This window comes from Saccostrea cucullata, unplaced genomic scaffold (genome assembly GCF_032062105.1).
Source record: "Saccostrea cucullata isolate Sc308-1 unplaced genomic scaffold, CSIRO_AGI_Scuc_v1 ctg2426, whole genome shotgun sequence".
NCBI classification, from domain to species: domain Eukaryota; kingdom Metazoa; phylum Mollusca; class Bivalvia; order Ostreida; family Ostreidae; genus Saccostrea; species Saccostrea cuccullata.
The window spans coordinates 1-69,408 of NW_026935881.1; the positions used below are offsets into that span (position 1 = coordinate 1).

General features: G+C 31.3%; 3 protein-coding genes across 6 annotated transcripts; 1 reads left to right on the top strand and 2 right to left on the bottom strand.

Annotated features, from left to right (window-relative positions):
* Nucleotides 1–5,011: 5,011 nt before the first annotated feature.
* LOC134244118 (uncharacterized) lies at nucleotides 5,012–37,042 on the bottom strand. 2 transcript variants are annotated; one of them, XM_062726394.1, is made up of 9 exons: nucleotides 37,007–37,042; nucleotides 20,460–20,609; nucleotides 18,340–18,547; nucleotides 16,519–16,626; nucleotides 15,904–16,027; nucleotides 11,737–11,867; nucleotides 11,581–11,628; nucleotides 10,695–10,775; nucleotides 5,012–10,180 (listed from the first exon to the last, which is right to left on the bottom strand). In XM_062726394.1, the coding sequence occupies exons 2-9, from the start codon at nucleotides 20,592–20,594 to the stop codon at nucleotides 10,074–10,076; spliced, it is 942 nt and encodes a 313-aa protein (XP_062582378.1). In that variant the 5' UTR covers nucleotides 20,595–20,609; nucleotides 37,007–37,042; the 3' UTR covers nucleotides 5,012–10,073. The 2 variants fall into 2 exon arrangements, with proteins under 2 accessions (XP_062582378.1, XP_062582379.1); XM_062726395.1 differs by lacking the exon at nucleotides 11,581–11,628.
* A 10,186-nt stretch (nucleotides 37,043–47,228) lies between these two features.
* On the top strand, nucleotides 47,229–50,556 carry LOC134244121 (uncharacterized). 2 transcript variants are annotated; one of them, XM_062726399.1, is made up of 4 exons: nucleotides 47,229–47,324; nucleotides 47,620–47,666; nucleotides 47,915–48,064; nucleotides 49,925–50,556. In XM_062726399.1, the coding sequence occupies exons 1-4, from the start codon at nucleotides 47,242–47,244 to the stop codon at nucleotides 50,212–50,214; spliced, it is 570 nt and encodes a 189-aa protein (XP_062582383.1). In that variant the 5' UTR covers nucleotides 47,229–47,241; the 3' UTR covers nucleotides 50,215–50,556. The 2 variants fall into 2 exon arrangements, with proteins under 2 accessions (XP_062582383.1, XP_062582382.1); XM_062726398.1 differs by having other exon boundaries at nucleotides 49,919–50,545.
* A 502-nt stretch (nucleotides 50,557–51,058) lies between these two features.
* On the bottom strand, nucleotides 51,059–53,877 carry LOC134244120 (uncharacterized). 2 transcript variants are annotated; one of them, XM_062726396.1, is made up of 5 exons: nucleotides 53,632–53,877; nucleotides 52,918–53,128; nucleotides 52,547–52,660; nucleotides 51,524–51,668; nucleotides 51,059–51,350 (listed from the first exon to the last, which is right to left on the bottom strand). In XM_062726396.1, exons 1-5 carry the CDS (start codon nucleotides 53,785–53,787, stop codon nucleotides 51,176–51,178), a joined length of 801 nt encoding a protein of 266 aa, XP_062582380.1. In that variant the 5' UTR covers nucleotides 53,788–53,877; the 3' UTR covers nucleotides 51,059–51,175. The 2 variants fall into 2 exon arrangements, with proteins under 2 accessions (XP_062582380.1, XP_062582381.1); XM_062726397.1 differs by having other exon boundaries at nucleotides 51,118–51,350; nucleotides 51,538–51,668; nucleotides 53,632–53,876.
* Between the last annotated feature and the right edge of the window lie 15,531 nt (nucleotides 53,878–69,408).

Consider the following 69,408-nt stretch of genomic DNA (forward strand, 5'->3'; position numbering starts at 1 on the left):
TTTTTTTTGCGCGAAAAATATTGCGCCGTAAGTTGCACCTTTATGCATTACGGGATCTGTAGCGTTATGGTCAAAGACAAAATATATTAAACTTTAACGCTACAGACCTGCAGCTACCCTCTGCTCTGCAGACGACACACATATGAGTTACGCAACAAGAAGTCTCACAAAACTAATATTTCAAATTTCCCCGATATCCGCTGTATATCTGAGGTATAGAATGTAGTTGAGGTTTCACACGATGAAACTCTGCGAGTTGTTTTTAAAAGGGATTGAAAGTCTGCTGAAATTTAGTGACCTTTCAAAATCTTTCACTGTCCAATAATTCGCTAATACCGTTGGTTCATTCTGTGTTTTGTCCAGTCTTAAATCGTTATTTTTGTCATTAATTCTAAGTTTGATGTCACAAACAGAATATTTTCTGTGTTTACTTTTACTAGTGAGTAGACACAAGATTTCTACTCAATCAGTTTTGAAAAATGAACACATCAAATGTATTTCTTTGAATTGTGCTTGTACGTTATCTTATTTAGATTGTAACCCTGGATACACTGGACCAGATTGCAGATTGATCTGTGAGTATCCATATTATGGAATGCAATGTATGGGAATGTGTACCTGTACAAACAACAGCTGTAACTTCATGACAGGATGCCAAGAACATGGTTTGTTATAAAGTATTTTTTTTAGAAAGACACACTGCACATGTATTTAGAATAATGATAATTTAACTATAATATTTTGACATGCACCTTGACTTCAACGTTGTTAAAAATCTTCATGTCTAGTAAATGTAATTTATTTGGTAGGTGAAACAAAAGGGTTGAAGAGATGAAACATTTGAATGCCGGTTTTGGATATGTCACGTAGTTTTTTTCTCAAGTTAGATGCATTGATATCATATTTCTTGGGTAGGAAATAGATTAATAAAAAAGGTTTTTTGTACTTAACGCATGATCAGTGCATTTAAAAATTGACGAATCATTTTTTTTATTCTTTCTTCAAAAGATTTAAAATATAGAAAAAGACAAAGTAGTTAATCCTATACAGTATTTGCGTGAACATAATTGTGCATATACATGCACAAGCCCCTTTTATGAATAATATTATAAAAAAGATATTGGAAATTTCTATATTTAAAAAACACATGATATCGATATTATTGATATTAATGATGCAAATACCAATGATACGAATGTACACTAATTGCATCCTTCCATAATTCTAAAACGAGGGAAAAGTATTTCCTGTGATATGATAGTTTCATCAATTAGAATTTATAATGTTTTGAAATAAAAAACATGTTGCTTAAAATTCTAAAAGGAAGTTACAAATCAGAACTATTGGTTATGAAGCCAGTAATGCACAATTTTATTTACAACTAGCGTAGAATACGGAAAATATTATTTATAAATATACCGCATTTTCAAAAGACTTAATTCATTAAATTTTATTTCCGTTAATACATTCATGTATGTCGTTCTAGTTTTATTATTATTATTTTTTATTTGAGTCAGAATTACTTTTCAATTTTAATGGATACATACCAGAAATATACATTTTAAATTCTAATTTTGAAACCAACTGTATGAAAAATGTATTCAACAGTAGACTCGAACTAATAAGACACTCCATGTCGTGAAAACCAGTGCTACTAAACTGTGTTTGCATGTATATACGCATCACGTAGTTTTTTATACAAATATGACTATGGACATTAAAATGATTTTATTCCTGTGTAACTGCAGATAAAAGGTTGAATGTATTTCTCATCTGGTTTAAACATAACATCTGCAATAGAAAAAGTTGAAAAATAACGTTTTATAGTTTAAGGACATATATATGAATTAAAGACTTCCAATATTTGAGGGAACTGTGTGCTGTATTGTAACGTTAATATTTGTTTTACACTTCCTCTTAAACGAGGGTTGATATTAAGTATAATATATAAAATATATGTTTTATTTATAATATATGTTTTATTTATTTTCATATAATTGTTTTCTGTATCATCCAGGATTTTTCATCATCTGATATCTTTTCAAAACCTTTCACTACTGGCTTTTAAAACCCCTATCCATATGTCCGTATGAAAATTCCCTGTCTTTCTCTGTATCCTACAACATTTTCACAGTAAGCTACAGAATATCTGTAGAGACACTCTTGTCGATTAACATCTTATGCCATTCAATTTAAAATCTTAAAGCAAGAAAAAGCAAGAAAATCTTGAAAACATTTTGCAGGTTAATACATTGCATATGTCCTTGAATAACTCTATTAAAAACCAAAATTGCATCTCTATGTGTTTAATGTAATAATATTTCAGAGACTTCAATGACAATAGACATAACTAGATCAAGTTTTCAAAGCATCACCAATGAGGCAAAAAGGGATTCACGAGAGAAATCGAAAAGTACTTTGATCTCCGGAATAATAATTTTTGGATCACTTGGAATCGGAATATGCATTTTGTTCGCCTGTTTTTATGTTTATAAGATGGCGATTGAAAATCAGTTCCAGCAACGTACTCAGACATCAATCAAGAGCCAGAATGGACATTACGAACAGGTTGATAGGATTGCTTTTCATATCTGAGAGACTGTTCAAATATATACAGTTAGACTTTTACATTTAGTTCTAACATTTAGAAACGTGAAATGTATAAGGAAAAAAAAAAAAATTAAGCATTTACAAATATGAAGGAAGAGTTATTCTGTTCCGTGCATGATTCATTTTCTTTAAAGATATGCAAGGATAATAATGTTTACAGTAACAGCTGGTACATGTAAATGTATTTGAAAATATAATTTTAAAATCAAATAATCATAAAGAAATTTGTATGTTTAAATTGAAAGGTGTTATGTACAATATGAACAATTCTATGATTGAAATAAATTTGAAAAGAAATAAAATATCATATGGTCGCTTTGGGCGTATGCATAAAAACGTTAGCAATTACTGATACATGCCTTCACATCCACTAAAACTTTATTTATCACTCTGAGGAAGTATTTGTTTTATTTTGAAATGTAAATTACCAATTTAAGAAATAAACAACAATGCTTTAAACGTTCTCTGGGAAATGAACCCCGAACGGCTTTTCAAAAGATTTGATCAGGAACAAACTAAGTTCATTTTCCAGTAAGCTTTTTAATGATAGTGTTGATTAATACTTATTTTTACATTTGAGATAAACAATTCGGAATAAAGCTGCACTTATCACTCAAATAGGCCTCCGCATTTATATGTTTTGAGGCGCAATGACATAGACGTTGTTTGGTGTAAAAAGTTCACTTTGCTCCAACATTTAAATGTTGACATTCATTTCTAGTAGTCCAGTTAAAGAAGTGTCTGTTTGTTGTGATAGAACAAAGATCGTTGCTGAGAATATTTCTACTCTTTCATGAGTTCTTGATCTGTTTGAAGTCAAAAGCGGTGGTATCGCCTGTTTTAATTCACTAAACCTAAAAGGAACTTAGGGTTATAAATGTAAGTGTGGTCTTAATTTTAAATAGTATTAAAAACATTATTCACATCAAAAGAAGATTTATTGTACCTCTCTTGATTGAAAAATATCAATATTTGTAATCATTTTTTTTTTATTTTTTCATCTTTATTTACTTCGATATATTTTAAAACAAGTACATGTAGCACCGTGACAGAGATATGTAGACAAAATATTTTCCTCTAGGATACGGTCTCGCTATGACCTCTGTTCCAAAAGTAAAGTTCATACAGCATTTAACATATTTTCTCTTCAATAGGTTTAGTCATCTGCGTGACGCAGTGGTTAGAGTCTCTGCTCTAGAGTTGCGAAGAAAGGAGTCGATCCATTCTTCGCGAGTTCGAATCCCATTGTGGATCATGGAGATCGGTTCCTCAGATGAGACCGTATGGACCGAGTTCCCGGTCGCAATAGGTGTTGGCACAAAAAAGATATATCCCTGTTCAATGGCCCTGGGTGCAAAGTATAGGACAAATCTGCAGCTCTCCAGCGGCAAGTAGTGGCGTCTCCACGTGAGTGAAAAAAATTCGAAAGGGACGTTAAACAAGATACAATCAATCAATCATTAGTTCATCTAAAAAGATTTTTGCAAATGTAACTATTGTAATTGAAGTGTATTTAAACAATATTTAAGATTTAAAATTTAAATTTATAAAGTGTCATATATGTATTCAGTTTTTATCTCTTAATATGATATAGAGTACTGTTTTTCAAAACTTCTGTTTAAAGCAAACTCCCCAAAAATCAGAATACAAATGTTGACGTCGCTCTAGATTTACGAAGGGAACAGTTGATCCTTACGTTGCGGGTTCGAATCCAGCTTTTAGACATGGAGACCTGCCCTTCGTATGAGACCTTATTAACCGAGGTTCCGTGTAGGCAGTCGGTGTTGGCACGAAAAAGATCCCTCACTTCTCAATGTCCCTGAGTGCCGAGTATAGCTCGAAATGTGTAGCCCTCCAACTACATTTGGTGGCGTCTACGTTTGAGTGAAACATTCTCGAGTGGAACGTTAAACAACATAAAACCAATCAATCTAATGTTGGTTACATGTATATTATGAAGTCGCACTTGTTTAAGCTAACGTAATTAGGTTAGACATTATTTATATGTAATTTAATATAAAATTTAGAATTAGGAGGTATTTTCTGCCACCACTTCAAAATTTGGCACATATCTTACCGAAACAATATTCAATAAAATTTAACACCAAAAACAAACATGTACAAACAAATTTTTGTAATGTGTTTTGGTTGAAATGGCAACAACTTGAACACCTTTTTTAAAGACATGCTTTTATAATAAGGTTCTTCAGGTCTATATAAATATTAAGCAAATCAAACCTTGTTCGCAGAATTGTCACACCATGTTGCCACTTAGACATAAAGAAACGATTAAGTATATATGACTGTATAAGTGGTCACCTTTCAATTGGTACATACAAGTATCAAATACATTCATATTCTGAAAAATGCTAGACATTGCTCAATTACTAATGACAGATACTGTAAATCACTTTTTATTCGCGAGAACTTTATTGTAGCGTAAAGACGCAGGACGGTATGCTAGCAAAAATGTTATTCTTGCTTATAAAAGTATTCCATCAGATTATTATGTAAAGCAAAAACCACAATCTGTGGCAATATTATCTCGCTATTCAAGAGTCCATGACTATTTCACCAAAATAAGATATCGCAAAAATTAACTGATCTACAATATTATATAATCAAACTGATTTTAAAAGAAGAAGATTGGTAAGTCTTGAGAAAAGGGTATAAGAAGTACTATAGAATACACATTTAATGACTGCTAAAGTGTCATAATGTATATAGTCTGACAAATTTTGATGCTTATTTTTTTATATCAGCTTGAAGGTAGAAATTAAAAATGTAAAGCTCGTGAATATATAACAAAACATCTAAGACAGCGATCCTAAAATATTGGAGGAAGACATTGGATTTATTGCTACATTCTACAGCAAACATAGACATGATATACGAACCTGATTACATATAATATCATTTTTTGTAAACTACAGCTGAATTCATATACAAAAATGTATGATGGGGAAATAGACACTCTTGAAATGATTAACATTAAGGCAAGAATGTGAAATCTTATTTCCTTTACATTCTATCGATATTAAAACAAATGTGAAAATTTAACAATTTTAACAAAGTAACCCCCAAAAATTAACAGTGAGTTTTTCCCCATATTTATTAATTATAAAAATACAGGAGTTTACATACAAAGGTATACAAGGGTATGCATCTAAGGATATGAATATTTCATACTGAGCACTAGCTTTAGCATGAATATTGTGGGTACCACATTTGTCAGTATGAATAAGAAAATCAATTTGAACTTTCTCTGCGTTTTACTTACTAATTTGCTTAGAAACACCCGTGTTTAGACTGATCTCACTAGGGTAAATGCATTCGTAATGCGACACATTTTTTCACATTTTAATTTATAATTAAACGATGCAAATATTTTCTTTATAATAATAAATGCATTCTAAAAACAATTATAACAACATAACTATAAAAAGTTTTAAAACATCTTAGCATGTAAAGAAAATCACCCGTTGAAAAAAATAAACAATTTCAGCACTTATAGACTCCAAAAATTAAACCGACTAATACAATTGTTACAACAGGCCCATGGGCCACATCGCTCACCTGAGCACTGTGGATGGGAAAAGTAGAAATTGGTTTATTATTGAATAGTTTATTCCAAAAGTAGTCCCATGACCAATCATGGCTTTTCTATTCTTGATAAGATGATTTTTAAAGAATTTTCTTATATATGTAAATGTAAAACTTTGATTGGCCATTGTGGCCCCGCCTTACCCCCGGGAGTCATGATTGGAACAAATTTGAATCTACGCTACTTGATGATGCTTTATTATAAATATGATCAATTATGGCTTCGTTATTCTTGAAAAGAAGATTTTTAGAGAATTTTCTTATACATTCCTATGCCATGCTTTGGTCGGCCATTGTGGCCCTGCCCTTCCCTCGGGGGTCATGATTTGAACAAATTTGAATCTACACCACCTGAGGATGCTTTCATTTAAAAATGATCAATTATGGCTTTGTTATTCTTGAGAAGATTTTAAAGAATTTTCCTATATTTCTTTGTTAAACTTTGGTCGGCGATTGTGGCTCCGCCCTACCCCCGGGGGTCATGATTTGAACAAATTTGAATCTACACTACCTGAGGATGTTTCTCCATAAGTTTAATCTTTCCTGGCAGAGTGGTCCTGGGGCAGAAGATTTTTAAAAGATACCACCAAATTTTCATTTATTTCCAATTATCTCCCCTTGTATGAGAGCGTGACCCTTCATTTGAACAAACTTTTATCCCCTTAACCCAAGGATGGTTTGTGGCAAGTTTGGTTGAAATTGGCCCAGCGGTTCTTGAGAAGAAGTCGAAAATGTGAAAAGATTACAACAACAACGACTACAACAACGACGACGACAGACAACGGACAAATTGTCATCAGAAAAGCTCAATTGAACCTTTGGCTCAGGTGAACTAAAAACATTATCCAATTCTTAAAAAATGTACACCATTTGTCCTTTTTTAATTGTGATAAAAAATCTTTTATAGTTACAAAGTATACATTGCTTATAATAAAATAATATGTTGTCCCTTTTCCAGCACTCAATTAAATTTACTTTTTTTCAAATACAGAACCATTTATATGTCTGTATATATTAAGAAACTATGATGGTATATTTCTCCACACACGTGCAAGATAAATTATGTTAACATGCGTTATAATATGTGAATATACAACATGCTCTTGTCTTCATGCAAAAAAATTATGTTATCATGCAAGTACATGTAACCAATCTAGGGATTCCATATAACTGAAAGAAGACCCTAAAATGGACCTTTGACCTTGGTGTTTGAACCATTTAAAAAACACTTTAATCACAAACATCACACCAATAGTACTTTCATATTTCCCAGGTGTACTCCTTCAAACGGGACCTTCTATATGATACCAAGAATTTTGATCTTTTGACATTAACCTTAGAGTTTGAATTGGAATTGAGATACATTATTCCTCGCCGTAAATTTCCATATAAGGTTATCTGTGTTTTACAAAAAAAAGTCGTGATTACGAGGTTTGTCCGTAAAGTTCGTGGACAAGCTAAGAATTAAATAAAAGTTGTGTCATTGATATTTATCATTAACAAACTTCGAATCTTTTACATAATGTAATTGAAAAATGTAAAATGTTATTCAATTTCAAATGTTTAGTTACAATTATGGCTTCATAGTTAGTCTTGGAATGGAGAACCGGGGCACCGTCAAAATTTTAATTATTTTTTTTTTTATCACTTTATAAATTTCATTAGTATTTTATAAAATTCTGCGGAAATCTTGATGACTTTTATATTATGAGGTTAACAGAGGCCATCACTACAAACCTGCAAAACTTTAACGTTCAAAGTTGTAAAATGGCTGAGCAATCAAAGTTAGAAATATTAAGACGGATCGGAATTGTTTTTAAAAAGGGATGTTTTCGGAATAGGTGGAGCAATGAGCAGTGATTATATTCTGCGTAGACGTCGGATAAACACCTACAGAGACCAATATAATTCACTTTTTAATTAAACGATGCAATATAACAATATATACATTCAAAAAACAATTATAACAACATAACTATAAAAAGTTTTAAAACATCTTAGCTTGAAAAAAATCACCCATTGAAAAAATAAACAATTTCAGCACTTAAAGACTCCAAAAATCAAACCCACTAATACAATTGTAACAACAGGCCCATGGGCCACATCGCTCACCTTAGCACTGTGGCTGGGAAAAAGTAGAAATTGGTTTATTATTGAATAGTTTATATCCAAAAGTAGTCCCATGACCAATCATGGATTTGCTATTCTTGATACATGTAAGATGATTTTTAAAGAATTTTCTGAAATATGTAAATGAAAAAAAAAAAGATTGGCCATTGTGGCCCCGCCCTGTAATAAAATATATAATTAAAAATTAACAATTGAATTAATTTTTGTTACCCTGTTTACTACGTTAATGCCTTGATTAAAGGTAATGACTGATTGATACGCACGGGTGAGATTAAACAAGTGTGTTTCATTAAATGATTACATCTCACGTCTACAATTGTATTAAATTGCAAAACTAATCGTTAGCTATAGAAATAAATTAAACAATTGATAAGTTTGAAAAACACCAACAACTAGGTGTTTGTAATTGATCCATACACTCGCATAATTATATAGACAGTCTACAGCTAATCACAGAAAATAATAAAATTTCAATTTATCCTTATAAAACTTTTAAAGAATTATTCTTTGTATGTTGAATTCGCGTAATTTCTTTTCCGCTAATATAGCGAAAATTAACTCCGCGAGTTAATTTCCTGCCGTAGAGTAATCTTAATTCTAGGAAAATAAAGTGATTAACGCCAGTATATGGTATAATACGCGTAATATGCTATATATATGTCAAAATACAATTTTTTTTTTACATGCAGGATATTTATGTTCACTTGCAAGTATTCATCTCAACATGCGACTTATTTATGTTAACAAGAGATCCTATTAATTCAGCATATAAGATGATTATGTTAACATTCAACTAACTGGTGTCCACATGCAACATATTAATGTCAACATTCAAGTTTAATGTTACTTTGCAACAAATCTTGACATGCAGTTTTTTATGTCAGCATATGATTTGTTTAGGAGAACATGCCACATTACTATATTTATACTGAAAGGAAAAAGAAATAACATAATAGCATAATATTCGAAATAAATTCGGACCGCATGAACAAAAATTACGCAAATTAGTCAGATGGAAATTGAGTTATTTTGCAGCTAAATCAGTGTTCATAATTACTCAATCGTAAGATGTGTTGCATCACGTAAGGAAAACGCTAAAAGCCCAAAACACTTGCAATTTGATGACGATACGTTTGCCAACAAATCTTGTTGTACCATTTGATGCACCTGAGGTATATACTTTTTCTTAATTTTTTTTTTTTTTTTTTTTTTGGTTGGAATAGATCAGTCAACCGTGCCGATGCAATGTGCCTTAAAGTTAATCAAACGTAATCAGTGATGATTTATTGAATATTCCCGAACAGTACATTGGATGTTGTAAGTCATTGTCACTAAGGAAAGTACTCATTTTTGAAGCCCATTTTGTGTTTTTTGTTCATTGGAATCTTATGTGTATCTTAATGCTTATGTGTGTATAAAACAGATATTGGTTGCAGTATTTCAGAAAATTTTAGGTATATATGTTTTGGGGATTCTAAACAAGTTTTACAGCCGTTTTAACGAAGCGTTTGATTTTACTCTAGTTTACTGATTCTTTAACATTCATTTTACATCAGTGTCTCGATACGTGATGAAAAGATGTAACATAATTTTTTTTCAATACATTAAATATTCAAGTATGCGAGAAAATCAAGCTTAGTGTCATATGATTTCTATGTTACATGTCATCGAGCTGACGACATTATTTATTGAACACCCCTCGTAGTATGACAATGGTTATGTTTTGTTTTTCAATGCATTTCCTTCTGTTCATTTCCATCGAACTGTTGGTTTATACAATTTTGTGAAATCGAATTTAGAATTATCGTTGCCTCGTCTGTCCCTTCTAGTCTATCAACTGAAAAAGACAAAAAAACATGCCAAATTATATTTTCAATTAAATAAGCCTTATTCAGAAGATGAGTAAATTAACTTAAATAAAAAAAAACGTATCTTTCCCTGAAATTTAATATTTTAAACTGTGATATATAAATAGCCTATATCAAAAGCAGGCACGTATTACAATCGGAAAAAAATAAAGGGTTTGAACGCATCATCATGAACTAGATGAAATCTCATAGTATTGTTGTCATATATGTCTATTATATACATTTGAATAAAAAGAATACAGATAAAATAATTGGATATGAAAAGCATTTTCTCGCCATTGTGTTTTCCAAAAAGAGACATCTTTTGAGTATTTAGCGCTCTCTCAAGTGGAAAGCTTTTTTTCTTTGCTCTGAAAAATGATTTAATTTCAAAACGCCTACTTTTTGCTTTAAAAAGGATGAATCAGTTGCTTCAGATGTGAAACTTTCTTTTTCAGTAGTTTATTTTTCCATGAACAAATTTTATCATTTTATTTTATATACCTTCTCCTCTCATCGATGTATTTGGATCTACCAGACGCAAAATTGATGAAGGATCTGAACTTCCATCTTTACTTTCAATAACTAAAATGTTAAAAAGGCATTCAGTAAAAGTTAATGTGTATTTGGGACGATATTTCAAATCATATGTATCTTAAATTCAATGTTCTAGTTACTTTTATAGCACTTTTTTTTCAGATCCATAATGATCATGAAGATCCCCCAAAACATATCATATAACTTTCATTTAACCAAAAGCGCTAAAAAAGTTTTGAAATAGAGAAAAAATAAAAGTGCAGTGAAGACAATACGAGAAAATAGTTTTTCTTCTAAAATTTGCGTTTCAAGGTCAACATCTAGTTAATGAGTTTTGACTGTCTTCTTATACCCACACTCAAAAAGCAGGAGGGTAAATAGTAGTCGGTATGTCCGTCCGTCTGTCTAGCTGTTTGTCCGCCCGTCTGTCTGTTAAGCTTTGGGGTACCCATCTCTTATCTGCAACTTCTGTTACACCGCTGAAAAAAATTTGATGATACTTTTTTTTATATATTCCCATGGTTCATCTCCTATTTTACTATTTGATTTTTGATCTGACATTTATTTAGGTTTCCCATAGCATAACATGGACACTGACATCTTATTGATATGGGAGGTGGGGTACCATGTAGTGAGCTCATTTCTTCATTGTACCTGCCTCTAGTTTGTACAAGCTTAAGTATGTATTTTATTGTGTTTATCTAAAAGTTAAGTCCCGATACATCTTATTTTACAAGGGTACATTTGTAAATGATTAGTAGAAAAATGCGAGTCTTAATTTTCGATTTTTTAAGTACCTTTCATTTACTAGATCTTATCCATAATTACTTAACTTTTTGTATTAGCTACGTACCTTTATAATTCTTTAATTTAGATTCATTTAACTCCATATCTTTCTTTGCTTTAAAATTGAATAAAATGAAATATTTTAGTAAATAAATGTATACAAAAGTAATTTTAATCAATATGAAGTATGGATAGAAATTCAGTTAATCTAATCAGTACTTACCTCTTTTTGAACAAATTCTGAGGACTAATGCTATTGTTAAGATCGAAAAAGTCGGCATAAAGATGCCAAGTGTAAGGTATGCAAGGCTACTTCTTAAATTCAATTCAATTCTTGCTTCCCCATTCTTATGTCTGAAAAAAGGACATTTTTTTTTTACAAAAAAGACAGATAACTATCAGCGGCTGTATCTCTAGTTCCCTACTACCTTGGTAGCAAGAGGTTTCAAAATTTATTAATTACATAAAATATATTATTTTGTTACATGTACAGATACATGTTAGTACAAGTATATGTCCAATATATTTACAAAATTAGAAATTTTAAACACGTTAAGAGTTGGCAATTTGCTTTCTCTGACAAAGAAAATTACGAACGATATATCTCTTCATGACATACTACACATGGTCAATAGAACTTCTAACCATGAAAATTCATTTAAATCTCAGTGATCTTCATCCACGGAATTTATTCATTTAAGAAATAAGTTATCATTTTATAACATCTATCGGAGTACAAATACGTGTTAGTCACGAGATTAAATTCCATAAATCCCGAAGGTCTTTATGATGAATTTGATCTCGTACCAACCAGTATTTATACATGTACCCCGATAGATGTTTTATATGAATGATACCTTATTAATTATATTTACATTTGTGACTTATTCATACTTTATATTTGCCTGATTGTGACTTTAACGGGTGAAATGCATTATTTTTCAAACCCAACGGAATGTATGTAATCCACTAAACGCGAGTTGATTCTTTATGACGTCACTAAGAAATTACGTAGAACGTTTATCCATACGCACATCTATAACCTCCTGACCTCCTACCGGTATTTATACAGCTTTAGATATGCATTGTTTTCAGTAGCGTTTTATAAAGGAAAACCTTGCAAATGTAAATATTAACAAATAATCAAATAAGAATTGTTCATACTAATTGTTAGTTCACTATTTATACACTGAATGACATCAGATTTCATTTTCCGACCATGACAAGGAGCACACGGCGGGTGTGACCGGTCAGCAGGGGGTGCTCACTCCTCCATGGCACTTGATGTTCGGAGGTCCGTGTCTGCTCTGCTATTATCATGTATTGTTTTATAGATTTTAATATGAAATACTCTCATTATCCCCATATTCTTCTTGATAATATACCGTATAAAAGATCAATTATGTTAAAGTTGTACATTATTGAGAGGAAACATAAAGAGATATAAGTCGATCTCGTGGCGCAGTGGATAGAACGTCTGCTTTAGACCAGGGAAGGAGTCGCGGGTTCCTCTGTTATACATGTAATCCATTGGTCCAAAAGAAAAAAAAGTAGTTGGACGTATTTTTATGGAGTGTAGATAAGAATAAGGCCTAAATTTACGACCGAAATTACCTAAAAGGTTCGAGGATAAGTTGTCTTTGCTCAATCCGTCCCTCTGCCTAGCTGTACTTTTGTCTTTTTTTCTGTTTGTCCGCAAAACATTAACCTTAGACTAAACTTTTCAATGGGTGGGGCTATGATTCTCATATTTCAGCCAAATTTGACCTTGTGACCTTGACCTTGGAATTAGACTCACTTATACTAAAATTTTTTCGAGCTTTAAGCTTGTACATGACTTCTGGTAGATAATGCTTGGGATTCCAAAAATGGATCTTTGACCTTTGTGTATGAACCATTTAAAAAACACTTTAATCACAACCATCACACAAATAGTACGAAGTCTTTCATATTTCTCAGGTGTACGCCTTCAAACAGGACCTCCTATTTGATACCAAGAATTTCGATCTTTTGACATTAACCTTAGATTTTGACTTGGAATTGAGAAATTTTATTCCTCGCCGTAAATTTCCATATAAGGTTATCTGTGTTTTACAAAAAAAAATCGTGATTACTAGGGTTGTTCGTAAAGTTCGTGGACAACCTAAGAATTAAATAAAAGTTGTGTCATTGATATTAATTATTAACATACTTCTTATCCTTTACATTTAAGGTAATTGAAAAATGTAAATCTTATTCAATTTCAAATGTTTAGTTACAATTATGGCTTCATAGTTAGTCTTGGAATGGAGAACCGGGGCACCGTCAAAATTTTAATTAAAATTTTTTTTTATCACTTTATAAATTTCATTGGTATTTTATAAACTTCTGCGGAAATCTGGATGACTGGATGATATTATGAGTTTAACAGAGGTTATCACTACAAACCTGCAAAATTGTAACGTTCAAAGTTGTAAAATGGCTGAGCAATCAAAGTTAGAAATATTAAGACGGATCGGAATTGTTTTAAAAAGGGACGTTTTCGGAATGTTTGGAGCAGTGAGCAGTGATTAAATTCTGCATAAACGTCGGATAAACACCTACAGAGACCAATATATTTTGTAAACAATTGGGAAAATATATTAAAAGAAGCCGTACATTATAGTATTAAAGTGGCATATATGTTCGGACGAAAAGGACAGTTTACAGGAAGACATGCGTGTAGGAAAATCACCATGCTGTAAAAAATGAACGTGACTTTACCGTATTTCTTTAAATAAAATTGTTTTTACGTGGACAGGTTTTGGATGATTGCAGGATATGAAATAGGCATTTTTAAATATTTTTTACGTTTTTCAGTGATCATCAATGTTGTCCATGAACTTTACGGACAACCCTCGTACATAAGAATTTGTAAATAAAATATCAAATGTTTTCCTTGTAAAAGCTTCTTCGTGTAGTGTAGTAACTAATGATCTGTAGCTCGCTGGTCTGAAACAAATGGGAAAGATGACTGGAGAGCTAGAGTGTCATCAACTCAAAAAGTGAAAAATTATTGCGCACAACAAAGCTGTTTGTCGATTCATTTTTAGATATATCTTAAACTATAATTACTAACCGAGTACATGGCTTGACATTTTCTTTTCAATACAACCATGCAGGTTGTAGAACGAATATTGCAGGAGTCCCTTTGTTGTTCATTGGGATCGACATAGTCTGCATGATTTGGTGGATGGACATTTGCAAATATCTCATTAGTCATGTACATATAAACCATTTTTTTTAACTTATAAGAGGTACCAATTCCATGATCCTTCAAAATATACTAACAGTAAAACGTTGTCACTTACAAAGATTAAGCGCTATAAATAATTTTACAGTCGAAAGATATTTTTAGAATAATGAAAAAAGATTTCATTGAAGTAGAAAAAAATCGATAGACAAGCATTCTTCCTTTCAGAAAGGGAACCTTGCATACAGTTAGATGATAGAGATTTTTGTTTATCTAAAAAAAGTAAATTGATTTCTACTCCAATGTTAATATACACGTGTATGTTTGTCACCAACCTAATTTTTTACAGAAATATAAAGTATGCACATATATCAAAATTTATGTTATAGTGGTGTGTTGCAACCACTATTGAAATAACGACCACTATTGAAATAATTATATCAATAGTGGTTGAGATTGCATTTCAATAGCAAACATAGTTAGTAACCACTATTGAAATACAACCACTATTGAAATAATTATATCAATAGTGGTTGAGAGTGTATTTCAATAACAAACAAAGGTTGCAACCACTATTAAAATAATGTTCAATTTTGAAATTAAATTTCAATATGGATTAAATTATTGATTTTAATAGTGCATTAAACAATAAATCCAATATCTATTGAAATAATTATTCCAACATTTACTGACGCGGTGAATTTTTTCTTTCAACACTGTTAGTATTTCGAAAGTGGTTGAAATCTATGGTTACCATATTGAAATGCACTCTCACCCACTATTGAAATTATTATTTCAATGGTGGTCGTATTTCAATCGTGGTAATTACCTATGTTTGTTATTGAAATGCACTCTCAACCACTTTTGATATAATTATTTCAATAGTGGTCGTATTTCAATAGCGGTTACTAACTATATATGCTATTGAAATGCACTCTCAACCACTATTGATATAATTATTTCAATAGTGGTCGTTATTTCAATAGTGGTTGCAACAGTGGTGGATGTTTTAAATCTGTCAAAGTTCTTTACCTTCAGATTTTAATTACGCTTTTTCAAAATCTTAAGAAGTAAAATTCGAAGAAAAGAAAAAAAAAAAAAACAACAACAAATAAATAAAATGGGTATCTAAATTGAAAGAGAAAGGGCACGTCTTTCATTTGCAAAACTTGCACTTACATCAATGTTGAATTCGAATATTGTTCATGTGTCGTTTGTTGTTGTACTTTTGTTGCATTTTCGATGTATGTTGTTGTTGTGATAGTTGATTCCGGTAATTCTGGTAGTTCGTAACATTCTGTATCTAAAAGTGTAAGAAAAGGCTTAAAGCTTATTATAGGCAGGATAAAAGCATATTAAACCTTCAAGATGTTTCATCAGTCTATATATCTTTGACAATTATATGCTTATATTATAATGATATCAGTACTAATTTGTAAAAATGTATTTATCCAAAACAATGTGATTGGGACAACATGGAAATTTATACCCCAGTACATATACATGTAGTAATAAGTGTGCATAGTAAATTCTAAAAACTGGCATTCCTTACACACGTAGCTCAAACTGGAATTGTAGCCTAATCCCAGTACGTACAGTATAATTTTCAATTTTTTTCAATTTTTATTTTGCTTAATAAATATGTGGATTCAAATTATTTTTTAAGAACCGTTAAGTTAAAACGTTTATTAATATCAAATAAAAAGCGTCCCTTCAATTGTATTTGCAGATATGTTCTATATTGTACGTACCTGAGTGTACATACTGAATTCTAAAAAAAACAACATTCCTTACACATGTAGCTCATACTGGAATTGTAGGCAAAGGGACATCTTTTACATGGCTTTTCAGCATGTTCTTGTACAAACATCCCACCCGAAGAAAACTCAGAACAGAATCTGGCTAAAAATTGAATTAATAAATAATTTAACTTTCTAATATGCAGTTGCAAAATGTATGCTGCTGGAAATAGAACACACAAACTTAAGGATACTAATAGACCAACATCGCTACATGTAAGTATGGAACTTTCTTATTTGTTATCAGATCAGACATAGGTATCTTCATTTATTTTGAAAATATAAACCAAAGTAAACTGCACGTTAAGGTAAAAATTCATTCATCTGTTTTTTATGTTTATTAAATTTGTTTTTATTTTAACTCGTCGCCAGCGTAGCGCAGTAGTTAGAGTGTCTGCTTTAGAGTCGCGAAGTAAGGAGTTGATCATTACGTCTTGGGTTCGAATCCCACTGTGGGACGTGGAGACCGGTCCTTCGGCTGAGACCGTATAAACCGAGGTCCCGTGCCGCAGCAGGTGCTGGCTAGAAAAAGATCCCTCCTTGCTCAATGGCCCTGAGTGCCGAATGAACGACAAAGTCTGTCTCTCCACCGGCAAGTGGTGACGTCTCCGTATGAGGGAAACACTCTCAAGAGGGACATAAAACAATTCTAATTATGACTCATATTTTTGCATGATGAATATACATGTACAACTCAACGCACATTTTAATCTCGCACTGCTTCTCACACAAATTAAAGTCACATTTTTCTTACAATAAGAATTAAAAATTATCGCGTTTCAGTATGCGACATAACCTAATATTATAAAATAGTTCATGGTTATGGTGCGTATTCTCTAAAATCATTATCTTAAGTTTAAAAAGTCAACATTTTAAAAGGAAATTTGTATATAAATTATATGATGTTAAATGTTTATAATTTTATTCTAGGTATTAATCTTAATAAAGAAATGTGAGAGGATAGGAAATAATGTATTGTTTATCTTTTCACATATTTAATTATTTAAAAAAAAAGATTTTTTTAACATTTATGGTCTGAAACTTTGAAATTTTGCGTTTGAAGGTATCTTTCACAATGCTAGAATTCAGAAAGTTAGCCTGAAAATATGCAATCTATTCAACATGGAAAGCAGTCGAACAGATGAAAAAGTACTTCTATCATCTTGCGCCTTACTGTCATATTAATGTACAAAAAAGTTACATAATCTGCACTGTTTCTATATTAAGGCAAGACAAAAGTATCCTTTAAAATAAACGGATACAAAGACGGTTGTCCATAATAAATCTTCTAAGAGCATATAAAAATCCTACCAATTATTCTGTGTGAGTTACGTGTAAGTTTAACAAGAGTATTGTGTTGTACATGTATTAAAAAATATGTGTATATAGAAATAAAAAAAACAAACAAAAAACTGTTTTCTTTCGATTCTTATTAATACATGTATCCATAAAATAAATCACAGTAAAAAAAACTATGTTGAAAATAAAAACCAGTGAAGGATATCTACATGGAAATGGATGAGACCACGACATTTCAAAGGCTAACGTTTGACAGCATTTTTATTTACCGTTTGAAAATACAATTCCTGCAATAATTAAATTGCCTGTTTTCCTTCAGTTTAATCTCCGTGTTTTTTTTCCTGATTGTTCCGAAATGTATTTGTGACATCTGTAGAAGCAATCAGAACACGTATATCGATCAAACGTGTGTTTCGTAACGTTGTGTTAATGCAGACTGCAAATTTGTGAATGGGAACCTGCTATCAAAACAATTTTCGAACAAGGCATATTTTTAAAAAAAGCATATATATATTACCAATTATTTTAGTAGTTGCAGCACACAGCTCTAATAAGTTTTTTCCAAACTCATCCCAAATGCAGTGGTAAACAAAGTCTGTAACAGAACAGTTCCGTGGAACATCCCCACAGTTCTTTAGCTTGGCTCTTTTGTCCCAAGTTTCCTTATCTTTTGGACACGATTTAACGACTGTAACAGTTTTAAGGGATTCGGCACATGGCTCCCTCTAAAAAAGAAAATAATTGCGAAATGATGCACATGACGACAGGGCCAGGTCATGTGATAACCAATAAACCAATCATCCACTACGGTTTTGTAAAGATCGAAGACGTATACCACTAAATCACAAACGTTATCAACAAATTATCAATAATCTTAAATTGGATGCATCTAGTTTTTACTGTCACTAGGAAAATGGTTGAGGAATTCTTTGATTATAGCACAATGTGGTGGGAAACGATTTAGGTTTTGTTCGGAATTTATTATACTTTTTTTAACTTGACATACAAATTCACGAGCATGCTATTCACTTTTGACGTCATAAAACACATGATAATGAATAATTTACTTTTCGTATTTCTCTTTTAAAGAGTTTAATAATGCAATAGCAAAATAGAAATTATTTCCTTTTGTCGCGTAAAATGGACAATGTACCGTTATTTGGGCTAAGCTTTTTATTTGCCAACAACATATATCTACTATTGTGGTATATTATTAAACAATTCCCCGGGAATTACTTCTAAAACAGCGCTGGAAAAAAACAACTTTTTTTCACGCATTTAATTTTCTGCACACATTTTGCAAACTGGAACATATTACCCCCATATACCATTCATCTTGAAATTATCTGACTCAGCAGATGGACTACATGCATAAACTTTAATGCAAATTATATATCAAATGTCTAAAGGAGCATAAGTATAAACTTTATCTTTGACAATACCTTTAAATAATTACAGATAAGTACGAATATGTCATATCTAAGTTTAAGTAAGTAATAGAGATAGAATGTCAAATAAAAAAAAATAATGAAAAAAAAAATTAACGAAGTATCAGTTGTTGTATCTTTAACTTGAACAAATTGATTTCAAAAATGGGACTTGAAAAGAAAACACTTCCTGTAAATTAATTGATTGTCTATTTTCTCCCTGTTGATATGTGGGAAAACCTTATTTTCATTTCTGAAGAGTTTATATGAGGACAGATATTTATATAACATTAAACATTGAATGTCTATATGGTATACACATGCTTAATTTAAATAAGAAGAATAATCATTATGGTAGATTGCAGAGAAAAGTTTACCATTTCAGAAAAAAAAAATATTCATCCGTTTAAGGTATACCGCCCATATTAGGACCAAAATTTCTAACCTTAAATATCAATTGTTTTTAAAATATCCTGATATTATTTTAAAGCATTTAAGAGTAGAAAGGGATTTACCAAGAGAAATTTTCAAAAATTTTATTGCCTAAGCAGAAATTAATTATTGAAGATTGCATTGAAGTCTATGGAAAGATTGATTGATTGATTGTATATTGTTTAACGCCGAGTCGGCAATTTTTCAGCCATATTTCGGCGGACTATTCCTATTAGGTTAATTGATCGGTTCTATGGAAAGAAGTAAGTTTTTTAAAATAAAAAAATAAATACTTCAAATATCAAAAAATGCTGTGGTGGAAAGATTTATTTGATCACTGGGAATAGAAAAAAAAATAGAAATAATTTTTTTACCAAACAAATTTAAAAAAAAAAAATTAATTTTATTGAATAAAATCAAAGGGAGATAACTCGTCAAGGGCAGGAAAAGGTAATAAATTAGGACATGTCCCACTCTTACATTCTGAAACTAAAAGATGAAAAATGGTTCTCACTGCACTGAGTATTCAGCCCATACATATCTATTATGCATTCAATTCCATTGAATCTGGGGCTAATATGGATCGGATACCTTAATGATTTTCAAGAAGGAAGGATTTTCAACTGATTTTTTATTACATGTATTTTTATGTATAATGATAAATCGTAGATCGTTCTTGAATACGTCTACTATTGGACATTATTATCTACGTTTTGCAAATAAAAATTGAAAAATAATATGTGGCAAAAACATAAAAAAAAAATATCTTCTTTTTTACCAATCCTCTTTTTTGTCTTTGTGGTGCTAAATTTCCACTACAACAAATCAGGAAGGCGACGCATATGAAAAACTGGAATGATAAATAAAGATCCGCTTGTATACAAATTATGGTTGGCCGTGTTTCGGTCTTCATCAGATTGGTAGCATTCTGAAACCAAAAAAGCATATATTTCATTTGGGAAAATAGGAACGTCTTCATTTCATTAATGGAACTGCTACTAATAATGAAACCTGTACGGGCGACATGCCTAACGTAATTCATGCAGTGATTTACGCAATGGTTTTTTTTTTAGAAATAAAGGAGAAAATATTCAGTGGATGTAAATATATTGAAATGCATTCTCAACCACTATTGAAATAATGAATTAAAATCAACAGTCAATCACTAAATCAATCGGATGAAAACATCAATTAATTAAGTAGGTATTCCAAAACTTGGAATAAGATGCCCTGTCGTTCTTGGACTACCGCATATAATGTAAGATGCCCTTTCAGGACGGATTTTATATGTGATAGACCATCAAGCACTACACTCATTGTAAGATGCCTTATTTAGAAAGGACAATGAGTATAGCAGCCTGGACGGGTTGGTCAGCCAATGCAGACGAGACACAAGAAACAATGGCTAGCCTGTATTTTGGACGTCATCTTAGTTTGTGGCAGGCAACTACTGGGTTGGCCTTCAAAAGAAAGAGGGCATATAAGGCGTGTACAATCCCCCGCTCTGAGAAAAATGTTTCTCAATTTTCAAAATTCACAGAAAAGTTATATTTTTCTAAAATCATGTTCTCAGTAATGTCCTCTTCAAAACACTTTATTATTTTATTTTACTGAACGACTTATCATTTGATAATCTTTATTTCAAAGTTGACAGTTCAGCATATTTAGTGGAAAATGGGTTTAATAGAGCTATACAAACGAATTTTGAATATGAATGGGTCAAGTCTCATTTTTCTTGAACGCTTTAATGTTGGAAACGTGAATGTAAAATCTATTTCATTTGTCCAAAAAATGGAATCTGAACCCATTCTATATGAAAATCGAACTTTTCTGAAAAAATATACGCTTCAACAAACCCGTTCATTTAAATCACACTGAAAGACATCAATAATGCATATACTTCGTAGCGTAGTGGTAAAAGCGGCTGGTCTTGGACCAAAACTGCGATATGGAGAGAGTTCGAATCATACGTGAAGATTTTTCTTTTTTGTTTTTAAATGTCTTATAACACGAGTGAAAATAAATTATTGATAAATTAATTAAACAATGAAATACAGAATTTGATGTGTAAAAGATGATATAGACAATAAAATTTTGAAAAAAAAAATACTACTTTTAGAATTGAGAAAAGTCTTTTTTCAGAGTGGGGTATTGTCCTCGCCTTCTACGCCTCCATTCTTTACTCTCCATTTATAAAGGCATAATACTAGTAGATCATATTTATATGGAAGCATCCGCAGGTAGTGTGGATTCAATTCTGTTCAAATGATGACCCCCGGGGGTACGGAGGGGCCACAATGGCCGATCAAAGTTTTACTAACAAAGAAATATATAGGAAAATTCTTTTAAATTCTTCTCAGGAAAAGCAAAGCCAAAATTTATCATATTCATACGAAAGCATTCTCAGGTTGTGATTATTCAAATTTGTTCAAATTATCACTCTCAAGGGCAGGGCGCAGCCACGATGGCTGATCAAAATTTTACTTAGAAATATATAGGAAAATCATTTCTCAAGAATAGCAAAGCCATGATTGGTCATGGACTACTTTCTGATTTAAACTTTTCAAAAATAAACCAATTTCTACTTTTTCCTAGCCACAATGCTCAGGTCAGCGATGTTGCCTGTGGGCCTTTCGTTGCATAGAATTAGCATGTAACCGTGACAAAACCTTTTCATCTGATTTACCAAAAAATTTGACCTCAAAACATTGATAAGAGTTCAAACATTATTTGATTGGTAAAATATTTTAATGAGAGATGAAATGGCATTTGTATAGCACAGGTATATGGTCTGTGACTTGATCTTTTTTAAGGGTACTATAATTATACCCCGCTTAAAAAGTGGAAGGTATATAGTAATCAGTATGCCCGTCCGTCCGTTCGTCCGACTGTTACGCTTTGGGGTACCCGTCTCTTATCCGTAACTCCTGTCATACCACTGAATGAAAATTAATGAAACTTTCACAAAATCTTTATTACATTTTGTCATTGAGCACCTTTAATTTTACTTTTTGATCTAGCTGACACATATTTGGATGTTCCAGCGTGAAACATGGATACTAACATTTTATTCATATGGGAGGCGGGGGTATTATTTAGTAAGCTCATTGCTCATAGTACCTCTAATTTTTTAACCTACATCTTTGTTTTTGAAATAACATGTATTATGGCAACATTGGTGATATTTCTTTCAAAAAAGAAAGGATAATGATAGAAAATCCGTATCTAACATGTACATTACTTATAACAAGACCCTCCCGAGTGTAATATGATTTTTAAACTTACAATTTAACCAAGGGGTTTAACCCAGCTGAGTATTTTAAACAATAGACATTTGCAGTATCTTATCAATAAGAAAAGGTAGGATTTTTATATTACAGATCAGGAGTATTTGATCTTTCAGTGAGACTTGATGAAATTGACCTATCTATCGATATATTTTAAGTTTTCTTACTTATTAGTAGCAATAATACCATCATTAACTGCATGCGAAGTTTATGTATTTAAATTGATTAACCCCCTTTATACAGTCGATGAAGGTGTATCGCTGTATAAGTAAGGGGCGTTGAAGATTAAAAGCTTAAGGACATCCCAGTTGTCAGTAAACTTTGTTGCTTCACGTATGCAATCCTTCTGAGAAGACCATCCATTGGATACCAAGAACTTTGACCATTTGGCATTTAGTTTGAGTTTGAGCATCCAGTGAAAAACTTTAAACATGCCCATGACTTTTAGCGGTCAGAGATATGGCTTTCACATGTGTATATATGAAATCCTTGTGACAAGACTTTTATTTAAAATTCAGTCAAATGAAGTTTTTCATACCAATTATTAGTCCATTATATACACTGAATTGACGACGGATTTTTCCGTTATTTCACGATCATGACAATGAGCACACGGCTCACTCCTCCATGGCACCTGATCCCACCTCTGATGTTTCGGAGGTCCGTGTTTACTCTGCTTCTATTTCGTATTGTTTTATGGACTTTGAGAATGAATATTGTTCGTTATCTCCATATCCTTCAATTAATATCCAACTATTTTGACTCTTTGACCTTGACCCTTGATTTTCAGCTACCTTTCAAAAACTTATCCTTGCTCATAGCTTCTGAACAGATGGCGCTAGGGAGTTCATATTTTTTCAATTGTATTTCGTGTAAGAAAACCTTACTTTGGGTTCCAACATATTTACTTTGCATTTAAAAGTTTAACCTTCGCTGTGTTGCCATTCGGGTGTATCTGTTTTTCAAAAACAATTCTTGTTTAAAGCATTTAATAATTAGGTTAGTTGATACAGTGTACAATGAACTATCAAGATAAGCGAATCTAAATACATAAGTTTTTTGACGATTGGCCTGATATTTCAATGCTAAAAACCATTTTCCTCTGTGAATAGTGGAATAGTGGGGGAATATATATAGTTTTGGTTGTGTCCGTCCGTCTGTCTGTCTCTCTGTTTATCTGATTGTCAGCAAAAACTTTAACCTTGCTCATAACTTTTGAGCTAGTAGAGGTATGACTTTCATATTTCACAAGGCCTTTCATTGGGTACCACCAAATTGGGCCTTTAGACCTTGACCTTGGAGATTGACCAACTTTTAAACAAAATTCCAAACTTATGCTTTGGCCATATCTTTTGAACAGTAGACACAAAGACTTCTTTACTTCATATACGCAGGTGAGTTAAGGCTTAACATTGGTTTTTCTATGCAAATGAGCTAATAAAAATTTATAAATTGTATATTCTACGTACAGAGAAAGTGTAAATTTATTTTCTTATGCATACTTAGTACCAACAGTATAGTAATGCAACTGCACACTATGACTTCATTTTATGACGTCATTGTTTTTTCCTATTCAAGGTAACAAAACACATCAACAAAACAACATCGGCGCAAGGGCATCTCCTATCTCATTTAAAGTAAATAATGTATAATATTAAAGAGAACATACCTAAAATTAATAAAATTGCTGCGCAAATCCTATGTATTCTCTTTATCGATAACAAATTTAGGAAACTTACACTTGACTGTGAATTTTTTTCCTTATTTAAACTTAAATCTGTACAATTAACAACTAAACAATTGCACTGTCGACATTTGTGCAGCAATACCTTAAATCCTAGGAATATCCTGCGACTTTTTACCTTGTTTCTATAAAACAAAGTAAGCGATTTTGTTATTTCTTATAAACTTGTGAAGTAGAGATCGATTACGTAATAATATGACGTCATAACGTGCATTGGCTATCACATATCGTTGGTACCAAGAATGAATTAGAAAACAAGTCTTAACATTTTCTGTGAAGTAGGTAGAACAATTATGAGGTTTTATTAGATATTTCACCTTGAAACTCGATACTGTAGATCACTTAATATTTGCGACACCTTATTTTCGCGAGATAGTCATTGACTCTTGATAAGCGAGACAAAAGAAGTCGGTTCACTTTATGCATAAAATGGCCCTGTAGATATACCCAGTGGCGGATTTAAGGGGGGGGGCGCATCCGGCACCCCCCCCCCCCCTAAAATTGTCAAATAAAGTTAGCGTAAATCACAGTTTTGTCTAAAAAATGTAAATATGTCTACTTGGTAGACCTCACTTTTACCCTACAAAATCTCTAAAATCCAGGAGCCCCAGACCCCTTGCCTTCTTTTGGCGCCCCCTCTAACTTCAATTCCTGGATCCGCGCCTGATACCATCTGATTGATTAACATTTGATTCTCTATTTGAAGCTTTAAAATAAAGTAGAGACCCGGTACTTTCATATCCTATTAAATTTTTTCTCCTCAAATCTAGGTCTTGGAGAACTGGCTCTATGAAATTTCAATGTTCTTGAAGTTTTATGTAAACAGGTATAATTGAGTACTTTTAGTGAAGAAAAATAATATGAGCGCACTCTTTGATCTAAAAAAATAAAACATTTCCATTAATCCTCAGAAACAGTTCTAGCATTTACTAGTTGCATATTTTAGATCAGAGGTTGCGCTCTATATTAAATATCAAGAAATAGCTTTAAAAATTGGCCGTTTTTGTACACTTTTTTCAGAATATGAGGAAATTGACGCATTTCGTGACGTCATAATGCATTAATTAGCCAAAAAATGAATCATTTTTTATTGATACACAGTCACCGAAGATCTAATAAGTGATATTTTACGCAGTTTAAGTTTTTCAGAAATTCACAGGGCCAAATAATGCAAAAGTGAACCTTGTTTTTTTCGATCTATATCATCTTAAGGAATACTATTTCTTTGCGAGAATTAAATTTTCGCGAGCACATTGTCTCGCGTTATTACGCGAAAATAAAGTTCTCGCGAATAAAAAGTGATTTACAGTACGTAGCCTTAACTCACTTGCGTAAATATTGTTTGTGATAAGACCTTTCATTGGGTACCAATAACCCTTACCTTTTGACCTTGGCGTTTATCATACTATGAAAAATCTTAAACCTTGGCCAGAACTTTTGAACAATAAAAACTAGTGATTTCATACTTCAAACATTCAAATTTTGTGAAAAGTTGTTTCATTGAATACCAAGAACCTTGACCGTTGACCTTGACGTTAGAGATTGACCTACTTTCAAAAACAACATAACATTTAAGTGGTAAGGGCTAAGACATGCATAATTTATATATCTTACCCTTGTAACAAGACTTTTCTTTTGGTAACACTATATTTGACCCTTTGACATTGACCTTGGAGTTTGACCCATTTTTTTCAAAATTGGTAACCTTGGCCATAACTTTTGAAGAAATAGGGATAGAGCTTCGATATTTCAAATGTACGAGCGTTGTCCGTAGAGTTCATGGACAACATTGATAATTACTGTCAAACATTGATAAAATAAATGAAACTAATATTTTCATTAAATCCATGTTTCATTTTATTTACATGCTAGTTTTCAACAAAAACAAAGCACAAATAGTTACATTTTTATCATATTAAAAAAAAAAAAAAGACTTACACTCATACCAGGAGAACTCAAATATTTTTTTTGACGTTGCCCGACGTAAAAAGCATAATACGATTATGTAACTTATCTCAACATAGTCACCGTTTAACTCGATGCATTTCGTATGTCCATTTATAACCAGGCATAAATATGTGCACAAAATGTTCAGGTTTCAAACGTAAAATAATATTTAACAATGCCTGTCTCATATATATCATATATATCACCACAAGGACTAGGTTATATTTAATGTTCCCATAAACGAAGTTTAGAGGGTATGAAGTTTTTGTCCCGTCTGTCTGCCTGTTCACCGGTATGTCTGTTTGTCTCTCTGTTTGTCTGTTTTTCTCAAAAACTTTCACCTTGCATATAACTTTTAATTTAAAGGTGTAATGACTTTCATATTTTCCATGTGTATTTTTTTATGACAAGACCTTTATTTGGGTACCACCGAATTTGACCTTGACATTCGAGTTTGACCCACATCTACACAAAAATCCTAAACTTTTACTTTTTCCATATCCTTTTAACAGTAGATGCCTGGACTTTTCTACAATATATATGTAATTTTGTTCAAAGACCTTACATTGAGTAACAACGACCTTTCGACCTTTACCTTGGAAAGTTCTGTAATTATGAAAAAAAGTTTAATCTTAGCGATAACTTTTGAATGGTAAGGGCTAAGGCTTTTATACTTCAAAAATGTCATTCTTGTGGAAAGACTTTTTATTGGATAACAAGAAAGGTTAACCCTTCGACGTTGAGTTTAACCTACTTTTAATATAGAACGTTGACTGAAATTTTGAAGGTTTAAGACAAGGGTTTTTATAGTTCAGATATTTAATTTATGTGACAAGCTCTTTCGTTTGATATCAAAAACCGTTACCCTTTGACCTTGACCTTGGAGTTTGACCCATTTTTACACATAAACTTCAAACTTTTAATTTGGCTCTAATTTTTAAATTGTAGGTACTGGGAATTTTATGTTTTGAATAACAATTCTTTTTGGCAAGACTTTTCATTTAAAACAAACAATTTTGATCTTTTGACCTTGACCTTGTAGATTTACATACTTTCATACTTACGAAAACTTTAACTTTGGCCATCAACTTTGAACGATAAGAACTAGGGCTTTTATACATGTAATTCTTGTTTGAAGACCTTAACTCTTTTGATTTTGACCTTGGAGTTTGACCCTCCCCCCCCTTTTTTTTTTTTACAAATTTAAACCTTGGTCATATCTTTTGAACTGTAGGGACCTATCATTAGATATCAACAATTTTGACCCTTTGACCTTGTCCTTAGAATTTGAGGGGTAAGGACCAGCGCTTAGGTCATAGTTAATGGCATCCAATGAAAGGGCTTGCCTCAAAGAATATATATTTGAAGTATAAAGGATTTTTACTTTTCATAAATTATGGCCAAAGTAAAAATTTGAAATTTTTGTTTTAATGACGGTTCAACTCCAAGGTAAAGATTAAAAGGGGCATTATCCTGTTATAAGCATCGCGATGCGAATAATTTTTGACGTTGTTGACGTTGTTGACGTAAATAAAATTATAATTTTGCGAGCTTAGAATTAAAAATTTAGTCTTTAAACAACAATATTTATGGATTTTATGCTTATTCCGTTAATTCCCACTCTCTGTCATCGGCTTATACATAAGTCATGTCTGACAGAGGAACGAAAGACAATTCTGCATGGGAAATTGGTTACTTCCGTGATATTTTTAGAAATAACCTTATTCTCAAGTACGGCATAAAAGATAATGCATTTTTGATAATTCGGAATAAATGTCTTCATAAACAAAACTATAAATTATATAACTAAAAAATTCAATATATATGTACTTTATTTTGTTATAAATGAGTTGAGATAAATATATAACGGAATAAATGTCTTCATAAACAAAACTATCAAAATTTAATATATGAACTTTATTCCGTTATAAAAAAAATAGTTGAGATAAATGTATTAACGGAATAAATGTCTTCACAAACAAAACTATACTGCAAAATTCAATATATGCACTTTATTCCGTTAAAAATAAGTTGACATAAATATATTACGGAATAAATGTCTTCAAAAACAAACTATCAAAATTCAATATATGCACTTTGTTCCGTTATAAATAAGTTGAGATAAACATTTAACGGAATAAACGTCTTCATAAACAAACTATCAAATATCAATATATGCACTTTATTCCGTTATAAATAAGTTGAGATAAGCATTTAACGGAATAAATGTCTTCATAAACAAAACTATCAAAATTCATTATATGTTCTGTTATGTTATGTAGAAATAAGTTGAGATAATTGATAACGGAATAAATTCCAAGGTCTTCAAAAACAAAACTTTCAAAATTCAATATACCCCGGACGGTATGCACTTTATTCCGTCTAATGTCTTCATATACAGAATAAATGCTATCCATTGCTATTACATGTAAATGCACAATACATTTTAGTAATCTCATTTATTCTTTTTCTGATCAATTTCATTCATAAAGTAACATATTTAAAATTTTCATATCGAATATTTTATTTCTGCACGGATTTCAATGTACAATGTATTCCAGAACAGGTTAGGAAGTAAAAGTCCTTTGTTTGTACGTTGCGTGACAGTGTAAAGAAATCCCGCACGCTTCAGTAGAGACAGAACATTGAAGAGTCGCTCATCACGATCGTCTACTACACTTTTAAGAAAACTGAATGCATTGTGAAACCAAATAAATATGTTGTAATCTTCTCTCTTTGTGAGGCTTATAATCTTGATATTTGGAAACGTTGTCTCTCTATATATACTCCTGTTATTAGCATCGCGATGCGAATTAGTTTTGGGGTATTAAAATGTTCTTCGTCTCTCTATATATACTCCTGTTATTGGCATCGCGATGCTAATTAGTTTGGAGGTATTTTGTCCATTACAACGTGTCATTTTAAGAGTGATCCCCCCAAAAAAGCCAAGCCCCATTTTTTCTGATGGTATCCCCCAAAGAAACCCTTTTCCCGGGAATACTTCCCTTTCTGGAGCTTATAATCTTGATATTTGGAAACGCTGTCTCTCTATATATACTCCTGTTATTAGCATCGCGATGCGAATTAGCTTTGCGGTATTTAAAATGTCACTCGTCTCTCTATATATACTCCTGTTATTGGCATCGCGATGCTAATTAGTTTGGAGGTATTTAAAGCAGTAAAACGTGTCATTTTAAAAGTGATCCCCCCAAAAAAGCCAAGCCACATTTTTTTCTGATGGTATCCCCCAAAGAAACCCTTTTCCCGGGAATACTTCCCTTTCTGGAGCTTATAATCTTGATATTTGGAAACGCCATCTCTCTATATATACTCCCGTTATTAGCATCGCGGTGCGAATTAGTTTTCAGGTATTTAAATGTCCCTCGTCTCTCTATATATACTCCTGTTATTGGCATTGCGATGCTAATTAGTTTGGAGGTATTTTGTCTCCCGCTTGAAAAGTGGGGGATATTAATTTGGGTTTGTCCGTCCGTCCGTCCGTCCGTCCGTCCGTCTTTCTGTCTGTCTGTAACGCTTTCGTTTCCACACGATATCTCGAGAACCCTTTGAGCTTTTGCAATGAAATTTACCATAGCAACTCCCTATGGACTAAAGAAGACCCCTATTGATTTTGAGGTCAAAAGGTCAAAGGTCAAGGTCATAAATAAGCAAGTTCTGTCTGTTAAAACACTTTCGTTTCCACACGATATCTCTAGAACCATTTGAGCTATTGCAATGAAATTTTACATAACAACTCCCTGTGGCCTAATGAAGACCCCTATTGATTTTGAGGTCAAAAGGTCAAAGTTCAAGGTCGTAAAATTTATACATTCTGTCTGTGTGTAATACTATCATTTCCGGGCGATATTTCAAGAAGATTTTGAGCTTATGCAATGTAATTTTATACCAAAACTCCCTAGGACGTCTCTCGCCCCTCTCAAAGTGCCCCGCCCTGTTTGTTTTATTAGTATTTATAGTATTACATGTCGCTATTTTTAGCGCAGGGGCATGAGGAGAGTTATTGCATATAAAACAGGTTTTCGGCGGACTTTATGTTCTTATTACATCTATTAGAATTGTTTAATAAAGGCTAAATAAATCAAACGCCATGGATTGTGTAACATTTTGAGAATACCGAACATGAAAACATGAATATATACATGTATGTGACTTCAGTTCTCAACGCGTAAAGCGATTCTGTGGTCTAGTGGTCATGTCTCTCGCTTCAAGTGTGAGAGGTTCCGGGATCGAATCTCGGTCGATCCTTTCTTTTTTTTTTTTAAATACTTTTCTTTTTTACTAAATGATAGTATTCAGCATGTGAAATGAAAAATTTATGAGGTTATAAAATCATCATTACAGTGTGATAAACATTCCATATAAAAAAAATCTTCTATACACATAATAAAGAATAAGCAATCAAATCTTTATATGCATATTGACATACATGTATTTTATTTGCTTCAGTATACATGTATACATTTAAAGATTCTACAAATTCAGTCAGGGGGAGCCGACTTTTTCCCTAAGCGGGGGACACAAATTCTCTGAATTAGCTTGTTGTTCATTAAAACGTGTCATTTTAAGAGTGATCCCCCCAAAAAAGCTCAGCCCCATTTTTTCTGATGGTATCCCCCAAAGAAACCCTTTTCCCGGGAATACTTCCCTTTCTGGAGCTTATAATCTTGATATTTGGAAACGCCGTCTCTCTATATATACTCCTGTTATTAGCATCGCGATGCGAATTAGTTTTGCGGTATTTAAAATGTCACTCGTCTCTCTATATATACTCCTGTTATTGGCATCGCGATGCTAATTAGTTTGGAGGTATTTAAAGCAGTAAAACGTGTCATTTTAAAAGTGATCCCCCCAAAAAAGCCAAGCCACATTTTTTTCTGATGGTATCCCCCAAAGAAACCCTTTTCCTGGGAAAACTTCCCTTTCTGGAGCTTATAATCTTGATATTTGGAAACGTCGTCTCTCTATATATACTCCTGTTATTAGCATCGCGGTGCGAATTAGTTTTCAGGTATTTAAATGTCCCTCGTCTCTCTATATATACTCCTGTTATTGGCATCGCGATGCTAATTAGTTTGGAGGTATTTTATCCATTAAAACGTGTCATTTTAAGATTGATCCCCCCAAAAAAGCCAAGCCCCATTTTTTCTGGTGGTATCCCCCAAAGAAACCCTTTTCCCGGGAATACTTCCCTTTCTGGAGCTTATAATCTTGATATTTGGAAACGTCGTCTCTCTATATATACTCCTGTTATTAGCATCGCGATGCGAATTAGTTTGGTGGTATTTAAATTATTTTTTCCTCTAAATTTTACTTCCAACAATTTAAAATCATTAAATATTTTAAAATTAACTCATTTAACGCTTCTGACGTTACGTAAAATGACGTCAAAAATTATTAGCATCGCGATGCTAATAACAGGATAATGCCTTAAAAGGTCAAATTTGATGGTACCCAGAGAAAGATCTTGTCACAAGGAATACACATGTGAAATATGAAAGTCATAGTTCCACTAAATCAAAAGTTATGGACAAGGTTAAGGTTTTTCTGCGGACAAACAGAGAGACAGACAGCTAGACAGAAAGACGTCTAGACAGACAGACGGACGGACACGACAAAAACTATATACCCCCGAAACTTCGTTTACGGGGGCATAAAAATGAAATCTTAAAAGACAAAAGTTTTTTTTAATCAAGCGTACTCTGTGAAAAAAAAAATCGATAATCAATTCCAGGAGCTAAACCATGTAACTTTAAATTGCAATTAAAAAAATGATTTTAAAACATCAGGGTTGTACATTTAGGCGGACTGAGTGAAGGGTAGTAAAGGTGCTAGGAAAAAACGAGAATTAAAATCACCGGTGCAAATTAAAATATGATATCGGTAATCTAAAGCAAGATGAAAAACAAATGATAAATGAACTATATCCCCTAGAAACTTCGTTTACAGAGGTATAATTTTTTTTGAAATGGTACGGATGAACAATTACGAGTAGGGTGAGTTCACCATGCATCGGACTCATACCTTGCTTCGGACAACTTTAGGCAATAAACTCTCTTTCAACTTAAGAGTTCTGTGTATTCATTTGTTTCTGTCATAAAGAAGAAGATTTAAATTTTTTAATGATACCGATTGTGTTTATCATGTTGTGTTAAAAATACCCCTCAAATGGCCTTGAAGTTACGTCATATTTTACATCATCAAAGGGGAATAACCCGATATTTATGATTTTGCAATATTTAAAGTTATCGTTCTTTTAAATTCGACTTCCACGGAACGAGTCGGACTTTGGTGAATTTTGTCAGGAATTTGTAATTTTACATAAATTATAAAGAAATTTCACTTCAATGCTTGTTTAATTCTTATAAGGGCTGGTTTTTACTAGTATGCTAATTTCACCGTACATCGGACACAAATTAACCATGCATCGGACACTTTTCGATACAAAGGTTAGTTAGAATAATCTAACCGTGTCTCGGGACAAGCCCTCACCACAGTTAGGATACCACCCATATACTCGCAATGTAGCTAAAAATTGCAGAATCGCACCGAAACGATTTTGAAGGATACAAACGGATTTGCACTGAAAATAACTTTTAAATTAATTAAAACAAACCTTTTTGGGGCTACTTAAGTATTTAAACCTAAAGTTTAGTCTAAATAAAGACGAAAATTCAACTAATTTTCCCAATGTTTTTTCTCGCTTCAAATTTCGCCATTGTTAACGTTCGGAACTCACTTGATTGTTCATAGTAAATGCACTAGTACGAGTTATCGCCCATGTTTACTTTGCTACATTGTGAATACACGGAACGCATTCTATCGTTAAACCGGGTCCGTAGGACATTTATCATTTTAACGATAGAATATTCTATCTATACAAAGGTAAGCACTACCACTTTCATGCAGAACCAATCTGACAGCTGTTTTTTGCGGAAAAAGAAAATAAAAACTCAATATTTTCAGTCAAAATACAAGTTATCGATATATGACGTCTGGAATTTGACTCAATTTACTGTATTTCAACAAACCAGAGTATGATAAACCATGAGAAAAAGGCGCGATTTACTGCATTATAAGCATTTTAAAGCATTTCTAAGGCATAGTGAGGTCTCAAGAATCGTTCTACATTTGTGCAACAATATCGTCGATTAAATTTAAGTTGAGGGTTATTTCTCAGATAAAAGATGAAAATGTATCCATATCAAGGATTTTAAAGCACTGTGATAAAGGTATGATATTTTTCCATTATCCATACCGTCTGTCCGATGCATGGTGAACAATGTCCGATCCATGGTGAATTCTCCGTTTTCCTAAAAACTCGATTTTTGGGGATATTTTTTTCTATAAACGGCATATAATTGTGTCCTAAATTGATATGTTAATCACAAACTAAATGTTACGCTCCACTTTGATAATTTTCCGTCGGTAGTGATATCGCTATAACTTGTTGAAGTACAAGGGTGTCCGATGCATGGTGAATTCACCCTAAGTCTTGGCAATGTTCTTTGGGCCAATTCTTTTTTTTTTTTTTTTTTTGGTGGGATGTAATCTTTTTTTTCTTTTAAGACAATCCATTTTGAAGAAAAATTAACCTTTTAGAATAATTTTTACTGTTTTAAATGTTTTAATATACGACATTAGATGTATATATGCATAATAACATAAATAAATCTAAATAAAGAAAGATAATTTATAAAGTTTTATTTAGAAGTTCTTGTGGACATAACTTCCATTCCAAGTTTTCACCCCCTGGGGCTTCTTGTAATTAGTCACAAACAATATTTTCACTTTTTTGTCTAGCAATCAAAAGTAAAATAGGGGGGGGGGGGGCTGCAAATTAAATATTCTATACAAAAGAACCCTCTGTTACGGATTATTTATTATTTTGAATTTTTCCCGATTTATCTGATGATAGACCTGTACATTATGTAAAATATGCATAAAAATATAATTGTTATTAACTGTCCAAAAAGATTCAATGAATTTTCTTTGGTTTATTTTATTTTTATTTATTGATGGGGGGGGTCACACATACAAGCCTAGGTGAATTTACTATAGCTATCCAAACAATCACTCATAAACTAAGTGCTGAAAGTCGAATTAGCACAATACCAAATAAGGACGGGGTTTTATTCAGAAAAAAATATTAAAGAATTCTAAAATTACTGGAGTGAGACATCCCTATCACTATGGGGATTTCCTTTCATTTATAATGCAATGTTTATATATTTTTTTTCTACATCATTAATCTTTTCATAAACTTGTTTGATGGTTTGTCTTCTTGGACGTCTTTTAATCCATAATTTGATTTCACTGTTTCTCGAGTTTCTGCAAGAAAAAAAAAATTAAATTTTATATAAAACGGTAGAAATGTATATATATATTGTATAATCATAATCAATTAATCTGAATGTTAAACGAATCTTTTGTCAGTAAAGAAACAAAAGAAATAAAAGAAAAAAACATTGTTTGAAATCTATTCAACTAATTGATAGTATTACGCTTTCTAATTTCTACAAGTATCTATACTTATATATCTAGCTTTATATCTGCCTATCTACATTTATTATAATTCCACTACCGGTGAATATTAGCAACAATTAGCTACCAGTCTATCCCCAACGATCGTTTATAAATATCTAAAAATACTAATATTTATAATATAGGATTTTGTGATACAAGAAATAAAAAGGTAAGTCTAAATATAAAAGAGGAATATAAAAGCTGCTTATAAATTTACATCACACGATACAAAAATAAAAGAAGATTAAATAAAGTCAGTTTTCTTAGTTAATTTTGATTTTAAAGTAATGTTTTATGAGTAAATTATTGAAACATTTATTGTCCGCTAGTTTATACATGTACATGAAAGTCTATTAAAAGTTATATAAGCGTGTTCCAGTTTATTAAGTAGGTGAATCTTGTGAATTGAACAACTGGCTTACACACATGATTGTTAAATTCAATTGATTTGTAAAATATTTGGATTATATTGGAGGTCTGTGACATGATTACATACTTATGCATAGGTGTAATTATATACTTGTTCATGCTTTTCAGGAAGCAAGTATATTAGAAGAATACATGTACGTGGAGGTTAATCAAGTGTACTCTTTAAAAAAAAACTTTCAAGCTAATATCAAACATTTTCTGGGTAAATATAAATTAAGATAGTTTATGTACTTTTGGTAATAAAAGATAATGAAAGTCTCCGCATACAACAAGTACACATAAAACACTGCAAGCTCACCACTAAGATTAACTGTAGCTCCTTATAACAAGCAGATTGAGGTGTTTGATGGATGCATGGTTACCCCTTACCAGCTTAATCTTAAAATCACTTATTACATTAAAGATAATTTGCACTTTAACATATGAATAATTTAGTAACAGAAATGTATTAATCAGTCACCGTAGTTTCCTATACTATAGACTTAATTGCAAATCAAACTTGACTCGAATCGACTTGGGAAAAAAAAGCACAGGACAAAAATTAAATGGGAGGTTACTTAAAGTTTATAAAGTTTATAAAGTAATGCCAATGCATAGAGGAATTCGAGAGTTCTTAGTTAGACTGATATTTCCTATCTCTATCAGGACACAACCCAGGTCAAACTCTGTTGGTATAACTGGGTAGTAATTTATTTTTAACCGGTGATGAAATTAAATTAAATGTGTAAGTTAAATGAGTTAAATTTTAGATTATGCATAAGTGCACGAAAAAAGAGGTAATGGTAGCATAACCCATGCATTAAAAAGCAACCCCGTGTTATGCAAAAAAGACCTAACATGGGTGTGAAAAACAAAGAACATATCTATAGATACCTTTTCATACTGTTCGTAGCTTGGAATGCTCGATTTGAAAAATAAAATAGTTAAAATCATTTTCTTTAAAATTTGTCAGGGTTTGTTTCTTTTTATACTTAATGTATCTGTTATTTAGAAATAAACCACAGAAAAAGAATAATGACATCAAAAGGATCATTTTTAAAAAAATGTGTGCTGTATTTCATGTGTACTTGTGCTCTCTAAGGCCCATTTTACGGATAATATGGTGATCTCAGTATTATAAACTGGTTCCCCATTAGTGAACTCTATGGAAAACCCCATTGTGAAATTCAAGTTCATGAGAACCAGTGTTGCGTAAGGTATTCTACAAAGTCGCCACACCCAGGTACATTTAAACAATTAAGGTTAGACCAATGAACGAAAACAACTCATGGTACTGACAGATTCAGTTGCTACGACACGTCTTGTATCCTACTAATCTGTTGCGGATTAATATGTGTCATTGATATCATGTTAATGAAAAAATAAATTACTTACATTAGTCTACACCCTTTGTATTCCCTTGCTTTCAAGGTCAGATATATATTTTATTTACATAATTTTAAGGTATTCTTTTAACACAATTTTATGTTAAAAGTGCAATTCTAAGTTCAATTTTACACTATCGCAATCAAAATAGCAAAGGTGTTATAAAAAAAGACTTGTTTAGGTTCCCTTAAAACTGGTCTCTTTCTCGTCGGAAAAATATCCGGCACATGACAACAAATTAGGTAAGGCTAAATTCAGAAGACTTAAAGGTAGCAAGTAAAACCTAGTTTGTGGAATATGTGTTTGAATATAACTGAATTGCGTCATTTTCATTAAAAATAATAACAACAGATTCTACTTAGGACAATAAAACAATTATATTTGTTGACTTTGTACGTCAATAAATTGTGATTAATTAATGCATGTAGATTGAAATAAACATTCATTCATGATGACGACAAAATTCCATTTTCAAAAAACAAAATTGAGAGAGAAAGAGAGAAAGAACAAAGAGAGAGAGAGACCTCCTTTACAGCAGTAAACTGTACTACATCTACGAACATTCCTCACTCATTGACCTTTATCATACGCACGCCTGCAAACGATCAATACCAGTTGTTCTATTTTCTGACCTAGTCATTTAAATATAATGCTGTTTTCAACGGAAGATAACTCCAATAGTATCATGTAAGAATGTACGACAACAATATCACAAAAAAATACATCACTCTTCTACACAGTAACTTCTTTTGTCCCCCGCTTTTTTTTCAAAATTTACCTCCCCCTCGACTCGACTTAAGTACATGCTTTTCTGTTTTCCTAAATCGGTTAATTTGTTTTCATAACACTGAGGTTCATAGTATCCATAGAATAATTAAGCAAAAAAAGGAAGCTACAGATATTTTGAAAATAAAATTGTTGTTTCTTACGACGGCGTATTCGTGCCATTTTAACAATGTAGAATTTTTTTTTAATCGTTTGAACGATCTAAGAAAACGTTTGTACGATTTAATAAATTGTTTGTACAATTTAACATATCTTAAGAAGTTAAAAAAGAATAAATATAGAAAAATAATAACACACTTTTTTTTGTTCTTTATTTGAAAGATTAGAAATACAGAATGATTGAAAAAATGTTTAAGTCATTTTACATGCAAAAAATAACACCTGCCTTCCGAACAATGTTTCCTTCCCCTTGTCATGCCGATTTCCTCACTAAGGAAAAAATAAAGATTATACCAATCTTTTTAATCCACAGCATATGTTAGCATTAAGATTTATAGAAGAAAAGTTCAATTCTTTTATAAAGTATAATTGCCTTATCCCTAGCTTTTCTTTTTTTTTGGGGGGGGGGGGGATTCCTTGTTACATGATTGTGTATGTTTTTTTTTCGTTTTTTATTTTTATTTATTTATTTATTTTTCTTTTCTTTTGTTTTGTTTTTTTTTTTTTTTTTTTTTTTTTTTGTTTGTTTTTTTTTTTTTTTTGTTTGTTTTTTTTTTTGTTTTGCTTTAAACTTCTGTTCAGAATGTTAAATTAAGCGATTTAGAAACAATGTTAAGAATTTGCATAGAAAAAAGTGCATGTAGTTTAAAAATACCTTACATGTAAGTAATGTTATTTAATACTTTTATTTTATAGTAATGACTCTATCGTATGGAGAAAAATTCAGAGTACGAAAATGATCAATATTTATTTTAGATTAAAAAGGAAATCATGATTTAATTGTCGAAACAACATGGATATATTTTTATGTGTATAGCCCAACGTTTGTTTTATATATGTACTCTAAGTTTAATATAAATTTAAGGTTAAAGGACAACATTGAACATTCCCGTACAATGAAAGATATTTCCTTGTGGTGCATAACACATATTTCAACAAAAAAAAATCACTTTATTATATTAAAGTTCCAGATATGAAAAGGAAATAATAATAAAAAAAAAAATAATGTCCATTTGATCCCACATTAAAATTATTATTCTACAGTAAATAATGGTAAATGTAGATAATACATCTGTGATTTTGTTAAATACAAAAATATGAAATTGTGTTGGTGGGTAGAGTTGTTCTTGTAGTTTGTAACCAACGCAGAAAAACAAATTCGGATCTCCAGTAAATATACAAAACTCTCCATTGGGACTAACAAAGTTAAAGGAAAACAAGATGTGTTTAATTTGAGAAACACTGATGTCTCCATATATGACAACTTATAATAGCGATGGTTAAACTTGCTTTAATGCATATCAAATATGTTCGTACCAGAAGTACAGTCTTCTCATAAGAAATACACAAATTTTGTGTAATGTGAAATCCCTAGCATCATCTGTTCAAAAGTAAGGGTCAAAATTATTTTTTTATAAGTAGAACAAACTCCAAGGGTCAAGGTTAAAGTGTCAAAGTTGTTGGTCTTGTCTATATATGAAGTATGAAAGACCTCTTCCTTACTGTTCAATGGATACATGTAAAGCCAACGTTGAAGTTTCTCAAACGTAAAGGTCAAAGCCAAAAGGTCAAATATTTTGGTATTTAAAAGAAGGTATTGTCACAAATATTATATATGTGAAGAATGGAAACATAACTTTAACTGTTCAAAAGTTACTTTCAAGGTTAAAATTGGATAAAATGTTGGAAAACGTATACATAAAACAAGGTCAAGGTCAAATTTAATTGAACACAAAGAAAAGTTTTGTCACACGGAAGACACATGTGTATTTAATGAAAACTATAGTCTCAACCAATCAAACGTTCTTGGCACGGTTGAAGTTTTAGCGGACAAACAGACAGCTTAATCTTCGATTACGTATAAAAATCATAAAAATGAAACACCCTCATACTTGTATACAATATGTTTTCTTTCGTTTGAGGAACGAATTAGACAGAAATCAATTTCTACTTGGTGTGATAATGAATTACTTTTTCGGAATTTCAATGTTTTCATTCGAATACCTGGTGAATATCACGTGGTTCTTTAGAACCGGTTTCGTTAGCAAGGCTATATAAGAGGTGAATAGTGGTTTAAATACCAGTTTAGGACGACACGTGGTGCACGATAAAGTTTCAATTTTATAATGATTTATTCAATCCAACATGAACTTGTATATACAAATTGATTTTCATATTTTGCATATGTTCTGTACACTGTACAAATAAAGCTGCTGCCTGTCGTTGCTATGTCCAAATGGTGTGTTTGTTGTTTATTGTACTTTCATTTGAAAGTAATGAATGAATTTAGAGTAGAACATCTGTACGTTGAATATATTTGTATGATCACAAGGCTTTGGCATTAAGACATTTACAAAGTACTGAAAGTACTGAAAGCTAGGCTTTTATGGCTTGAGTATACTGTCTGATCGAAATTGGAATATTTTTTTTTTCCTTCTGGTCATTGATGTTTACAGATGTAACAAGAAGATCGAGTTTTATGTTTATGATTAACAATGTCCCCTCTACATATACCAACAAGAAAACATTGATGTAACCATCAATTGTCGCCCTGGAATTATATAAAGTAAACAGTGGAAATGAGTCTTGATCATCGAACAGCTTCGATATGTGTGAAAAGGCATGCATCTAATTGATGGAGACGATAGTCGCAAATATTTTGAAAACTTATAGTTGGATAAAAATCAAACAAAAACGAGTCCATTTTAAACTTGATTAATTCTTTAAGTAAATGTTGGCTGCATAAGATATAAATTGAAGTTAGACAAGTGTATCACATATATTTAAAAATGTATCCGTTTTCAATTTTAGAGTTAAAAAAACACGAACAGTGCGGGGTACGTTTTAATGCGAGAAGTAAAATTTGATGTTCTAAAAGAAGGGATCTGTTTTTTTTTTTTTTTCGATAGTAAATAATAAGCAACTTTATATTTTATATGAAAAACATATATATTTTTACAGATTCACTTTATTGAAGTAAATATATTATGTATCTCGTAATTTAAAAATGAAAAAACATTCTGTTTAACAGTAATTTCAATGTTAAGAAAACCTTTAACTCTGAATAACTTCTCCCACCCCAATCCCCATACACCAACACTTAGACTTACATGTATAGAGCATCCCGGTCCCCCGGGCTGCAATAATTAAAATTACTAGTCCAGACTCCAAGATAGGACTTTGGTCTTATTGTTAATGCAATACATTTTCAATGTAAATACATTTCTAAAAATTGATCTGAGAATGGTTATGCATGGTGACAGTGCGCTGTGAGTGGTTTTGCTGATTAAAACAGACACAATATAGAATCGGGGTAGTTAGGCGTGTCACCATTTCTCAAACACAAACCTTTTTACAAAGAAAAGTAAAATGTGCATTGAAAGATTAATAAAATCTTTGCACTCAAATTCAAAATTAAATAAAACTTTTTATTTCGCTCTTTATTTTACCGGATATCTGCCAATACCGGCCAACATGTCTACTAAAATAGATGGTCAAATTTTAATCAGATCATACCCTACATTTTGCTGTGATATATTAAAATCAAAATTGTCTATTTTTCGTATATTTCAAAAATTCAGTCTAAAAGTCATAGTTGCCTGTTGTCATGGCGTCAGGCACTACTAAGGGTTCAATATTTCCTAGGTGCGAAGGTAAGAGTTCACAGGTTTAAATTGGCAGCGAAATTTGGTTTATGCTGATTATCTTCGGATTTTCTTACCTGCGTTTCAACAACAAAGGTTAGCCAAAACAAAAAACATATTCCTGATACAATACAATGATGTATTTCTTTTAGTATATTGCATGCAGCTATTTATTTCATGCAAGTTCCTATACGGACATGTCTGTGTGACCTTTTTTTCTGCGTTTCTTTACTACTGAATCAGTCCATTTGTTTTCTTTTGAATTACATAAAGCATGTAGTTCTTTTTGTCGGAATATTGATGGAATTTTTGAAGAAAAAAAAAAAACTAAACAAGAAAAAAAAACAAACAAAAAAAAAACAAAAACAAAAAACAAAAACAAACAAACATATAGCTGTTATTGTGAAGTGAGTAAGAAAATACTAAATACATCATTTAAAGTAATAGAAACAAAACGAACAAAAAAATTCTTAAGCGGATGAACTTGCCAAATATATATCTGATCATATTCCGCCTCCAGGGGTTTCCTCCTAGAAAACAGAATATAGATTTATAAACTGGTTTTAGGATTGAGGAAGTATTACTTGTCTTTTCGTTCAAATATATTTATTGTGGGCCCCCATCCCTGGGAAAAACTTCCTGAAACCTATTTTTCGCCATTTATTATATATAATGAATTATTTATCCCACGTTTTCAACAATCATTGATGCTCTGGCATACTCAAGAAACTAGTAAACATATTCTGTAGGTCATTCATAACCGTTACGCTTCCCAATTTATTATAGTTATCATATTTTCAGATACCTTCCTCAAAGCCTATGCTGTATGCAGTTGAATCTTATGTATGTAACATTTAAATAGCAACAGATTTCCAGCATAAATTATTTACATTAGTTTTTCCTTCATTTACTCTACCCTCTAAAAACCACAGCAGGAAGTGGAGATCTGTCCTTCGGATGAAACCGTCTACATTTACGTCCCGAGTCGCAGGACAAGTATGTATTACATGTAGTGTGAAAGCGATTACTGCTCATTTTTTCCTGACATGCTTGAGTGTAAAGTATTTAAAGGTTTTCAACCAGCAAGTGGTGGCGTCTGCTCATTTTCCCCGACATGATTTAGTGCAAAGTCTTCAATGATCTCCACGCAGCACTGTTCAACGGGAAATAGATGTGCAAAAAGGGGGATTTTATTCTAGCTTGAATTTATTCAATTAAGCTGTTTACGAGGGTCGTTCAATAAATAATGCAATATGTCATCTAAAAGTAAGAAAAGGACGCAATGCATATTCTTAACAGTTTCAATCCCTAAGGACATTCCCTGTTACCAGTTACGTGTGACTTGGACATTTGTGAGAAAATAGGGCATCTATCTGATTGAAATATTGTTATATGTTATTCCTTTGTCCGAATTCTACAAAATGCTGTGACGATTTAATGTTAAGTATTTTAACAATGTATTTCCATGTAAATATAGCATTTTCAAATTAAATGTGGCACATAAAGTCGATATTTTGTGATGTCCCCACAAATTTCAATTGACCATATTGACTGTTATATTTGAACCCTTGTTTTGTTGATTTTTGTTGATTTGTTGGACCTGAAGGTGAAAATGTTGCCCGAGGCCGCAGGCCAAGGGCAACATTTTCACCTTCAGGTCCAACAAATCAAATGTTGCCCGAATCCCAGTCTATAACTGTTTTGCTATACCCCTCACTACTCATTGAAGATTGATCAATTTTATCAAAACACGCTATATTATCAATTACTGTATATGGAAAATTATGGCTTAATCAGTAAATAAAACATCAAGCTGAGAAAGAACTAAATTTATTGTATCACAAAAAATAATTATTATAAAACATACTCTTCCCTTCTACCTTACCTTGCTGTTAGCATCTTAACTTCGGCTATTTCCGCGTCGCCGATATTGAACGATGAGTAATTACTTGTGACGTAACAGTGACGTGACGTAAAAGTGACGTTGCGGTCTAACAATTCTTATGTAAGATCGGTCAATAGTGAAATTGTTAGACTGATGTAATATACAGTCCTTTTGTAGGACTTTTTATTAGTAATAAATATATAGAAGGATATTTATAAGGGTATAACAAATACGTCATGTTTACCAAAATGACGTCATATTTACAAACTCATCATGATACACATGTAAGTGCTTTGCTTATAGCCCGCGGCTTTTTAGTTTCTACACACATAGCTTAACTAAAAACAAAATCAATATATGGGAGTCAATATGCTTCTTTTGGAGCTACAGTACATTAGATATAACCTTTTTGCACTGAAATTTATGTCTTAATAAAAAATTACATTTTCAACGTTTTCCCTCTAATATTTTTATCCAAATAAAGCATAGAACAAAATAAAACTATAAGTCTATTTTAAAAAAGACACTTTTATATTGTGACGAAGAAAAATTTTCAAATTCCTACACATAATCAATTATTTGACCTTTTTGCACTCACAATATGGGATTTTTCTTGCATTAAAAATTTAATAAGCAAGAAAATTATTTTAAAGTCTTTAACTTTTTCTGGATTTCAGAAGATACATGTAGGTCAAAAATATCTTAAATATTCAGAAAAGAACATCAAAAGTGGGGGTATATGATTTAAATTTTTAGATATTACAAAAAAAAAAAAATTGTGAATAACACATTTCATTGCAAAAAGCAGCTTTGTGTGCAACTAGCACGGAAAAATAGGAATTTAAAATTAACAGTACTGTATAAAGTTCAAAAGGGATAAATTGATAATTTTCTTCTAAAAATCCTTCCGCCACAAACTATAGTCCCTGGCTTAACCTTACTTGAGTGAAATTTAATAATGGTTTTTTGCAATGGATATTGTTTAATTTGCATTGTAGAATTTAAATTCAACGCTATAACTTAAAAACAATGCAGAATTTTAGAAATAAAGGTCTAGACCAAATCGACTCAAAACCACAGGATCGAACGTCCTTAACAATGCTGTGCATCAGCAAGTGGTGGCGTCTCCATACAACAAACAAAAAAAGAACAGAGTTATTCTTTAAAATCTTCAATAAACCCTTTCCCTATGACATATTTTGCCTTTGAATTATTCCCTTTTAATATATGGGGGAAAGGGGTATATTTACAATCTTAAAATTATGAATCAATAAAGGCTCTGTCAAACGTACTGAAAGGATGTGGATATGTTGCCCTACAATATGGCGGCGAAGGGGAATACTTCCTAGACGAAATATGTCATAGGAAAAGGGAAAAAGGAATCTACAGTGTATTTTATGTTATGTTAATTAACTCTTTACATGTACTGTATACTATATTCATAGTTCAAATGTTATCCAAATGCATTTTCGTACTGTGCATTCCATTTTTATTATTTGAGACACAAAAACTATACACCATTCACAGGCGTCAGAAGCAAATTGAAAGTGGTGGGTCGGGGTAAGTGAAAGGAGCAGGGGGGGGGGGTTACTTATCCATAAAAAAGGTAAACTTCAACTTCCAAAGCCTTTATTATGAATACATTTGCAAAAAAATCTAATTCCTCTTTCAATTTCATTTTCAAAAAAAGATATTGGTCAATTAACATTTCCAGAGTTTGAGATGTTAAATATAGTTGTTAAAGTATCCTTCAATGAGGCTATTTTGTTTATCGGAAGCGTCTTCTTTGACGCTGTTTGGTGTTTTTGTTTACTTTTCTACACTGTGTGCTATTTATAATAAGGCTGTTGATCACTATTCCAACAGCCCAAGCTATGCTTTCATCAAAAGTTATAACGAATTTAATTTGTTATAACAGATTTATTGAATTCCTTATCTTGAATTGGTTATAACGAATTCAACAAATCTGTAATAACAAATAAAATTCGTTATAAAGAATTCAACAAATCTGTGCTAACAAATTAAATTCGTTGTAAAGAATTCAATAAATCTGTTATAACAAATTAAATTCGTTATAACTAATTCTAAAAATCTGTTATAACAAATTAAATTCTTATAACGAATTCTTAAAATTTGTTATAACGAATTCAAAAATATTTTTTAATAGGTCCTAAATGGGCTTCCTTACAATTCTAATCATTTTTTCATCTGTGAATAAAATTTCGATTTAACCTATTCTTTTCCGCTGATTTGTATTTAATATACCTTCATTCATTATAACAGGTTATATAATTATGCCTATATAAAATATAAAGGATATGAAGATAACGAACGTATTCAGTATCAAAGACCATAGAACAATACAAAATAGGAGCAGAGTAACACAGGTCTCAAAATCCTCAAAGGTGGGATCAGATATGAAGATAACGAACATTATTATATACCCATCAATTTCCTTGTTTTTGTTACTGTTAATTTTACAGAGTTTGATCCGATTTTCCGGATCACCACACTGTGGTTTTCTGAATCCATATCACCACTCTCTGAAACTGATGACGTAGTACGCAAAAAAATGACATTATTTTTCTTGCGCGTTAAAAAGTCCCTTGTTATTATGCTTTATTTTATGAATAAATATTACACAATTAATCTCTAAAGTTTTATTCTGCTATATTTAGCTAGTTATAAGGGGGTATATAATAAATTTATCATTATAACAGTAACTTGATCCGAAGAGTCGTATCACGTCTCGTTGACAGGCGCGGATCATCAGATCAAACTCGACGCTTCGCGTCTCGTTAGATCTGATGATCCGTGCCTGTCAACTCGACGTGATACAACCCTTCGGATCAAGTTACTGTTATAATAATATATATATATATTCAAGTCAAAAAATCCAATCAAACAATACGATTCAATAGCACAGCAAACAGGGACATGCAAAGTAGACAGGATGTTATTGTCTTACTCATGGTCTTAGAGGCAAACTGTAGGCGGGTTTTCATCAATGAGGTGGACTTAATGAGCCTTGTCGAAGGACATTGCAGCCAATTGAAAAAGGACAATACTTGCTTACTTATAATTTGCTGTGGTGTCAATCAAAATTCAACAAGGTTACTGCCAAGTATAATGCAGTAAAAAAGTCAACAAGATATCCGGTGAGAGGCCGTGGACCATAGAGTTATATGAAGAAAATGTTGGGAGGTAAGGTATAAATAAATGGTATTCATGGTGAGAAAGGGGAAGAAGTTTTGAAAGGGCGATAATAAATTAGGGAGTAAGATGGTGAATAAAGTGTTTAAGCCACAAGAGGGAGAATAAGATGTTAAATTGGTTGACTGAGGTAAGGGAAGACAAGAGAAAATTCAAGAGGAGCAGATGGAAGTGAATGAAGGAAATCTAGAGTAAACATAGAGCATGCTTTCTTCGTTTTTCTGTTCAACTTTTTTTCAAGGTTTTAAATCTATTCCTGTGTCGAATATTCGAAGAAACTGCATTCAATTTCAGTAAATCGTACATGTATAAAAAATAATAATTTATGATACATGTCTTCAGAAGAAAAAAACTGCTCTTCCCCCTTTTTTTTCTGCAAGGCATAGTATATTCTCCACATATTTATATTAATATTAATTACCGTAATATACTATGACCTACATGTAGTTAAATCATTAAGCCCTAGCTAATCAGGTATTATAAATAATATGTTTAAAATTAAACTTGCATATATATTTCCGCATGCATAATGATTTTTGACACTATTCACACACAAAATGGAGTGTTTAATAACATTGATTTTTATCACAGTATTTAGTGTCGGTCATTGCATGGATTGCACTGGACTTGCTAAAGGACAGTGAGTCGTTTTTGACCTACTTATTTTGTAGTCAACCTCCATTAAAGAACATTGTTTTTTTAATTTTCTTTTATTTACTAAATGATGAAAAATGCTACAACCTTCATTTTTTTTAACTTGTAGAAATATCCTAAGCTAACGATTTGTCCCAGAACAAATGCTCTAAATTTTTCCATAAAGTTTCATGAATTTTATTATATGTGCATATGTCATTTGTCGAAAATTTAATTGAAATACAACAGCGTTTAATAAATATTAATTTAAACCCGTGCTTTTCTTTTCTTTAACAAATCAGGTGTTGTGCAGGGAAAGTATGGAACGAAGTTTCAGAAAAATGTGAAGGTGAAATATAACCAAAATTATCCCAATTACACTATGAAGGACATATATTATAAACATCTGACTTTTCCAAATAAATAAAAACGATCAAAAAATGAGTGACCATTTTCAATATAGATACAGTAAAGACCAATTACTGTTTAAAGCTACATGAAATTGTAAATATCACTTCCTTTCGTGCATTTTCCAATATTGGTAACATGATGCGCTATAGACAAAATTAAGAAAAAAAACTTCAAATTCTGTTTCAGATTGTTCTCCTGGTAGATGGGGACTTAACTGTATCAATGCCTGTAGAGCCCCTTACTATGGAATGCATTGTATGAGTATGTGTAACTGTTCTGAGAACGAGTGCGATCCTGCCCTTGGTTGCCTAGCCAATCAGAGTTCTACAACACAAGGTATTGATCACTTTCTATCATAAAATATCTGAAAATAACATTACTGCTCAAAGAAGCAAAACGAGACATTTCATCTGAGGAAGTGTCCGAAGACAGGTTTGATAATACAATTTTGTATCAAATTTTTTAAACTCAGTGTATAAAAACAAGAACTCATTGATATTGCCAGCTACTGTGGCCCAGAAAAAAAAAATCATGTCCCTCTCGTGAAATAAATTCCATATTCAAAGACAAAATATTGAATATCCTCTATTCATTACTTGAGACAAAGGAAATAAGTATTGTTAATCAAACTGCTCTGACTTGTGTTATAAAGGCATGCGTCTGAATGATCACGACTATATATAGTAGAGAAAAACTCTCAATGAATGAAAATGGAACAAACTTGGAAGCGTTATGTGTCGCATTTTAAGGTCTAAAGAAAACATTTAACGTTTTAAAGAAGTATCATTTTTTCGTAAATTTGCTATCTACCTGAATGTATTGATTTTTGATGTTGTTTTAAACCGTAAAAGTAACATATAACTCTTAAATGCCCTTTCGACCATTCAATTAAAACGCGCTAGTCCGCCATGTACAACAAATGCAACCCAATTTCTACCATGCATTAGCTTTATCAATGACTTAATCTGAGTGAAATTAATATCCTTTGGCATTTTAAATGCCTGTTTTTCAAATACTAAGGACGATTGTTTTTTTAATTTGGCGAAGTGTAGTAAACCTTAGATTTCCTGTCAAGAAACACGCGAGCATAGAGAGTCGTTATGTATAGTGCATATTTGCATATTCTTTATAATGAGAATTTACAGCATTTGCAATTGAAATACGAGATTTCATTCATTTTGAGGAAATAAAGGCTTCACATCCGGAAAAGAAAACAGGAATGTTTTCCCCGGTATTTTAGTACAATAGTTTTAAAATGTTATCACTAACAGTGCAAATTCTTGACAACACCAAATATTGACATATATTTAATTAAAATACAAGTTTTGGATTTCCCTTAAGACGGCTAAAAATCAACTTCCGGTAATGGAATGAAAATCATTCAACGGTTAAATAACTGATTTGGGAAAGTTAGAGATGCCCTAAATTTTTTTGGTACATAGTAATAACCCATGTACATGTACAAGTAACTCCCTTAAATTTGCTTGTTGCGTTTCGTTTGCACGTCAGTATATTTTTATAGGTCTGCTACAGGGAAATTAATATTCTATATAGGTGTATCAAGTAATTTATAAAACCAGGCATTCTGATATTTAATCTTTTTAATATTTTTGTTTTTTCCACCTCAATTCCAAACACCAAGACTTGTACATATATTTGTTTAGATGCAGCCTGGTCCTTGGGGAATATATTATAAGACACTTGAGGCACTGCTAGTAAACATTTGTTAAAAATCGAAACCAAAATGCGCACAAAACACGGTTGCTATCTGACTGGTCAAGTTTGTAAGCCTTTATAACCTTTTTTCTTATTAAGACAAAACTCGCAGTATATGTAAAAATGATACAAGTTCCTACATTATATGGAGTCATCAGATATGAGTACGATGCTCTTGTACTACATTCAGATTGTTAATTTTTAAAGTATTTCAATTGCCTTTTCAGATAAATAAAGGATTTGAATTTTGTATTTTTATCAATGACTTTTAATGCAAAAAGGACTACATAATTTGAATCAGTTAAGTGAAAATATATCAAATATATAAAGACACATGTGTATACCTTGTAGCTTTTTCATATACTGGTTGCTTTTGAATATGTATTTAGATGTTGAAAGTTCAATTGAAACTTGCTCAAATTAAGATAAAATGCATTGTATGCAAGGTTTTATTATTAAAAAGTCCATTGGCAGTTGTAGATATGCATCTATCTTCTAAAGAAAATCAGGCTTTTAATGAAATCTCCACCAACCGAATGTCAGCAACAAAGTCAGCAAAAGTATTGCCACTAAAGAATGAAAATAATACTTCACTCCAGGATTCGGTCGCAGCGTTTGGGGTTATCTTCTGCCTAGGACTTACTCTCTACATTTTCATGGCAATCTATGAAAAGTTCATTAATATTCGCCGTGTTCAAAGAATGGAAACTCAAATCAGGGAAGGAAATGTGCATTATGCAAATGTAGATGGTGTTTCGGTTCATATATGATAGAAACATAGAATGAAAAACAATTCACTTTTTTGTGTGAAAAAATTGTCTCTGATATAATTGAAGCTGATCTTGATTGTAAAGATACTGACGCATATATTTAAGTTCTATGTTAAATATAATTTCAACCATGGATGACTTTTTTCAATTGATCAAAACAGAGACATCACAGCAAAACTGCATTTGAATGATCAAGAGGAAATACGTACTCTCCCTGGACACCCCATTCCACCTATGGCGTTTTTTAAAATGTGTCTTTGTTTTCACATGTTTAATTTATGTTATAATTTATTTTTGTTATGATTTTTTGTAGAAAAGAAAAAAACTGGCTACAAGACCATTACATATAATTTTGGCTAGCAAAAAATCTCATACATGTAATTTGACATTTTTAAAAAAATTATGGTGGTCAAATTTTGTGTGTAATCAATATAATTCCCGGTGTTTAAATTTCGTCAAAAAACAATATTTTATTTGAATTGAACGTAAATCGCGGGTTATTTGTATATACAAATTAACAACATCCCTCCCCGCTCCACAAGAACATTGATGATTCAACAGTAATTAAAATTGGAGAAATATTGGTGTATTTTTTCTAATAGTCTTTACAAAAACATTGTGTCAGAAAAGTTTATACGTATAGGAAATCCTTATACAAAGTACGTCTTAAAATTTATTCAAGTTATGACAACCATGGGTAAGGCGAGATCAAAATGGGGGATAATACTTTTAAACAGGAATATATCCATCTTTCAGTTTTTACTGGTTTCTTTAAAGTCCACGAAAGCTTCAGGTTTGACATTCAAGGTAGGACATGATTGTTTAGATATATTTAAAAAAAAATGTTTCATTTTATTTTGAAATGTTCATGATTTATACTTAAATATTTAAAAATTCCTCTGTAGAAACATTTTGTGAGTAATGTCTACTAAAAAAACACAACCATATGCTTATGCAATTTTTATGTACTTTTTAATTCAATAAATGGTGTTTCTTGTTCTATATTTTCCTCACTTTGATGGTGACATTCTGCATCAGGTTGATTATGTCGACGCCATATATATTTTATAAAAATGACTATGACCAGTACGATTGCTATCACACCAGCAACTACAAAAATCCACAAAATATAGGACCTGGAAAAGACAAAAGTCAATTTCACATAATTATGTTCCCAGACAGATAGTTGTCGTAACGAACATAAAACATGTGTAGTGTTTGGAATTTCTCAGCATTTATTATTTTTATTTTATTTTTGAAAAATGAATCAAACAGAATAAGTACTAGTCTTCTTCTTTAATATACGTACTTGTTTTTCTCTACATTTAGTTCAGGTATATTAGAGGAAGTCGATTGTAGACCTGTTGGATGTGTTGATGAAATAAGAACTGAATACGTTGATAACACTGTTGTTGTTGATGAAATGTTTTGGATGCCTCTATAACATTCCTGATCTAAAAAATAAAGATGGATTAAAAAGGGAAATGAAGAAGCTAGTATTATAGTTATTTTCATTTTATGATTACACAAATATCACCTTTAGTATATACTTCGTAGCACATACTGTATATTAACCAGAAAATGTCCAGGCGGCATCGTAATATTGTATACACGTGTATTACATAAACATCAAAACACAAAAAGGCAATAGCTAAATTAAATACCCAGTATTATCAACGTACATATTAACATGATCTACTTAAAATAATTATTGTGTTATAAAGTACATGTGTTTCTCTCAGAATTTAACAGAAACATGCTATGTTGAATTATTCTCGATAATCTGAGCAAGATATTTTTATAACTAAATATATCATATATAACATAAACTAAATGTTTTACATCATATTAAAGTAAAAAATATTCCTTTATCTTAAATAATCAAATCTTATCTATTTTTTCATTAAAAAAGGATGAAAACAATTTTCAAATCTCCATATGAAACAATTTGAAACAAATACAGATAATTTCAAAAGACAACAGAAATATAAGATCGAACGAGCTTATTTCTTAATTGATTTTGAATGTTTTAAGTCGTATGCATTTTTGCATATCTTAATGACGACTGTTTCATTTACATGCATTTAACATAGCATATAATGACATCTATTTGCTTTGTTAAGAATTATCCCCCTTCTCCCATAAGTTAAAAAATGGCAAAATGTTAAACAATTCATAAATAAAAAAAATATAACGAACAACTCGGATATTTTGGGACTACTTTCAAATCAAGATATCTTGTTTAATACATTTTACGTTGAATTGAGAGTATAAATGCTATTTAAGTGTTCGCTGTCATGAAATAATTCATTGAAAATTGGTAAAAACTTACATTTGTAAGCATCAGTCGATGTATACACAAACGGACATCTTGAACAGGGTACAGGTGTTGTGTAATGTTCTTGGACAAATTTCCCTCCTATATTAAACTCAGCACAAACACTTCCTAATATGATAAAATATTTTTGCAGTGCATCGATATTATAAAAGAAAATAGCATAGTTACAAATATCGTGTTTAATTTCATCATTGCTATTTGTTTGTGTTTTTAAACCGTATTAGATACTTTATCATATATGTTAATTAGAAAAAAAATACTCTACAGAATGAATCAAAGCAATGTTTTTACCCCTGGAAGACATATAAACATTTGTAAACAGAAATATATAAGTTGTCTTCCTCTTAATGCCATGACTTTCTTACCTAAAATTCTGGTAGGGATTGCGCATACTTCAACTGATCGGTTAGCATACTCATTTAGTACACAGTGGTATTGAAATTTGAGTGGGTCTGTACAGTTTTGAGGAATATATGAACAATTTAAGACTTGTTTTCTTTCTTCAAACGTTGATTCGTCCTTTGGGCACTTTCTCCCGATCATTATTGTTGGTAATGAAGACATACACGAGACTCTCTAAATCAATAGATAAAACGGTATCAATCAAGTCTAGTTAAAAAAGAATATAATATATAAGATCTCTAGTTTTTTTTTAATCTTTTCATTTTTTTTTTAAATATTTGGCATTTTGATCAAAAAATTATTTTGACTGTATACATGTAGGGCACCTGACCACTGAACAGTGAAAGGTTAAAATACCTATATTTCATACACATAATCTTACTAAGCCATGGTTTTGCTGTAAAAGTAGTACTTCTGCAGATCAAAATTCTTCAGATTTGCAAAATCAAAGCTGTCGTACAAAACAATAACATATTTGACCTAAGTTAGGTAAAATTAAAATGTTTATGAATATTTGAACATTACCTTTTTTATATATACATATTTTTTTTTTCATTTATAAATAAAAATATGCTTAAAATACAGTTCATCAGAATATGTAGAAACGAAAAAAAAATTAATAAGAGAGCAAATTCTAGTAAATATGTTCTTTTATAAATAAAGAAAAAACTACTAACATCAGCACTTCCTCTCTTAATTCTTAAACTTCCTTCCAATCCATTAATCTGATGCGGTAGTATGCACCCGAAGTTTAGGGAAATGCTTAACATAAACACCCCTGACACTAGTTTTGGAAATAATCCAAAAAAAGTGTATCTGGCAAAGGCCTTCATCAGAGGGGGAATACACCTGAAAAAATGTTTATAAACGTTATTTTATGCAAAAACACAAAAGAGTAAAACAAACTCCTCTCTTTCCTTACCATAGTTTTTCTTGTCTCTTCGCTATTAATATAGGATTGTTTAAAGAAATAAATTGCTGTACTTAAGAAATAAGGTATCATTTTTAAACATCTATCGGGCAATAAAACGGGTTGGTACGAGATTAAATTCATCATAAAGCCCTTCGGGCATTGTGGAATTTAATCTCGTGACCAACCCGTATTCATATTCCGATAGATGTTCAAAAATGATACCTTATTACTTATACATGTATTTACATTTGTGACTTATTCATAGTTTATATTTACCTGATTTTAACGTGTGAAATGCATTATTTTTCAAACCCAACGTATGTTATCCACTGAACGCGCGTCGACCCTTTATGACGTCACTGAGAAATTACGTGGAACGATTATCAATACGCACATCTATGACCTCTTGACCCCCTACCTGTTATAATGTAAGAAATAAGGTATCATTTTTTGAGTTTTATTGAGATCTAAAATGGGTTTGTCACGTGATCAAATCTCATAAAGCCCGAAGGGCTTTATGGAAGATTTGATCATGTGCCAACCCGTTTTACATCTCAATAAAACAAAAAAAATTATACCTCATTTCTTATATTTACATTTGTGACATTCATACTTTATATTTGCCTGATTGTTACTTTTAACGTGTGAAATGCGTTAATTTTTCAAACCGAACGGCATGTATGTAATCCACTTAAGGCGCGTTGACCCTTTATGGCGTCATAGAGAAATTACGTCGAACGTTTATCCAAACGCACATCTATGACCTCTTGACCCCATACCTGTATTTATACAGTTATAAAAACGCTTGCCTTCAGTAGTATTATAAAAGGAAAACATTTGCAATTGTAAACATACAGTTATAGATACGCATTGCTTTCAGTAGTGTTATATAAAGATAAACATTTGCAAATGTAAATATTTTAGGATAAATAACAATATTTTTCCGGAAATCAGCAATATATACACATATAATGAAATAATGAGTGTCAAAGAAAATGGGTACTTTTAAAAGATATTCTTTTAATATCAAAAAAAGTATAAAAAGTTAAGAAAGCATTTTAAAAACTATATTGTGTCATGCATGCATCAATCTGTATCTATGATATATGTTTTATATAATTCTACACATGTACTTCAAAATTCAATAAATGCGAGCCTCTCATTTAAAAAAGCAAAGAATTTGCTAATTTAATCGACCATGTCTTCTGAATTCACATTAAATATTTCTTTAAAAAAAATAATAATTTCTTAAGATAAGCAATGTTCTTTAAATACAATACATGTAGTTTGACATGTTTTACTTTTCCCCACTGCGTGAACTCTGTCAAATTCATTAGCAACAATATGGACTTTTTTAAATAAAGCATCTTGTGTATTGTAAATGTGTAAATATATTAAGTTAAGGTCTTTTAAAAATGCAGTTATATATAAAAAATAAAAATTCAATAATATTACCTATCTGTTATGGATTTTTTTTTCTGGTAAGATGACATTAACATTTTCAATAGGAAAGATGACAAATTCAGGCACAGGTAAGCTAGCTAATGATAGAGCAAGTTGCTTGATAATTTGCTAGCATCAAAAGGTGGTACATGTACTGGCAGCAAGAAATACTCGGTAATTGATAGAAGTTTCATTTTGTTTTATCAAAAATTGCTTTTTTTATGCTTATAATTTTCTAGAGTTGTTATAATTTCGTAAGTATATATTGTAATATAATTTGCAAATACCCCCCAAAAATATTAATTTCCCTGAATTTATTGACGTATTAAATTCTCAGTTTAGTGATCAATATTGATACTACAGATGAGTATCTATTCATTATTACCTTTATTGATATATATGGGTATCAGAAGAGTGATATAAAAATGCATATATTTTTTTTTTGATAAGCTAAAATGGGTATATTGGTCCTTGACATTCACATTATGTTTTTACAGTATAATAGCATACAGTTTCAGTAGTGTGTATCCTCGTATTTTCATCCGCCTATAACCTTATAAACAGAAGTAGTCTAATTACCTTATAAGAATACCCCCCCTTTCTCCATTCCACAATTGCAAACTCAAATATGTTAAAGTATAGAATGTAATATAAATATTTGTTTTGAAAAGTCTTTATTTAGGAAAACTCTGAAAGAAAATAACGAGTATAATCTTGTAAATGCTCGAGATCTGGCCTTCTTTTGTTGAACCTACTTGCACATGTTTGTTTGGTTGAGTGGAAAAAGGTCATTTCCGGTGACTCAATTGCAAATGCATTGTTATCGTGCACTCGCGCTAGACGGGCCTGCCTGTCTGATATCCGACTTTCTTGCGTACGGTAAAGACAGGCAATACCAGTCTAGCACTCGCGCATGTCACACAGGCAGTATAATTTATTTTCGTACAAGTATTTAAAAAAAAATATTATAATTTAAATTTGATTTCATTTCTAAGAAAAAATACAAGCTAAGGAACTGTCATACACATATTGTCCAAAAAAAAAAATGAATGTATACTACGAAACTATAGAAGCTTTACCTCACATGTCGCTCAAATTATTTCTATCACACATTTATAGATACATCATTGGCTTTACACTTTGAAGTGGATTATTTTAATTTTCAGACTAAAAAAACTATGGAAGAAGGTTCTATTGACTCATTTAACTTAACATTTATTATTGGCATGGATTTTAGAGATTGCATTCTCAAAATAGAAAATAATTTTGTATTAACGTCTAAAAAAGGCAAATAAAGAGTTTTTAGATAAAGAAAGGTACAAGAATATCAATATAAGACCAAAGCAATTTGAGACACCTGTCACACACAAGTCTCCGATTTTATAAAAACAATCAATTTTTTTTTGTTTCTCAGACGAGAAAAATTGTACCAATAAACTTTGACCTAAGAATTAATATATTTTAGGATATCGACTATACAAAATCAAAATAATAACATAAGTCTATTTTTAAAAATAAAACTGTGTTGTTGCAGTTTCTGTTTAACACCCTTCCCCGCAGTCACGCATTTTAACGCATATACCATTTCCTATTTCTAACGCAAAATCACGCATTTACCCTTTCCCCGCAATCACGCATTTTCACGCACTTTAAAAAGTTCATTTAATCTTCAATTTATTGCCTAATTCCAACTATTTTATTATTGCTTGAATCCCATAAAATAGGAAAAGTTATTTTATAGTTAAAATATTATTTCAGAATATTATTTCCGCTAAACTTTAGAGAAATTTGTACCCCGCTATAAAGTGCTTGCGGGGAAAGGGTAAAGTAATATTTCTTTGACGCGAGGATTCAATGTATATTCATAGCAATTCTGTAAGTTGTAAAGAGTTAAATATACCGTCCTTTCACATGCACATGATCTTCATTACTACCGGATGACATGCAACAATTGAGATAAATCAAAATGGAATTTAATGATGGGTGGAAAACGGTTGGTCTTCTCCTCGAATTTATTCATTTAAAAATAATTTGCTATGCATTGTTTTCTAGAGTAGTCATTGCAAGTTATATTAAAACTTATTGTTACATTAATTGTTTTAAGTATTCTCTCATATGATTGATATTTGATTGATATGTATATTGATTAATATAAACTATAAGATTAAAGCTAATAAAGACCAGTATAGTTTTTAATGGATGAATATAAGAATAAGTAAAATGGACAGGAACAATTTTTACTTTAGAAAAAAAAATGATTCTACCAGATAAAAAGTCGGAATTAATAATATATGAATTTATTTTTCGCACTTAATGAGAAACGGTATGTTTCTTTTATAAACGCAAAAAAGGAGAACCAAAGAAAAAAAAAGACTCATGTACAAGTTTATTCAATGATAAACCGAATATAAAATTCAGCTTTTAAATTTATGTTTTAATCTCCCATGAACCATTGAATTGATGCGTAGTTCAAAATATTTCTTTTGCAGTCATGCTTTTGTTTTTTGAACCTAACTTTCCTTTCCTGTTTCTGTTACAATTAGTGCATGTCAGCAACAAAAATAATCAGTACACTATGAGAATAAAGTGTAAGCCGTCAATTTTTAATCATTTTTTTTTCAAATTACACTTGATTCAGTCATTAAATACATACATAATTTAATTTTTCTGGCATCTTGTTATTTTTTCTTGTCTTCGTAAGTTGTACTTCTTTCAACATTTGTCCCATGTTAGGTAGGTTAACACTGAAGTCAAGAAAAACATAATTTAAGTCTAGGTATTATTTCAAAGTATCACCGCATACATAAGTATGTTATGTGTACATTTCACTATTTGATAAAACAGTATTTTTTTCAGAAATTGACTTTTTTTCTGTGCAAGTTACTAAAAATGTCAGTTGAAAACCATTTTTATTTTTGGAGTCTGAAACATGCAATGTAAAATTTTTACTTGGCAAGCATGATCTATTAAAAGAAATACTAGCCATGCTATTAGTTTTAGCATCACAATGGTTTCACTATCTGGTTGTCAAAGGAAATCCCATGCCAAAAAAATGAACACTGATGAGTATATATTTTTATCTGATACATGTTGGTGATACAGACCGTTGGATAAGTTTATGCTTTATCAACGGGTAGATGCTTTATCAACAGCACTTCCGATTTTGACACGATCCCTAGCTTCAAGATTTAATTTTATTGAAACTTTTATTTGTGAAAATTGTTGCCCTTATAAATGAATATTAAATGGCAGTAATATCGTTAAAAGTAAGAAAAAGACTGGTATATGTCAAAGAAGTGTCTTATTTTATCAAAAAATTCGTATTGGCTACTTGAAGACAAATGTTACCCCCCCCCCTCCCTTAAATCGTTTTCGGAGAAAGTAAAGCCTACCAGTTAAGTTGTTGTTAAAAGACTCCTCAAAGTTTGTTAAAACAAAAGTCGTATGAGATAAATAGAACATCTATAATTGTTTAATTTGATATTGGCTTTATCCAACTCGTTGAAATGGTGTATATTCGCTCGGCAAGCCTCTTGAATATATACACCATTTCAACTCGTTGTGATAAAGCCAATATCAAATCACACAATATAGATATCCTCTTTCTATACGTATGGAAATAATCTAGTTTAACACAGCCAAAAAAAAAAGGACAGGGCAATAACAGAAATACACCACTACATGTAAATCTTCACTCATACAGAGAAAGCATTATATACTGAATAAGCAATTTTTAAACATATTACATTATTACATTTGGACTGTATTGATATTGTTTTCAATAAAATGTGAGATATTCTTCACATTCGATGCGCCGCCCATCAATACAGTACTGCCTGCTTTTTACGATGGACTGTCTCTTAAAACAAGAATCATTTTAAGTTCTTAACTACAAATTACCACAATTTTAATTTTGATCTGGATTTTACATCAAATAAGGGGCCAGATTGAGTCGTGACAATCCTTAATTATATAGGCATTTATAACATAGTTAAAAGGGAAAAAAGAATTTAAAATCATTAATAAATTCTGAAACAGAAATAAATTTATAGATTTTAAGTGTTTAAATATGAAAATATGTTTTTAATTATAGTTATGATCAGCAATTAGATTTCAATGACGAATTGCTTTAATTATGGTTCTTTGAAGTCATTATTTTTGGTGTAAAACTAGAAACTTACTTTCCCACAAACTAAAAGCACAATGCAAGGAAAAAATAGCTATATATGTGATATCTAAATAGCACGATACACATAAAAAAGATATAATTACCTCTTTATTTATACTAATTTGTTGTTGTCATGTATTGAGAAAAAAAAAAGAATAAAGTTACATAAATAGATTTACATATCTAACATTTAAAAATGACCTCAAAATAGTTTATTTAGAATTTGATGCTAGGATCAAAAACATAATTAACGTATAATCTTTAATTGTAAGCGAATTTATTTCGTTGTACTTTTTTACAGTTCTTAACAGTAGATCGCTTGATTTCATTTTGCTGATTTCGTGAACAGATTTTCACATTTTTCACATTTCTCTGCTGATTTTATCCGATTTAAACGGAAGCAGAAAGGGCTCTACACTTGTGTTATTTCTTTGTATATAGTCTTATATTTTATCGTCTTATCAATATTTTTAAAGTTATAACATATGTGTAGAGCCCTTTGCGCTTCCATAAATTTAAAACTGAATTCCCTATACATCCATATAATAGTTATTAAAAATTAATTAAATCAGTAAACTTATCTTTTTGGAATGAATTAGATAGCAACACATGTTATATTGTATAACCTGGGTCACAGCAATTTAATTTGAGTTGCTATTTTATTCATTCCTTATCATTTAATTTTCAATCATTTAGTATATAAAAAAGACAATTTCTCCCTTAAAACGCCTTCAATTTTTTTCTTATTTTAAACGTAACCTCAAGCAGATTGGTATGTTTTTGATGTAAGTCATTGTGACATAGATAGACCAAAATATACAATTTGGATTAATTTTTCATCCAATCAAAATACGCGTTACAACCAAAGTTAGATTATTTCCAAATAATGCTTCTGACCTTTCGTCCTTCGTACAATACATTGCCTTATTATCTGATTGATCAATATGTATTTTGTGAGAAGAATATCAACAATGACCAGGAAGCTAACACGGAAAAATAAAAAAAAAATAAAAGTGCAGATATTTAAATCAAGGGTGATACATGTAACTGCTGTGTAGATAAATTGTACTTGCAAAATCTATAAGATGCATCATGATTTAGCTTTTTCTTTAATATTAAACAGAAACTTTAATAAAAAGAATCACAGGTCTTACACACTATACTTATAAATTTGAACAATCAACGATTTTGCATACTAGTAAAGTAAGGATGTTTATTTGTGCACAACGCAAAAAACCTGTCTGCTGGCATTTTTCCAGTGAAATTCAATAAAAACTATAAAGAGGTTGTCATTTTTTAGGCTAAAAAGTAAAAAAAAAATCAGTATGTTGAATTTCATCAATTTTAGATACATTTGCTACACTGTTGCATACCGCATGTATTGATCAAAACAGGTACTTACCGTGAACTACATTACAATTGAAGTCATCAAGAATTTGTTTACATAATACATGAGTCATAGCTAAAAATATATAAACGGTTAATGTAAAAAACGAGGTGCACATGCGCACAACTTTACATAAATGCTTCACAGAGGGAACTGGTTTCTGCATAATGTCACTGTTCTAAGATCAATTAATTTTTTACCTGAAAACAGACGCGGATCCAGGATTTGGAGTTTGGGGGGCGCCAAAATTCGGGAAGGGGTCTGGGGGCCGCCTTGAGGCCCCCAATGGGTCCAGGGCAAAGCCCTGGTGGGGGCCCAGGGGGCGAAACCCCCGGAAGCTCCTGGATTCTAGAGATTTTGAAGGGTTAAAAAATGAGGTCTACCATAGCCCTGGTGGGAGCCCAGGGGGCGAAGCCCCCGGAAGTTCCTGGATTCTAGAGATTTTGAAGGGTGAAAATGAGGTCTTCCAAGTAGACATATTTGATTTACGCTAACTTTGACAATTTTAGAGGGGAGCGCGCGCTGGGTGCGCCCCCCCCTTAAATCCGCCACTGGAAAATGTTTATTTCACTCTCTGTCGCATCAGTTTTTTTGCTCCCAGTAAGATCTTTATCAAATTTACGCCTACTGAAAAGGGGACCTTATGTTTTAAGGTTCTCCTTGCCTTCATAACATTCATATCCAATGAATTGCAACACACAACATAATGAACTGAAAGACCTTTGGTTCTATATCGATCAAGTACCTGTTGTCCTAATTTGATATGTCTACAGCTTGCGTTCAAAGGGAGATGATTACATGTATAACTGCCTGATAATTTTCTATCTAGGAAGAGTGGATGCATTGATATCATTGCACTTCACTAAAAAGAAACATAGAAACATGAAAATATTAATATCGTTGTGCATGCAGTGTTTATTGTCTCTGATATCTGATTGATCTGAGAAAATATGCGTAGGAGCATATTAAGTTGAAATGAAACTTTGGCAAAATAATTTAAATTTTGCCTGAAAGGTAATTGCATATTATTTTCTTAAAGGAAAGGTAAAATTGAGGACAAATTCGAAGACTTATTAAAAAGTTGTACATTCTAAAGTCATACTGTAAATCAATCTTTATTCGCGAGAACTTTATTTTCGTGTAATTGCGTTCGCGAAAATTAAATTCTCGCGTTATAAGAGTATTCCTTACGATTATATAAAAGAATAACAACTATTCGTGAAAATTATGTCTCGCTTACTAAGAGCCAATAACAATCACGCGAAAATAAGGTGTCGGGAAAATTTAGTGATCTACAGTATTCCAAACCTCCCTTTCTAAGGACATAATATAATTCACATTGTTGGAATTTAAAGCTTTTTTCCCTCAATAGATTTTATTTGCTATAGTTAAATACGTTTCAATAAGTGGTATTTTTCTTCTTTTTTGTTATATAACCTCTATGTCCTTATGTTTAATGTAATATTTTATCATTTTTTTCCAAAAGCTCATATTCAAAGACGAAAGCTTTCAAATTGCAGATCTTTTCATCCTTCTATCCAGATTACAAGATGGAGAAAAAAAATGCATCATTTACACAACTAAAGGTAGAAAAACAAATTATTATAGCATTGAGCACCTATTAGCAACCTTTAAGCCACTGATAGACTACTTTTAAGCAGTCGTTTTGGACTTTGAAAAAAGGCTTATTGGTAACTTAATGATAATGAATTATTTTCAATTTCAATTGATAAAGTATTAGATAAATGTTATTAATATCCAGCATCTGGACTAATTTATTTTTCTTTAGATGATATAAATACCTTCATAAAACTGAAAATATTAACTTGAGTATCAAACATGGAATTTTTGTATCCCTTAATACATGAATTCATAATCAATAACTTTTTTTGATTTTGATCGTGGGTTTAATTAACTTGATCCTTGTTTTATATGTATGCAAACTTAATTTTCAAATTTTGATTTTGTGCTTAAGGTACTGAAATATACCCGTTTTCTGATAAATTGCCGGAACATTGAATTTAATTTCTTTATTGCAAAAGATATACAGTGTACGCCAAATAGCATTAATACAATATACATATAAAGGAAATAATTGAAAATGAATTGTCGTCCTTGTAAATTCTTATGAAACATGCACATATATACATACAAACTCATGCTATCAGTCTTTACAGTTCATATGGAAAATGACATGAAATGAATGCAAAGCAGACTATGTAATTAAACAGTTATACATGTAGTCATATCAACAATATAAAAGTAACAGATCTCACCAATTGGCACACTATTACATGATTCAATCATTTCTAAGAGCGAAGGCTTTATAGATTATTTCCCTAAATTACATAATCTTTTTTTTTTTCATTATTCACACTTAGTAGCTGTATTATTGCGTACATAAATGGTCGATAGCTATTTTTTTCAAAAACTTCGACTGTAATTTTGAATATATAGGGCATACAAGTTAAAAGATTTAAAAGTCTTCAATTTCTGTAGTTCCTGTATGCTTACAGAATCTTTTATCTCTTGTTAGATTTTTATGTCTGTCTTTGTCTACCCGTATCAATTAAAAGATTATGCGAGGACGACCTCGTTTGAGAAATACAATTTTATACAACTTTGGTAACGTTTTTTTAAAATAATATAACAAGCAAAAGTTGTCAACGAAATGCTTATAGATATAACATTTTAAATGCTTATAAATATAACATTTTGATTCTGTTTGCTGTTTGTTATATAATGTTTGTATAAAAAGTTCCTTAAGTCTTTTACGAATGATTGGCAGACAGATATGATAATTTAGATTCCTTTGGTCCTTCCACATATACCCCAGGCCCAAACAACGGAATTGTTCCATGATAAATTTTGTCCACCTTTGATAATTTTGCTTATCATATGCATATTCATAAGGATAAGCAACTCTTAATATACAATTTTCAGACTGTGATAATTTAAACCAGAATGGAAACAGTCCATAAATACGAATAAGATACATTGGCATACGTCGAATTAAGACACAAAAGGTTATTTAAATATATAGGGTTGCGAGGATTTTTTGTCAGAGGAAAAAAATGCACTTAGCTTTTACTTTATATTTATTTTAGATATGGTTTATAAGGATTTTATCAATAAATCTGTATTAATAATGGACCATTTCATGCAGAAAGTAAATGTCACTTTTTGCTTTGTACGCCAAGCTTTTAAAGGGATAGTGTGACTATCACGGAAGGAAATAGTGTATAATTATATCAAACTGTTTTGTTGAATTACAGTTTATTTTAATATTGAATAAACGACCTAAAGCAAGTATATATTTTATATCAAAGTTATGCTTTTTAGTCAGAGTGTATTTGTTATTAGTATTGGTTTTAACGTTGCAGTAATAAACACCAGAGTTTGCAACGATAAGTAAGTTTATGTCTATTAATTTGAAAATTTAAAATACATTTTCTATTCTTTTGCCATTATTTCTTGTGTTTTTTATGTACATAATGTTGATCTTGCTACTATATTGAATCTGTCTTTAATAAGGAAGCATATTTTACAGCTGATAATTTGCTTAGTATTTTTGTCAAAAATACACGTTTTAATATAATCATTGGTTCGGTTTGATATATTTCAATCAATATCAGATTAAAGCAATTCATTTTTGATTAAAAATATAATTTTAAAACCCAAATTTATCACCTCGGCATAACACAGATGTCCTCAAACAACAATTATTTAAGAACGAGTCTCTCTTACTCAAAAGGAGCTTCAATAATATAAACGTTATCTTTTTTCTGTTTGTTTTTATCTTTTCACAGAATAATGTAAAATCGTGTCACTTTTTTTACATTTCATTTCGATAAGCTTGCATGGGTGTTGCAATGAAAGTGTTTGGAACCCGCGACGTAAGGAATGCACTGGTTGGAATAAGTTTTAAATTTTATGAATACATGTATCCATTTTTAGAAAAAAATATTATTAATCGAAAAGTTCCTTCAATAACTTAATGACATGCACATATTCTTATGCTAAAATATATTTCTACACTGTTGCAGCTTGCGAGGTAGGATATATTGGGCAATTTTGTAACGAGTCTTGTGAATACCCGTATTTTGGAAGGAGATGTATGCACAAATGTATTTGTGAGGTAGCTCTTTGCAATTTTTCAACTGGATGCAAGACAAATAAGGCAACATCCTATAGTAAGAATCTTTCATCTTTATAAATTTTAATCTACTTTTATTACCAGTAATTACAAAATCAAAATAATAACACTGACATCATTGGTCAATGCTTGCAATGAATAAAAGACCTTATAGAATAATACTTTTAAGAGAATATCAATGTGTTTCGTCTTAAATTAACATATTACCTAGAACAGTAGAAAATTGTTTATTTTGATGAATATAGGAATCTGTACCACTGACGTTTAGAAACAGGACCTTTACTCTGGCAGTAAAAGGGAAATTTTTTTTTTTCGCTCTTTTAAATTAATGACCATTATAACATGTTTATCAGTGAAATACTGTATTTTTTTTCATTGAATAAAAATAATATCATGTCACAGTGTGAAAGGATATAAAAATGATATCCTGTCACAGTGGGAAAGAATATCAGACGTGTGGGAAAACTCTCGATTTTCCTTCCCTTTACCAAGAGTGTTGTAAGAAATACTCCTTAACATCTTATGAGATAGTAAACGAGTTAATGAACCATTCTGTCATTAAAAAAACTGCAAAAGATCCCCACTTATGTTGTTAAAATTCATGTTTACAGTGTTTTTCACTTAGCTATGACGTCTCAACCGCTCAATTATGACGTCATGTAGCCTAAGACTGAATTATAAAAAAGACATAGGCAAAGGGAAAATGTAATAAATAGAAAATTCAATGTTTTGTAGATGAATATGAAATTGATTTCACTCGTGAGTCAGGATTTTTTTATATTTTCATTCGTACTTCGCTATCGTGAAAATATAACAAAAAATCCTGTCCCACTCGTGGAATAAATTCCACATTCAACAACAAAACATTGAATATACTCTATTAACACTTATCCAATATACGAAAAAAAACACATTTATATTTGATAAGGTATATTTTTGTTCAAAGTAGAGTTCTTATCAGCTAGATTCAATTGCAATCGATTTGATCGAATTAAAAAAAATATGTGACCCTCCGACTTTTTAAATCTTATAATTAAATCTCAAAGACAATAGTTTATGTAAACAATTCTATACATTATTATTTGATGTTGCAATAGGGCTGGACAGCGGCAGGCAATGGAATGAATATCACTAGAACTATAAGTCCATTCCTTATTTAATTCAAAAGTGCAATGACATAAACTTGTTTGTGTCAGCTGAAATATTGAATATCAATTGTTTATATAGTTGAAATTTACAAAAGAAAAACTGGTAGCTAATTTAGTCTGCATAGTATTATTTCTATTTAAACTGAATTTTAGCTTCTTTGGAAATTTGTGCTTTTCCACACACTTTCTGAAAAATCTCCAATGATCTCTAACAGCAAAAACTAAATCCTGGCACTTTTCGAGTTGACGATTAGTTCCTTTTTTATGGTGTTTCGATCTTCATTTTCAAAAATTAGCATGATTATATGCACTATTTCTCTATCAAAATACGATTTATTTTTATTTCAATATGTATTTTTTTTAGTTATCTAATTATATAAAGATCTTTTTCTATTGATGCTTGCAAAAGAAATAAGGTATGGTTTTAGCTTTATTGCGCCCTACAATGTTATGACATCAAAAAGTTTTGAAACTGGCTTAAACATTCATTTAGTCACTTTATATATATGACTGTGATAGATCAGAAAAGAATATGGCATAAAGGAGTACCATTCTGGAAATATGACGTCATTTACTTGAAGCATTTCTCTATTTTCACCAGAAAAAGCCTCAAAAGGGCACATTTCAAGGTTGATTTTCCTTAACAAAACAGTGTCCACAGCCGTCGCCCACGTTAATATTTTGATATTTGTCCAAAATTCAATAACAAATCACATATTTCAAGATCTTTGTGGACGATGCCTTTGGACAATGTTTCTGAAAGATAATTCCATTGAAAATTTGTGTCTTCTGCAACTTTTTAAGAAAATACGGTAAAATGCACATGTTTATGACGTCATAATTCGTATTTAAAAGCACAAGTGAGAAAAATAACTTGTATGATTTTTCTGCTTTGAATTTCAATTATTTAAGAAGCATGAGTTTTCAACTTATACACCAGTTTCATTTTTTTTTAGAAAATTACAAGGCAAAACCATACCTTCTTCTTAAGAGCTTAATAAAGTTTCAGTTGGTGCAAAAAAAATGCATGGCTATTTTTCTCAAAATTTAATGTAAAATGATCAGTAAAATTCAATGCAAAATACTTAATAAACAACTCAACATTTAGAAATCATATGTTGTCGTTTTTGTTCTTGTTTTTAAGATAAAAAATGCATTTTACATACTTAAACTGTAGGCTTTATTATCGTCCTAAATGATATACTTTAAGTGCTGAATTGCGTACTTTCCCTTGCTTCGTCTGCATATTAAAGTTGGGAGGGGGGGGGGGGGGTAATTTTATCTTTAGTCATGTCTTTTATTTTTTAAAGCTTGACATTGTTAGAGTTCTAGAATTGAGCAAGCAGTACGTATTTTTTTTTATTTATATAGGAAGTTATCATAACTGTGACTCTTTATAAATCTATTTTTTCACATTAGACATTTGAGGTTTGATCCAAATTTAATGTTGCTCTTCGAGGGAATTCATTTATTAACTTAAAATTAAAAGATCTCTGACATACATGAAAGCATACATTACTGATTTTCTAAACCGAAAACGTTCTGCATTTACACCGTATTCAGAATTACATGTGACTCACGTTTGTTTATAAGCATGCATGAAAACGTTATAAATAAAAAAAAGAAAACCGATTTTTTTTTCCGACTAAAAGAAGACATATTAATCGATTAACAATTACAATTTTCCACTCCTTATTACTTTTTTTTAATTAAATAAATTGCTGTTCAGATTTGAAGGTCTTCTAAAATAGGAATTGTGGGGTACATAAGCCAATATGGTGTAAACACTTTCTGTATTGACATTAATGTTACATTCTTTGGTTGTTATTATGACCTTATCACCTACAGGTGTATATTTGCTGACTTGTTTTTTTATCAATCGTTATGCCTTTGTTTTTAAACGGTCCATCTAATTATAATTGATCATTACTTAAACAATCAAATGCTTTCTTTGTTCGTTATTACTGTAATTAACGGAAGCAGCTGTTGCAGAAAAAAAAAATAACCCGCGTAAGCGGGTTATGTAATTTTTTTCTGAAATACCTGCAACCGTTCATTCCAGTAATAACAAACAAAGAAAGACATTTCATTGTTTATATTTCTGTTTAAATAATCATTTAAAGAAGGATTAAAAAGTTTTTATTATTGTATTAATGATGCGAACGTCTTTATACGTTTCATCGATGAAACAGCCACTTATCAAGAAATCTGTACAGACGACATGCATATGCCTAATGTAGTTCATGCAGTGATTAACGCAATGGATTTTCTTAAGAAATAATGGAAAAAATATTCAGTGGATGTAAATATATTTGGATAATGCGAATGTGAGATGAATGACTTGTCATCATGGACCCTCCTGAACACGTGATTGCGTCTTTAAAATTTCAAGGAGTTTGATTTTTATGACTTCTTCAAATTTCTACATAAATTATTGAGAAAATTTACTGTTCGTTATCTTTTACATTTGCAATGTTGGACACTAGAAAAAATAATAACTTACGTGAATCCTCATTTTTTAGTATATGCAAAATGCGATTTGTGCAGTGTATAAGTTTCGTATAATATTTTATAAAATCCATATGAGCATATTTTTATTAAAATACAGATCAACTCTCAATTTGTTAAATACGGACATCCGATACAGTGTATATACTTATAGAAGATATCTACTAGTATATTGTACAATTTAATATTTGTGTTATCCAACGAGTTGAAATGGTGTATATAGTTGCGAGGCGTACTGAGCAAATATACACCATTTAAAAGAGTTGGATAAAGCCAGCTTCAAACCACACAAATATAGATGTTCTTTTTATCTAAAACGACTTTTGTTTTAACAAAACTTTGAGACTTCCCAAGCACAGGCACTTGACGTTACTTATTTTTCTTTTAATAAAAAAAAAAATACCCTTACCTTATAATAAACCAAGGTCCCCAAGGCGCCATCTTGAATTTTTCTAGGCCAGCCACATCAGCACGATTTTTCGCTCGAAACGGAATGACAATATAACTTTGCGATCCTCTTCGTGTAGCGGCAGGTCCTTCAACATCTATACTTACGACCTATTCAACCAAATCAGCACATTTCGTTTGCAATTAATTAAAATCTCTCCTCGTTTACTATCTACTGCTTCAGATATGCGAAAAATCGCCAAAGGGGGGCCGGAAGTTTACATCATTACACATTCTTCGGGCAATCCCTTTTCTGATTGGTCAATTCTTTTTCCAAATATAAT

Bases quoted from the DNA above. Each gene is read 5' to 3' on its own strand.
- LOC134244118 (XM_062726394.1), bottom strand. From the start codon at position 20,594: ATGAAGACCGAAACACGGCCAACCATAATTTGTATACAAGCGGATCTT. The intron at 18,548-20,459 runs GTAAAAAAGAAG...TTTCTTTTTTAG, and splicing joins AAAGACAAAAAAGAGGATTG to AGGGAGCCATGTGCCGAATC. The intron at 11,629-11,736 runs GTAAGTACTGAT...TCAATTTTAAAG, and splicing joins CAGAATTTGTTCAAAAAGAG to CAAAGAAAGATATGGAGTTA.
- LOC134244121 (XM_062726398.1), top strand. From the start codon at position 47,242: ATGGAGTGTTTAATAACATTGATTTTTATCACAGTATTTAGTGTCGGT. The intron at 47,667-47,914 runs GTGAAATATAAC...ATTCTGTTTCAG, and splicing joins AGTTTCAGAAAAATGTGAAG to ATTGTTCTCCTGGTAGATGG. The intron at 48,065-49,918 runs GTATTGATCACT...GTCCATTGGCAG, and splicing joins TCAGAGTTCTACAACACAAG to TTGTAGATATGCATCTATCT.
- LOC134244120 (XM_062726396.1), bottom strand. From the start codon at position 53,787: ATGAAGGCCTTTGCCAGATACACTTTTTTTGGATTATTTCCAAAACTA. The intron at 52,661-52,917 runs GTAAGAAAGTCA...TTATCATATTAG, and splicing joins AATCCCTACCAGAATTTTAG to GAAGTGTTTGTGCTGAGTTT. The intron at 51,669-52,546 runs GTAAGTTTTTAC...TTTATTTTTTAG, and splicing joins ATCGACTGATGCTTACAAAT to ATCAGGAATGTTATAGAGGC.